This window comes from Vombatus ursinus, unplaced genomic scaffold (genome assembly GCF_900497805.2).
Source record: "Vombatus ursinus unplaced genomic scaffold, bare-nosed wombat genome assembly UNPS02014820.1, whole genome shotgun sequence".
NCBI classification, from domain to species: domain Eukaryota; kingdom Metazoa; phylum Chordata; class Mammalia; order Diprotodontia; family Vombatidae; genus Vombatus; species Vombatus ursinus.
This window is the reverse complement of record NW_020954598.1, coordinates 27,496,055-27,558,440: the sequence shown is the minus strand read 5'-3', so window position 1 is coordinate 27,558,440 and position 62,386 is coordinate 27,496,055. Positions and strand designations below refer to the sequence as shown.

Sequence of the window (62,386 nt, the reverse complement as noted above, 5' to 3'; positions counted from 1 at the left end):
TTTTTTTTTTTTTTTGCAGTAACCTTCTTGTATATCTGTGGTTCTGTCTTGGTGAATGCACAGGTGTAAAAAAATAGAATCACAATGTTTGCTGAATAAAAATTAGTTCTGTCAGTAATCTATGTGGACTGACCTGGTGGGTTGTGGGTTGAGAGGAGGCATGATTCGCCAGTCTAGGTCAATTCAGTTAAGCAAACACTGCATGCCTAAGGTGTACAGAACACTGTTAGGCCCTGGAATAGATACAAAGATTAGATAGGACATGTCTCTTGCCTTTTCAGAGGTCACAGTCTAGGGAGGGAGGAGGATAGAGGAACAGAGAAGCTAAAGCATGCTATTAAATTCAATAACTATTTATTTTTTGGTGAGGCAGTTGGGGTTAAGTGACTTGCCGAAGGTCACACAGCTAGTAAGTGTCCAGTGTCTGGTCTGATGCCAGATTTGAACTCAGGTCCTCCTGACTTCCAGGCCCAGTGCTCTATCTACTGTGCCACCTAGCTGCCCTAATAAGTACTTGTAAAAGTGGCAACTGTGCTGGGCACCATAGTTGCAAATACAATGAATGTGAAACAATCCCTAGTCACTAGGAGCTACACACACACACACACACACACACCTCACAGTCTAGTAGGGTGTTAATCCAATTCAACAAGTATGTGTTAAGCACCTACTGTATGCAGAACAGTGTGCTGGTTGAGTATTAAGGAAAATACAGAATTTAGACAAGCCATTGACTCTGCCCTCGTGGAGTTTGGAGGGAGAGAAAACAAACAGCTATAGTACACAAGACTGGACCTCTCTGAAGCAAACGTGAAGTCCAGAGAGGGAGAGAGGATTATTACTAACCTGGGGTGGTGATAGAAGAGTGAGGGAAGACTTCCTGGAGTAGGTGACATTTAATTTGGGCTTTAAAAGATGGTTAGGAATTCCACCTTTACTAACACCCTCTTCAGCCACTTTGTTTCTTTGTCCATGCAAAAGGGGGACCCCCAACTTAGCTGGGAAGGCTTTGACTTACAGCCTGGCAATGGCCTGTCATCCTAGGACCGGTTTGGGAAATGTCAATTAGCAAACACTGATTAAGCACATTTACTGTTGGTGAGGGCACTGGAGATAGAAAGGGAGCAAACACATGGAAAAGTGAACCTTGAACAGGGTCAGCCAGGGAGCCTCTGTGTAGGTTCCTCCCCCTCACTGTTCGCTTGCTCATTCCCAAAGGCACAGGCCAGTGCTTTGGCCTTCTCTTCTGGTATCATAAAAGTGATTAATATTAATTATTGCTAATTAGATAATAGGAACAAGCAAGAAGAACAAAGATGTTCCGGTTAGATACAGAATAGAGAAGAATCTCTGGTTCCCATGGCAACCTTGTTCCTGGAGTCTGTTGAGTCCCAGCTTGGGGATTAGGGAGAGAGGTGGGTGTAGAGGGAGAAGACCTGGTCTCCAATCCCAGCTCTGTCACTTGCTATGTGGGTGAACCTGGCCAAGTCACTTTCTCTGTGGGCCTCAGTTTCCTCGTCAGAACATCAGGGAAGTTGGACTGAATGATCTCTAAGGCCCCTTCCACTTCCAAATCCTATGATCTGGCCCTGTCCAAGAGACTGATGTCTATTCCACTTTAAAAAAAAAACAACAAAAATTCAAGGAACATTTTCTAAGTGCCCATTGTATGCGGTGCACTATGCTAGTTGCTGAAGGAGCCAAAAAAGTTTAGATAAGACATAAGACATGCTGTATGATTCACGGAGCTGACAGCCTGGTAGGGGTAATGGATGTGCTTGGAATGTAGTAAGTGCTTTAAAAATCTTTTAAATTAACAGAAGTTTTCCTTGACCTTTTAAATCATCAAACTGTTAACATTCACACAAGGGCTCCCATTATATTTGTCACCAGGTTATTTGACTTTATATTTGTGCCAGTGTCTATTTTCTGTCCCGAACCACTCAATCCCATCTGAGAACTGTTTTCATCATGCACATATTTTAGCAACATTTCTTAAACCGAAGTTCTTTTCCTACTCCTTTTAGGCACCAAAATGATCACGTATGACAGAGGCAATTCTTACATCCTTTACTAGCAGATTTAAATCTTTTTATTTACATAAAAATACTTTTTGTTGTTTCTATATGAACTGGGTAGTACCTTCAAGGGACAATACCTTGTACTAAGAATCATCTTCACCTCTCCCTTCTTCAGTTTCTATATCCAATCAGTTGTCAAATCTTGTCAATTCTGCTGCCTTAACATCCCTCATATCTGTCCCCTTCTCTCTACTCACACTAGGCACCCATCACCTTTAGTTTCAGCTTGATTGGAGTACAGGAAAACCTTAATTATTTGGATGAATTAGGATCAGTATAAACCTAATTCATACAACTGAGAGTTTTGAAAAGTTGTAGGAGTCACCAGAGGTATAGGTACTGGAATCCATGTGAGAACTGCAAGTGAAGAGTGAAGTTCTAAGGAATGACCTGTGGGATCCAGCCCATTAATCGATCATCCTGGAAGCCATGAGGCAGCATTCTACATCAAGGGAGTAAGCAACTCATCTAACAGCTGTGCTACATACACGTGGAAGTGAACATGTCCATAGCACCTGGGACAGAGGTGATGGAGGGGAGACTGTATTTCCTGTTGGGGAAATATGTTTGTACTTCTGGTCTTGCTTTATCTTTTCAGTAAATTTCTCTTTGTAAGGGCACTTGATGTTAATTGCTTATTGATGATGTTGAGATATAGTCATCCTCTGGAGAGCTAACTTGCCATCGCAAGGGAAAGGTGGGATAAGGACCCCCAGAGTCTAAGGGCTACACTTTTAGCATCAAATATTTTCTAAAAATATGTTTATTTCTTTAAATGTATCCCAATTACATTTTTTAAAATGTTTAACATTATTAAAAATTTTGAGTTCCAAATTTTCTCCCTCTCACGCCTCCCCCTTGAGAAGTCAAGCAGTAGGATATACATTATACATGTGAAGTCATTTAGCATCAAATATAAACTCTGTCTGGCACTTGAAACCCTTCACAATTTGCTTCCCATCTCTCCAGTCCTACTAACATTACTCCTTTCTATACACACTATACACACTAGTTGTAAGAGCCTACTTACCATCTCTTATGCATGATGCACTGTCTCCCATCTCAGTGACTTTGCATTGACTATCAATCATTCCTGAAATGCCCTCCTTCCGGATCCCCACCTCTTAGAATCCATGTCTTTCTTAAGTACCACCCTCTCCAGGAGGCCTCTTCTGGTCTAGCTAAGAGAGCTTTCTTCCCTAAGGTTTCTTTCCATCTGCTCTGTATGTATTTTATATATCCCTATTTATGTACATGTTTCCCTTATTAGAATGGAAGCCCCTTGAAGGCAGGGACTGCTTTTGCCTTTCTTCATATCTTCTGTGATTATCAGAGCCAGGTAATAGTGAGTTGTTTCATAAATGCTCGGTTAATTCCATTTGTGACCGTAGCAAATGCTACCAAATATTCAGCAAGGATCCTAAAAATGCTACATTCTATGGTTTCTAGTGTTCTTAGTGGTACAAACTGTTCCTCTTTGTGCCCTCATTCCCCACAGGATATTTGAAAAGTTTGCTTGGTTACTTTTATTTCAAAAATTGTAACAACTCCAAAACAAAACAAAACCCATTCATTGTGTCCATTGCGTCTGTGCTGGGGTTACCAAAAACAAACAAAGAAACAAACAAAAGCAAAAAACACCCAAAATAGCTAAACATTTTAAAAAATGGTTTGTTGCTTAAAGAGGTAGCACTGAATACAGTAGTGGCTAGAGAACTAATTTGGAATAAGAAGATGTAGATTTAGAATCCCATATCAGATACTAGCTTCAAGGTCATGGACAAAGCACATGATGATTCAAAGCTACAGATTTCTCATCTGAAAAATGAGTGTCGTAATCATTGCGCTGCCTTCCTTGCAGGGTTGTATGAGAAATGCACTGTGGAACTTAAGAAGGTTAGCCTTGGAGTCAAGCAGACAAGGGTTTAAGTCCTGCCATTGACATATATACTGGCTGTGTGACTCTTGGCAAGTCACTTTAGCCTCCTAGTGCCCCAGACGACTCTTCAGGATTAGAAGTTGCAAGGGATTTGCAGATCTGTATCGGGTGTGGGAATTTCTGCAGCTGAGAGCTCGAAAAAGTGAGGAAATCACAAATCCCACCCTCATTTGATACCAAAAATGTACCCCCAAGCTTCAGTTATATGGAAACATCTGAGGCACCAATGGATAGTTATTCAATGGGCATTTATTATATACCTCTGATATTCAGGACACTGGTGTTTTGGAAGGCCACCATTTTTATTAGGTTACTTCATTTTCTACCCCTCTCCTTGTCTGTGTATTTTCAAGTCTCCCCCGCCATGAAGCTTCCCTAACAATTCCAGCTTACAGAGAATTCTCCCCTGCCTGTCTTTGTTCAATGATGTGGATGTGGTTGGAGGAATGAAAAAGACAAAAAAGCCTGGATTTCTGCCCTCAAGTCTCAGTTAATGAGAGAGTCTTAATGGACATGAACAAGTGTGAATATGGTCGTTGTGGATGTCTTTTTCAGGAAAGACTTCTGTTCCTAACAGGTTTCTGGAGAGCAGGAAGGAGGATCTTACAGATCATCTAATCCAGAGGTTCCCACACTTATTTGACCTACTGCTCCCTTTTCAAAACAAAACAAAACAAAACACTACTCAGTACTCCCTCCCAATCTACTTTCTTTAACCCTTTAATGTTTTATTTGTGTCATTTCAAAAAAATAGAAAATATATTTTTTCAAAATGATATATCTTAAATTTAATAATTTATTGTAAATTTGTGGGTTTTTTCCTGCATTGAAATTTTCATGACACGTAACTGTATAGTATCCTCTGTAAACAAGTCATTACACGCGTATATTTCTGTCGATGCATGCTGGACTTCCCAACAATGCACAACACCCTCGCCTGCCAACACTTGCTTGTTAAGACCTGTCATTGGATTACAGAGAATTAAGTAAAAAATTACTTGAAATAATGAACAAATTTAGCAAAGTTGCAGGATATAAAATAAACCCACACAAATCATTGACATTTCTATTTATTACTAACAAAGCCCAGCAGCAAGAGACAGAAAGAGAAATTCCATTTAAAATTACTGTAGACATTATAAAATATTTGGGACTCTACCTACCAAAACAAACCCAGGAACTATATGAACACAAGTACAAAACACTTTTCATACAAGTGAAGTCAGATCTAAATAATTGAAAAAATATCAGTTGCTCATGGATAAGCTGAGCTAATATAATAAAAATGACAATTCTACCTAAATTAATTTACTTATTCAGTGCCATTCCAATCAAACTTCCAAAAATTATTTTATAGAGCTAGAAAAAACAATAACAAAATTCATCTGGAAGAACAAAAAGTCCAGAATATCAAGGGAACTAATGATAAGAAATGCCAGGGAAGGTGGTCTAGCTGTACCAGATCTTAAATTGTATTATAAAGTAGCAATAATCAAAATTACTTGGTACTGGCTAAGAAATAGAGTGATGGATCAGTGGAATAGGAATGCAAGACACAACAGTCAATGACTATAGTAATCTACTATTTGATAAATCCAAAGACTTCAGCTTCTGGGATCAGAAATCACTAACAAAAACTGCTGGGAAAATTGTAAAAATGTATGGCAGAAACTGGGCATAGACCAACATCTTACAACCTATACCAAGATAAAGTCAAAATGGGTACAGGATTTAGATATAAAGACTGATACTACAAGCAAACTAGAAGAGCAAGGAATAGTTTACCTTTCAGATCTATAGAGAAGGGAAGAATTTATGACCAAACGAGATAGAGAACATTATGAAATACAAAATGGATAATTTTGATTACATTAAATTGAAAGGCTTTTGCACAAACAAGGCCAATGCATCCAAGGTTAGGAGGGACGTAGAAAACTGGGAAAGAATTTTTACAACCAGTGTCTCTGATAAAGGCCTCATTTCTAAAATATATAGAGAACTGAGTCAAATGTATAAGAATACAAGTCATTCCCCAATTGAGAAATGGTCTAAGGATATGAACAGGCAGTTTTCAGAGGAAGAAACTCAAGCTAACTATAGTCATATGAAAAAATGTTCTAAATCAGTATTGATTAGAGAAATGCGAATCAAAATGACTCAGAGGTACCACATCACACCTATCAGAATGACTAACATGACAAAACAGGACAATGATAAATGTTGGAGAAGATGGGGGAAAATTAGAACACTAATGCATTGTTGGTGTAGTTGTGAAATGATCCAACCATTTTGGAGAGCAATTTGGAACTATGCCCAAAGGGCTATCAAAATGTGCATACCCTTTGACCCAGCAATAGCACTTCTAGGTCTGTATCCCAAGGAGATCATAAAAAAAGGGAAAAGGACCCACGTATACAAAAATATAGCAGCTCTTTCTGTGGTAGCAAAGAATTGGAAATTGAGGAGATGCCCATCAATTGGGGAATGGCTGAACAAGTTGTGGTATATGAATGTAATGGAATACTATTGTGCTATAAGAAACGATGAGCAGACAGACCTCAGAAAAACCTGGAAAGACTTATTTGGACTGATGCTGAATGAAGTAAGCAGAACCAGGAGAACATTGTACACAATAACAGCCACATTGTGGGTTGACTGACTTTGATAGACGTGGCTCTTCACAGCAATGCAAGAATCTAAGACAACTCCAAAAGACTCATGATGGAAAATGCTGTCTACACCCAGAGAAATAACTATGGAGTCTGAATGTAGATGGAAGCAGACTATTTGCCCTCCTTTTCTTTTGCTGTTTTGCTTTATTGCATCATTCTCATAGTTCCTTCCATTAGTTGTAATTGTTCTTTACCTCACGACTAATGGGAAAATATGCTTCATAGGAATGTATAAGTAGAGCCTACATCAGATTGCACATCATCTTGGTTGGGGGAGAGGAGTGGAAAGGGGAGAAAATTTAAAACTCAAAATCTTGTGGAAGTGAATGTCAAAAACTAAAAATAAATAAATAAATAAATTATCGAGGGGGAAAAAAAAAAGACCTGTTGGCAGACTTGATCACTGATTGGTTATAACTTGAATTTTGTGTGTTTATTTGGAAAATAATGTAATCACTACAACTTTAACTCTTGTTATGCAACAGATGAAACATGTACGAAAGGGTTTTTCAAAATTCTCTTGTCTTCTTTCCTTATGCTTCCACACCTCCTTATTTTTATTCAATGCCCCCCAATTACACCAGAAGCTACTCCCCCCTCAGGTTCCAATGCTCCCCAGGGAGCAGTGTTGCCCACTTTGAGAACCTATGAATCAATGCCCTTATTTTACTGATTAGTAACCTGACACAGCCAGAGAAGGAAAATGATTTGTAACTTTCATGCAACATGCAACTTTTTGGAATGCAACCTTCTCATCCCTAGAAGATCCCTTCATCTCTGTGGCCTTCTTATGCTGGGAAGTCTCTCCTCCACTCAGTGTCTGACTCTGTATTTCTTTCTTCACCATGTCCTGGTGAGGTTCCCTCCTCCCCCTTTCTTCAGCTTCATTTGCTTCTGTTTGTCTCCCCAGCACTTAGCAAATAGTAGGCAGTTTAAAAATGTTTGTTGACTTTTGGAAGGCTTGGGTACAACATTGAGCTCTCTGACTTTGTCATTCCCTTCAGTAAAGAGCAGTTGATTTCATTTCATCTATTCATTTGTCTTAGCAAAATGCTTGACTTAGAACTTGAGTTTCTCGACTATAAACCAGATATTATTTTATTGCTTGGTGTTGTTAGTTGTCTCTTTGTGGGAGTATATCTATCTAATTGGGGCAAGCTCTTTATGTCTCTGGATCTCAGTTTCCTCTTCTGTAAACTGGGAATAATACTGGGACTGTGTCACAGAGTAGTTGTGAAGATAGTACTCTGTAAACTTCAAAGTACTACCACAATGTTACTATAACATTTTGATTTACCATAACATTTTTATATTATATATTATATAATACAATGCATTATTGTATAATATATAATGTTTTATAACATTTTTTTAAAGCTTATAGAAATGTGAGCTATTGTTATGGATTAAGGAAATACTCTAGGGAAAAGTAATCTAAAGATGGTTTTCACTTCAAATATGTGCCTTCCACTTATTTGTCCTTGAGAGAGGAAGTAGAAAATAGACATTTTACAGGATCAGAGAGTCCTCGAATTTTAGAGAAGGACAACATCTCAAATGGGGTCTAGGCTGGCCTGTGTCTAAATAAGAATTCCTAAGTCGTACCAGACTTGGATTCAGGAGGACCTGGGTTTGACATTTGTTAGTGGAGGGATTCTGACCAAAGCATTTAAGACAGATTGAGTTAGAAGAGACCTTAGAGTCCCTTAGAACTCTAGTTCAAACTATTTTACAGATGAGCCAACTGAGGCCCAGAGGTTGAGTGACACGTGTCATGTGTGTGACCTTGGCCAAGTCACTCAATCCCCTTGCACCTGTTTCATGGACAAAATGAGCCCATCAAGAGGACCTATCGAAAATGAAAAATGGTGGAGAAGATGTGGGAAAATTGGAACACTAATGCATTGTTGGTGGAGTTGTGAAATGATCCAACCATTTTGGAGAGCAATTTGGAACTATGCCCAAAGGGCTATCAAAATGTGCATACCCTTTGACCCAGCAATAGCACTTCTAGGGCTGTATCCCAAGGAGATCATACAAATGGGAAAAGGACCCACTTGTACAGAAATATTTATAGCAGCTCTTTTTGTGGTGGCAAAGAATTGGAAATTGAGAGGACGCCCATCAATTGGGGAATGGCTGAGCAAGTTGTGGTATTTGAATGTAATGGAATATTATTGTGCTACAAGAAATGATGAACAAGTGGACTCCAGAAAAACCTGGAAAGACTTATATGGACTGATGCTGAGTGAAGTGAGCAGAACCAAGAGAACCTTGTACACAGTAACAGCCACATTGGGTGATGACTAATATTGATAGACTTAGCCCTTCTCAGCAATGCAAGGATCTAAGACATCTCCAAAGGCCTCGTGAGGGAAAATGCTATCTACACCCAAAGAAAGAACTATGGAGTTTGAATGCATATCGAAGCATACTACTTGCTATTTCTTTCTTTTGTTTTGTTTTCTCTTTCTTGTGGTTCCTCCTATTGGTCCTAATTCTTCCTTACAACATCACTAATGTGAAAATTAATAGGAATATATATGTATAGCCTATATCAGATTGCTCGATATCTTGGGGAGGGAGAAAAGAAAAATTTAAAACTCAAGAACTTATGGAAGTGATTGTTGATAAATTAAAATAAATAAAAAATTCATGATGATAAAAAAGAGGACCTACCTACCTACCTACATCTTGTGGTTATTGTGAAAATGAGAGAATATATGTAAAGCAATTTGCAAAGGGCTCTATGTTAGCTTTTATTGTTAAATTATTATTAATTCACCACATAAATGTTAAGTCTGCACATTACCTGGCACACAGTAAAATTTTAATCAATTAATTTAATGATTAGGCCATTACATTTTTGGTAACCATCCCTAATCAAAACAAAAAACGAAATCTCCCCCAAAGGGCCACAACAAGGTACAGCGTAAGACGCAACTACTTTCTGTGATTAAAAATTGTCAAAGTTCATCAATTGATTAGCCATCCCCGTGACAGGTTCTGCTTGAAGTCTGGGGAACTCACAACCTGCAAAGTCAGCCCCATCCACTTTGGGTCGGATATTTTTTGGTGGGACGGTGTATGTGTGTGTGGGCTCCCATACTATCTGGGAGAGGTAGAGGAGCAGAAGGGGAAGGACTAAAGTTCCAGTCCGGGGCTCGGTCGCTGCTAGACTGTGATTCCTCCCTGGGACTCAGTTTCCCCCGTGGATAAAGACAGGGTTAGACGGCCTCTAAGGTTGTTTCCAGCAGGAACCGGCTACCTATGGGAGTCCAGCCTGACCGCCGCCTTACTGGGGAACCAGGCGGACTCCCAATAGCCATGGCTCCAACCACCCGCCCCTGGCCGCCGTCCACCGGCGAACCCGCCAAGCTCCCCGCGCAGGCAGGAGGACTGGCGGGCAGGAAGGGGGAAAGTCTTCGGGGAGCGCGCACCCGCGCGGGAACCCACGCACCCTCCTCCTTCTCCCAGGCAGCGGGCAGAAACTGACGCCTCAGACTAAGGGGAAAGTTGGGCGGGGTTAAGGGGGAGAGGAGGTGCGCGCACAGCCAGATGAGATTCTGCTCCCCCGCCCCCTTCTCCTAGGCAGCGGGAAAAAACGGACGCCACATCGGAGAGTGGAGGGAGCGTGGAGAGAGTGCGCGCGCACCCCCGGAAGTGGGAGGTGGGACTTTGGCTGCCTAGGCCACAACTTCCGAGAGTCTCCTCTGGAGCCCGCGGCTGGGGAGCGGGGCCTGGAGGTGCAGACGAGGGTCGGAGCAGAGAGCGAGATGGTGGCCAACAGCGCGGAGCCCGTGGCCTCGCGAGCTGCCGCCGCTGCCGCGGAAGCCTGCTACCCCGAGGTGAGGAGGGGCAGGAGGCGGCTCCTGTGGAGGGGGCGGACCGGGCGGGTGGGCTGCGGCTCCTGAGGGCGCCCCTTCTGTCCCCAGCGATGAGCTGCCTCAGGGAGCGTGCGGAGGGGGAGGGGAGGGGAGGAGAGGGGAGGCACGTCCTCTTCGTAGAGCGGATGCTGGCGGCTCCTCGGAGCGCCCGGAGCCCGTGGCGTGCGCCCCTCGGAGCGTCAGGATCGTGGTGGTCCTCTCGGTGACGTCTCCCAGCTCTTTGAGGGTGGGGTCCAATCTCGTCTAAACTTTTGTCTCCTTGCAGAACTCACTTATTAATAAATAATGGGCACCTATGCGGTGGGCATTTATTAATCACCTGCTGTGTTCCCAGGACTGAGGTAGGCATTGTAAATTTGAAGACAAAATAGTGAACCCATCCCCTGCCCACGGGAAACCCATAGTTCTCTCCATTACACTCCATTAAGCAGTTCATCCCACTTTGAGACAACTTTAATTTTTACTAAGTTTTTTTTTCATAATCAGTACAATAATCCAAGACAATTCCAAAGGACCCCTGATGAAAAATTTTGTCTTCCTCCAAAGAGAGAACTGATGAACTGAGTGCATATTGAAACATACTTTTTCACTTTTTTTTTTGCCTATTTTTTTCGGCAGGGTGGAGGGGCCAGCATAACTAACATGGAAATATATTTTGCATGACTTTACGTGTATAATTACCTCTGAAACATTCATCCATTATCCCTGGTTCTGTCTGCTAGGGTCAGGCAGAATAAGTCTAATAATTTCCACATGACTGTCCTTCACGTAATAACGATCATTCAGAAGAAGGATAGTGCTAGATAATGAAAGAACTATCTTTCAAAGAAAAGAAAGATAAATATGGAATTATAGCATGCCAGTGTGGAAAGGAACCTTAGAGATCATCTACTCCACTCCCTTCATTTTACAGACAAGGCTGAATCCCAGAGTAGTAAAAGTGATTAAAACTCACTTCTCCTGTCTCTTAGTCCAGTGCCCACCAATTTGCCTCCTAAAATAAACTAGAATCACAGATTGGGGGCCATCTTCAGTCATCCTGATCTATACCTTGCCACTGGACCCAGATGGCTCCGGAGAAGAAAGTGAGGCTGGTGACCTTGCACAGCCCTCCCTCACTTAAATCCAATTCATTTGCAAGTCATGGCATCACCTCCCTGATGTCTTGGTCCCCTTTGAGAAAGTAGGACAAACAGCAACAAGAATCACAGACTATTAGAATTATAAAACTCATCTAGCTAATAAAAAAAAGTTAGACTTTTGATGTATTGGATTTGCCACTCATACCATTTTGATAAGCCCTTCAGTCAGCTATTAGAAAACATAACCATTTTAAAACATTTTTCTGGAACCCGTCTGGCTAGTTGTGAACTGGTAATCATTGCTAAAGGATAACTTTTTTTGCACATTCAACTGTACCTGCTCAGTCAGATAATTTACCTTACTTTGAAATATATTCTTTATTTTTGACACTTTTCTTGGTTCTCCTGGGTTTAAAGAAATGTGTTGGATTTGGAATTGGAATCAAAATATTATGGGACAGTCCAGAGAGTACTAGCTGTATTTGGATTCAGAGACCCTGGTTTCAAATCCCAGTCATGGGAGCCTGGTCAAATCACTTAACCTTGTTGGGCCTTACTTTCCTCCTCTGCAAAGAGAGTGAGACTAGATACCTTAGGTCCCTTCCACTTCTAAGTGTCTTATCCTGTGATCCTGTTACCTGACACTTAGTAGATGCTTAATAGCTTTGTCACTTCTGGTAGGCAAACTGCTTCCCTTTTTTGAACTCATTTCCTCACTTTAATAATGAAAGTAGTGCCTACCTTACAGGTTTGTTGGGAGAAGCAAATGAGATCATATATGTTAAGTACTTTAAAAGCTGCAAATGGGGCTATATAAATGTCTGCTGCTGTTTGTGTTTTAAAGAGAAGGGAGTTTGCCCTGGGTCTCTGAAATTGTCAATCACAAATTTCTTCCACTCAAAGATTGGTTAAGTGGTGTAGTGGAGAGAGTGCTGGATTTTAGAATCAGATCTTTGTTTGCATGTTAGACCTGCCATTTATCTACCTGAGTTATTTTGGTCGAGTTACTAAGCTCTTTAGTCCTAGGGGTTGTATTAAATGATCTTGAGGGTCTTTTAGCTCTAAATCTGTTATTGTATGACCTTGTCTTTGTCAGAAGGATTTCTGATGGTTTCTCTTAACTCATCAAGCATCTGTGACTTTGTAGAAGATTAAGTGAGAGGGATCAGTTGGAGAGGAGAGAGGTAGGAAGTACTCAGAATCTCTAGTTTGTTATCTTTTGGTTAGTTTGAAGTTAACTTTTAAAACCCTTTCTGCAGATAGGGCACATTCCTCTAAGGGTGTTGTTACTATCTCTAGCAACTTAACAGAGTTTGCATTTAGGAAAGAAAAGGTATCTTTAAGAATCCCTCCTGTTTGTCTTTATTATAGTACTCTTGGCTATGTAAAAACTCTCATGTCATTCACATGTTCTCAGAGTTAACAGTGACCTTTGAAAGCATCTAATACAAATGTACGTGGACAGGAATCCATTCTGCTGTATCTCAGACGACTTGGCATTCAACTTTTGCTTGAATACCTCCAGTGTCAGGAACCTATTACCTACCGAGGCAATTCATGCCACTTTGACACAGCTTTAATTTTTAGCAAGTTTTTTTTCATATGTACAGCTGAAATCAGCCTCTATGCAAAATTCACCCATTATCCCACGCAGCTAGTAAGTGTCAAGGGTCTGAGCTTAGATTTGAACTCAGGTCCTCCTGACTCCAGGGCCAGTGCTCTGTCCACTGTGCCACCTAGCCGCCCCTTAGGACATGGATTTTGGTTGGGCCTTAAAGAGTACCGGCAAGCCAGGAGATAGAGAAGAGAGCATTCCAGGCCTGGGGGCCAAGGATGGAAGAATGGCTCTTTCTTGGAACAGCCAGGAGATCAGCGTCACTAGATTAAACAGTAATTGGTGAGGGTTAAGGTAGAAGAAGACTGGAAAGGTAGGGATGAGTTTGAACACCAAACAGAGGGAACCATTGGAGTTCATTAGTAGAGAGAAGATGTAGTTGGACCCGCGCTTTATGAACACCATGCTGGAGTGGAGTAGAGAGAGACTTGAGGCAGGCAGACCCACCACAGGCATCAGGTGATGGGCCTTCACCAGAGAATGGGGCATGTCAGAGAGATGTTGCAAAGGTGGAATTGACAGGCTTTGACAACAGATTGGAAATGGGGGGGAGGTGAGAGAGTGAGAAGTCAAAGATGACTCCTCCTCCTCCCAAGCCTGGGGGAGGGTGGTATTGTCCTCTACAGTAAGAGAGAAGGGTGGCGGTGGGGAGAGAAGGTTTAGGGGGAAAGATACTGAGTTCACGATGTCTATTGAGTGTCTAGTTTGACATGTCTGAAAGTCCATTTCAGGTGCGAGATTGGAGATCAGCATAGAGTTTGGGACAGGATAGGTTGTTTTGAAAATCATTGGGGCAGCTTGGTGTCGAAGTGGATAGAGCTTCATCATTATAGTCAGGAGGACCTGAGTTCAAATTTGACCTCAGACACTTGACATTTACTAGCTGGGTGACCCTGGGCCAGTCACTTAACCCCAATTGCCTCAGCAAAAAAAAAAAAAAACATCAACACAGATAATTAAATCCATGGAAGCTGATGAGATCACCTAGTGAAGTAGTATATATAGATGGGGAAGAGAAGACGGCCCAGGACAGAACCCTAAGGGACACCTATGGTTAGAGGGGACCTCAAGGAGGATCCAGCAAAGGAGACTGAGAAGGAGGGGCCGGATAGGTAGGAGAACCAGGAGAGCATGGTGTCCCAAAACCCTGGAGAGAAGAGTAGGAGGAGAGGAAGGTAATCATCAATGTCAAAGGCTACAAAAGAGAACGGGGAGTGAGAAAAGGCCATTGGAGAGGGTGACCTTGGAGAGAGCAGTTTGTTTGGTGAAATGATGAAGTTGGAAGCTGAAGTAAGGGGTTATGAAGAGTGAGAGGAGAGAAAATGGAGGTACCTATTGTAGATGGTCTTTTTAAGTTTAGCCACAAAGGGCAGAAGAAGTTGACAAGTCTATGCTCTGAGCCTCAGGTTGCTCTTTAAAACTCATCACTGAAAGCAGATGCGCATTGATGAAGTCTTTTACAGAATATTTCACATCCCTTATCTCATTTGGTGATGATGTGACTAGGGGCCACCTGTTAAAGTGCTCTGCCACCTCTCCTTGTCATCTCATGACCTTCCCTTGACTCTGCAGCCATTTCTAAAATGGAAATAAATCTAGACCGTACCTGGCTCACAGGCTTGGTTGCAGATAAAGATTATTGTAAAGATAAACACCTACTGTATTTTTTAGTGTCCTCGTAGGCAGGGACTGTCTTTTGTTTGTCTTTATCTATGATTCCTAGAATCATATATATACCCTGCATGTATTAAAAGTTACTTGAGTGAATGAATAAATATATGGTTTCTAGGATGTTAGAGCAGGATGAAACCTTAGAGATCAGATTTAATTGTGAAAAGTTGGTCTGTTATGACAGATGATGCCTTTATCCTTCTGGGGGATAACAGTTCCATCAACTTGTTATCCAACCTTGAGCAGTTAACTCCTTTGTTTACTTTTCTGTAAATGGGGTTAATAGTGCCTGTGCTGCTACCTACATTGTTAGGAGGCCCAAATGAGGTAATATTAGTGTGTGAAAGCAGTAAATGCAAAAGATTATTAACTACATTTTGGGAATTTTTTAACTAAAGCAGTTTTACACTTTCTCTGGAAATTTCTTGTGAAGACAGAACTTTGTTGGATGGAGAAAGTAGCTAGTCCTTTGAATTAGGTTGAAGAAACCATAGTGATTGGAAAATAGTAGGCTAATGTAAGCTGTTATCCTCTCATTTCCCCAGTAGAAATGCATCTACCATAAACTCCCATTTCTGTAGTGATTTAGGGCTTACAAAGTACCCCTTTATCTTGTATATGTATTGCCATCCTCATTTTACTATGAAGAGACCTGAGCTCAAAGAGGCATCTTGCACTCTAAGTGTCAGAGATGGGCTTCAAACAGGCTTCTGGACTCTAAATTTGATGCTTTCCATTATATGACACACTGCCTTTCACCATTGGGAATCTCCTGGGTTGTTTTTTTTTCTTTCTTTTTTTTTCAGATAAATATCTAGAAGAAACATTTGACATGTGTGATTCCTGGTGTAGAAAAATGGTTGACTCACCCCTTTGAACTTTTTAAAAACACAAATCCACACACATTGACCTGCTACTAAGAAAAGAGCAGGTAAACTGAAGGAGAGCATTTAAAAGGAAAGTTGAGCCAACCCAAGTTCACTGCTTTAATTTAGAACTTCAGTTCCAGGCACATCTAAAATTAGGCTCAGCACAGCATCTGTGGGGGGTCGGTAATCGCCTAGCAGCAGGGTTAGAAAAGGAAAGAGGCCCGTTGGGATTTGTTGACATTTCCTTGAGCCTGGTCAGCATCTTCCTTGATTATCGGGCCGGGCCCTCTTCACTGGAGGTTGGAAGGGCGGTGCTCCTGGAGACAGGCTGATCCCAGTGCTATCCGAACAGGGTTACACTGATTCCCAGTGACTTTACTGGGATTCGGTATTCATCTTGTTGGATGGGATAACCATGTTGGCCGATGTGCCTATCTTTGATAGTGCTAAGAGTAAAACTGGGCTCCTTACTCCTTATTCTTGGCACCTTTATAAAGGCCCAGGAGGAGTCAGTGCCCAGGCTTTTAACAAGCAGTTAGTTGTTGCTCCATAGCCCCTTTCCCCTTTGCTTCTGCTTTCTCAGCTGCTGATGTTATGTTAGGGAATGTCTGTTCCAGGTGAAAAAAGCCGTGGGGAATTTATGGCCAGGCTTGTTCATTCCCACAACTGCTACGGTTCAGGGTTAGCTCCTTCTCACTCTCCTGGATTATTGCAATCACCTCCTAATCGGTTCCCTTGCCCCTCTCCCCCACCTCTATTCTCCCATCCCCCCATCACACACAGCTGCACTGTTTTCTTTCTAACACAGAGCTCTGATCACATTATTCCAGTAAAATCGAAATAAATTCCTTACTTAGCCTGTGGTTCAATCTACTCCAGTCTGATTGCATATTCCTAACGCTGTCATTTTAGAGATGAGGGAAGTGAGTGTCTTGCACATAGCTAGTAAAGAGCAGAAGGAGGCCTTCTGGTGCCTGAGTCCATGGCTTTTTCTGTCATAACTAAGCTACCTGTATTTTATACTGAGTGTACATATGTTTGTGTTTTTGCTCTGTATACTAGTCATTATGGTACCTGTTACCATGAAGCACTTAATAAACAAAACAACTGAATTAATTAATTCACATTTTGAGCTCTGTGCATTATGGAGCTGTTGTTATCCCCATCTAAAGATGAGAAGACTCCCGGGCCGGCTAAGTCAGCGTTGGCCACTTCCTATTTCTGTAACCTGGGACAAGTCATTTAAGCTCTCTGGGTCTCAGTTTCCTGAACTGTAAAATAGGTTAGACTAGATGACCTTTGCCATCCCTTCTAGTTAAGAAGTCTTTGTTCCTATGAACTTGACTTTTAAGCAAACCAAGGACGCTGTCTGCCCTGACGGCTTGTCCAGAGCTCTCGGAATGGCCCTAACGTGCATAGACGGGCTTGGGAGAGTGCGTGGCAGTCGCTCCAAGGTGTAGCACCCGTTCCGCCTCGTTGGCTCGGGCTGTTCACAGTGCCTGGCGACCCGCCCGAGCGATGCTAGCGTATGAGTGCGTGGGCCGGCCCCCGGGGCCGCGAGCGCTGGAGCCCTGGCCTTGGCGTTGGGCTGGAGCGGGCGCCCGTGGGGGGAGCCGGGCGTGGCATGCGCGCCTGCAGGGCTACGGGGAAGGCACCGGGGGTGCAACCGCTGCCCGAAGCCTCAGCAAATACTTGGGTTCTTGCGTGTTTCTTGTTACTCCGCTTCCAGGGGGACGGACGGAGGCAGGGTGGAGGGACGCTAACCATAACCTGGCAACAGTTTCCATACGCGAAGACTCTCGGCTTGGGGCAGGAGCAGGGGCCGGGGCTGCGGCTGCCCTCCTCCCTTTGGTGGTGCCGCTGCCGCTGCAGTCCAATGCTTCCTCCTGGTACGTGTGTATGGGGAACCGCGCTGCCCCACCATCCGGGCCACCGCAGGCCACTCTGCTTCGTCCCAGGAGAGCCGTCCCTCCCGGACCCGGACGAGTCTGCTTGAAGTCCGGGAGGCGGTAGCCATGGTTTCCCGGTTTTGCTTTGGGGCCAGGGTAGTTGAGGCGGAATCTTGGTGATTCTAATGGGGAAAGGGAGGAAAGAGGGAAGCTAGTTGATTATGAATGCTTAGCGAATATCCCATCTCTTGTTTGGGCTTCTGACCCTCTTAAATCCTGCAGCTGTCTTTTAATGGCTGGGGCATAGAAAAAGTTTGTCTTTCTCTAAGTACCCTGGTGGAAACTGGCTAACTGGCCTGAAGGACCTGCTTTCTAAACTCCTTTGGCTACCAGCATTTCCTTGCCCAGGGCATTAATATTTTACTGGACGTTTGGAGGTCCAAAGGAAGTTAAAGAAAACTACTTAAATCACCTCTTGCTAGGTGTACCTACTTTTCCAAATGTTTTCCATTTGGTTGTAATTTATTTTTCTTATTTTTCTTTACTTGTGCTGCAAAACTTAGTTTGTAGCTTGTTATTTGTGTGCAAAACCCTTATTCTCTTGTTTAAAAAATTAAATGTAGTCATATGGAAATGTGCTTTTTGAATTTAATTCCATTAGGACAAAAATGAATTTTTAGTAACGCTTAAGAGGATTTGGAATATTACTCTAGAAAGCAAAAAATAAGTTGCATTTTAACTTTGTTTTATAAATAGTTCCTTTTTCCCAGCACATACTTTTGATAATAGCTCCTATTTTCTAGCACTTGAAGTTTGCTGAGCTATTCGCAACCCACCCCAACCCTCACCCCCATTCACCCCCCCTCCCCCGACATTGACATTATTTTGCCTTTACCCTTGAGATTGTGTGAGTACAGCGTAGCCACCCATGGCATCAGGAAGCCTTGCCTCTGGCACATACTGGCTGTTTGTTTGACCCTGGGGCAAGATTTCTGTGTGACCCTGTACATTGCAGAGCTGGTGTGGATGAGATGGTTACTACAGGTATTAGGCAGATGAAGGAATTGAGATTCAGACTGGTCTTACCCAGGATAAATTCAGTTCTGCAAACATTAAGTGCTAGGCCTGGGGGATACAAAGATGAGAAATGAAAGAACTCTTGCCCTCAGAGAATTTAGATTCTTCTGGTTCATACATCCAGTAAATCTTGCAGCAGAGACTAAAATCCCAGAAAGCAGAGCTAGCACAGTGCTGCTCCCATCATGTAATTTACCATTGCTACTTAGTGTCTCTTTGACTCCAATACTACCTGAAAACTTTGGGGAAGTTGTTCAGTTTTCTAGTGCTTTGAAACAAGTGGTTGAGAATTGTTTCATTAGATAAAACTTACAATGAGTATGTACCTGTTAACATTGAGGTGCTTCCTTTGAAGTAAGTATGTTTAATTGAAGAAAAGAATGTACTGTTCTGTCTGGAATGGTTAGAGTGTCCTGCAGCTTCCCGGAAGTAGGAGGTTGGACTAATGATGATTTCTGTTCAGGTGACCCCCTGGTGCCTTCTTTTAACTGCTGTAATTTGATCACAGGTGATCAAGTAATTCACACTTGCAGCTCTGTTTCTGGGGTTTGATAGTAGTTTGTTTTTAAACAGGTCAAACCAGGGTTCACAACCCTAAATTCCTATTCCTGCAGCGATGACCCAAGCTTGTGGAAAGAAACTGTTCACAGTGAGGACATGGTCCAAACAGGGGATTGTTTCAATCTTTACAAATCACAGGTGAGCAAAGACTAATGACAAATTTTTACAAGGGTGAAAATTGACTTTAAAATGTTTACATGAACTGTGTAATCTCAGGAGAAATCAATGGACTTTTCTGTGCCTTAATTGTTCCTCAATACAAAGTCAGACAATATCATCTCTAAGGTTCCTTCTGGCTTCAATTCTGTGATTCTTTTATAACTTTAATTTTCTGATAATCTGTTGTGAAATCATACATCTTTTCACCCTCTCATTTTTTTCCTTTTTTTTGCTGAGGCAGTTGGGGTTAAGTGACTTGCCTAGAGTCACACAGCTAGTGAGTGGTATGTGTCTGCGGCCGCATTTGAATTCAGGTCCTCCGGACTCCAGCGAGGGTGCTCTATCCACTTCACCACCTAGCTGCCCCATCACCCTCTTATTTTTAAATTAGGAGTTACCTACACCAGGATTGGGGAACCTGCAGCCTCGAGGCCACATGTGGCCCTCTAGGTCCTCAAATATGGCCCATTGAATCCAAACTTCACACAACAAATACCTGATACCCTTAGGTTCATTTTCTTTTCCCTTGCCTTTTTGCAGTGCTTCATTTTATATTCCAGGAGGTGTTATCCAATTAGGGTCACAGGATAGGAAGTTCTCACCTCTTACTTTCAAAATTTTATAGCTTTTTTGTTAAAGACCCAGATAATTTTTCTATGTGAACATTAGCACATAACCTTCGATTTTTTCAATTCTCCCTACAATATGTATAGACCTATATTAGATATTTCATCCTTGAGTATCTTTTTGCCCATCTTTTAAGGATTCTAAGGTAGTAGTTGAAATGGGAGTGTTATAGTAGTAAGAGCCCTCCCTGTCTTAGTGACCTGAGTGCTATTCCTAGCTTTGGCAATACTTAGCCATGTGACTTTTGAAACCTTACTTCTTTCATTTGTAATTAGAGGGAATTGAACTTGAATAATCTCTGAGATCTTTTTTGAGCTTTCAGGTTCTATATTTGTGTGTCATTTGGATTTCCATTTAGTAGTTTGTGTTTTTATGTCACAACTTTTATAGTTTTCTCTTAGTCACAAGTTTTCCCTGATACTGCCCTTTAACCTGTCTCTTCTTTTTCCATTATAAAAGAGAATGTTAGTATGAAAATAAATAAATACAAATAACATTTATTATGCGTAAGATTTGTCAGGTGCTTGCCTAACAACAACCCTATAACACAGTAGTAGAAGCATTTGCAGATGAAAAAGTTTAGGCATGTAAAGTTTAAATAAATATTTGCCCATGGTCATAAAATTTCAGAATTGGGATTCAGGCTCAGGTCTTTCGAGTTAGTAACCAGTGCTCTTTTCATGTTACTGAGCTGCCTCCTGAACATAAGGGACCTATGTTTAGTTGGATGGAGGAGATTGGGGTCAGCAGGTGGGACAGTAAAGGTCTGGCTTTTAGTCTTTTGAGTCTGAGTGAAGTCGATTTTAGTAGTTACCTTCCTGGCTGCTGACTCACTCTGACTTCTGGTTCAGGTGAGTCAGTAAATCTGTGGAGGGTTTATTTTAAAGTTGTGTCTTCAGAGTGCTTAGCTTATTTTCTTGGCTGGAATAAAGATTTTCGGGATGGAAACTTAAGAGTTTTCTTTACTCAACTATACAATCCCAGCACATTCCTTAAAAGCAATGAGCGTGTTGGTATTTTGCTGCTAAATAATAACCTCTGGCCATTAATTCTCTGGACTTGCTCCAGTTTTCCAGGGCATTGCAAAGAATAGTTGAGAAGATCCCTTAGCAAGTACCTTTAACACTTTAGTATTCATAGTAAGGTTTTTATATTTAAACTTTACATAGTAATGTTTTATACTTAAACTATGATTTCTGCATTGATTTTACTTAGCTAATTGAGTTTTGGATTAATTGCTCAAACTTAAGTGTGTATGGATATCTGCATGTTACACATATACCCTTATCTGGGAAATAAAAATCTATCAGCCTAAAATTAAACCTGGCTAAACTTGGAAAGTTTGAAGTTTATTATTTTCATTGACTTTTCCTTCTGTTTATAAAAAGGGAACTGGCAGGCTTTTGGAAAAGATTTTCTATATAAAAGCACATCTTTACAGACACGTCATTGACTGAATTGTATAGGGAATAGAAGAGCCATTTGTGTATGTTCTTTGTTGATTACCAAAAAAAAAAACCAAAGAATATTTGGCTTGATAGAGCAAAACTCAGCCTTAAGGACTATTCCCTAACTGGGAATATTTTGTATGTCTGTCGGGATCACATAAGATTCCTTGATAAAAGCGACCACAGAGATACGTTTGTCATTAGTTCTCCAATTATTAAGTTCAAGTGAGACATAAAATGGGGATGGATACTCTCCACAGGTGTGTGCTCTTCTCTTGGAGGATGGCTGTCCAGTACGAGGAAGGGCTGCTTATTGTTGGTGAGACCTCCCAGGTGATCCTGGGTGTTCTTCTGTGCACATGACATTGTGCTGTTCTCATCAAGGCCCACAACATTACAGAACCTTTTCAGTGAAGTTTATGATTATTTAAAAGCATTCAGCCTAACAATCCATATAAGATAGATTCAATGGATGGAAAATGACAGCTGTGAGGGGAAGGAATGTGTGATTACAAGAGTCTTGTCTAGGCTGTGATAAGTAGTTGTCCAGTCCGTTGAATTACTACATCAATACATTGCAGCTGCACAAATGAGTTAGACTGACAATTAGAGGGGAGAGAATGGGCTGGGTTTTATTTGGAGAACTGTACACGGTACTTTTAACTAGCCTGTTTTCCTGTACTCTGATATGTTGTCCTATCTTTTAATATATATGTTCTCTTGATAATGCTGTAGAGATGTTTTAGAGATGAAGAAACTTGAGGCCTAATAAGGTTAAATGACTTGGTGCAGATCATATCACACTAGTAGGAGGAGAGAGAGCCGGGATTTGAAACCATCTTCTGGCACCAAGTCCTACATTCTTTCCAATGTATCGAGTTCTAAGGAAGACCCAAAGGTCAATAGAGAAATGCATGGTGGTTGCACATGGGCCACCCCATATTGCTGGTTATGATTGAAGTGCAGGAAGTGTGGGAAGAATATCATAAAAGAAATGGAGGGAAGAGGTGGGTAGGTCACATGGTGTGAGAGAGGCAAATGAATCAGATGGGCAGTCTGAGGACCCAATTGGTTCCTATGACCTTGGGGAAGATCTCAGTCACTCTAGTGATTTAATTCTCTGAGAAAGGTCTGTATATTAACATTGGACAAGAATAGTATGAATGAGAAAGTATGGATAGATGAGCTACGTGTACACAAATGTGGGCACGCTTATATCAGTGAGAACACAGAGCCCATGAAATATTGGGGAAGTTCCTTCCATTTTTATTTATGCTAATGCCATATTAGTATAGTGCTTTACCATTTTCCAAACATTCATTTACTAGGAGAGGCAGTGTGGTGCAGTGGAAAGCTCCTCACTGGAATTAGGGTTGAAAGACCCAAATCCTGTTTACTTCTTCTGGGACCTTGAACAGGTCACTAAACTTAAGCCTGCTTGCACTGCTGTAAACTTGGAGTAGATGGTCTCTGAGGTCATTTCTAACTCTGTAAATCCTCCTGTAAATTTAACATACATCCATATGACAGTCCTGGGTAGGAGGCGGAGTATAGGCATTCTCCTCATTTTACAGAAATGGAAACTGCAGCTCAGAGAGGCTAATGAGTAAGTGGTGAGGCTGGGACGAGAACCCCAGGGGTTCTCATGTGGCCTTTCAATAGTTATATAAAAACATAGTCTTTTTGAATGTTTTTTCATGTTTCTTGAATAAATTTTTTTCCTTTTTATAAATAACCAATTAAACTTAACTTTACAGCTATTTGCTCTTTAAAAAGCCACCTTAAAAAGTTATTTCTAATGGATTATTCTCTTTCCTGATTTGATTTGTTGTATTATTAATGTAGTGTTTTTTTAATTGGAGCAGGACTTTTGTCTTACAGAATGCATGTATAATATTGTTGCATGTTTTGGACTTGGGAACTCAAAAGGGCCACTGAGTGAATGGAGAGAGAAGATGGGGTAGTAAGAAGAAACAGGTCCAGTATGGTTGCCTACTAGATGGTGTTTGTGGACTTCTCCCAAGTCAGTCTGTAGGTTCCAGTTATGCCATGAGATGTAGCACTGCAGTTAAACATCTGGCAGCCCAACCCCAAAGAGAGGTGGCAAGGGTCTGAGCCTTTTATGTCCGGCCTTGCTGACTGATTCCCCAGACAGTGAACGTGTCAGAGTTAGGAATTTCTAAAGAGCTTCCAGAGTCAAACAGAGCCTTCTAATTCAGGGGCTCCTCTCATCCTCTGGTTGGTTCCCCAGTTTTACACACCCTTTTTTATGCATCTGCATTGTTGGTGACTGATAAAGAGTACGGAGTGCCAGAAGGGACTCATGGCTGTAACTCTGTTGGCCTCTGCAAGGAGTACTGTTCCTTTAGCATATCTTAGACACACACTCCAGCACCAGATTACTTTACCTAAAATACCCCTTTCATTTTGTCATTCTCCTACTCAGATCTTGGGTGGTTCTCTGTTGCCTACAGAATAAAGTTCAGATATTTTAAACCGATATTCAGGACTTCTACAATCTGACCCTAACCCTCCCTTCCTTCCTTTGTAATTTTTATTTTCAGTTCCAAATTCTTTCCCTCTCCACCCCATCCCCCACCCATTGAAAAGACCAGAAAGATGATACCTATTATATATATGAAGTCATGCAAAACATTTCCATATTAACCATGTTGTGTTAGGGGAGGGAGGGTGGGGAGCAAGAAAAATAAAGGAAAAAAGTATGCTTCAGTTTGCACTTAGAGTCACTTAGTTCTCTCTCTGTAGGTGGATAGCATTTTTCATCATGAATCCTTTGGAACTGTCATGGATCATCACATGTGTCGTATCCATCAGAGTAGCCAAGGCTTTCACAGTTGGTTACCATCCTAACCCACTTTCCAACCATATCTCCTACTTCTCACTTTGTACCATTGTTCTGTTCAGGCTGGTGTATTTACCATCACATAAGGGTGCCTTATGTGTTGCCACCCCAATGCTAAGGCTCCATTCTCCTGATCCAGGCAGTACTTTTTTCCATTTCCACCTCTCTATCCAAATCCTACTCATTCTTTAAGGTCTAGCTTCTAGCCTATGATATTTTCTTGTACCATAATACCACCTCATTTGGCACTTAACCAATAAAACTCTAGAATGATAGATGTAGAAGGATTTGCTAACCTAATCCAACTTGCTTATTTTGTAGAGGAAGAAACTTGGTACAGAGAGATTAAGTGATTTGTCCAAGGCCATACAGTTAGTGCCAGAGCTCAGATTAATCTGTTTTCTTGTATTCTTTCAGTAGTCATAAACTCCTTGAAGGTAGGGATCATGACTTCCATACCTCATATGTCCTGAGGAGAAAGGATCATAGGGCTGGGAATTATGGTAGCCTTCAATTAAATTCACTGGTTGGCTGATTGAAATAGATGTTTGATGTAATCAGCTTTTTAGTATGTGAGATCAGTTAATTGTTCTTGCATTTTTATGATGATTATTTTACTACAGATTTGTGTATTGATATTTATTATACTCAAGGTGACATAGAAATTCAACTTTATTATTAAAATGTCTTTATTAACAGCTTATATTTTTACATCACCTATATTTCCCAGTGTGTCCTTCTGCTCCCTTCTAACAATGAATTAAAAAGAGGAGGAAAACAGTTTAGCAACACCAAAGAACACATTAGCCAAGTCTGACGTGATGTGCAGCATTCAGCACTCATTGCTCTGTATCTGTACAGAGACAGGAGGGAAATCCGTTCTCATTTCCTTTCTTTGGGACCAAGCTTGGACACTCGGTCGTTTCACATTTCTCATTTCACATTTCACAAACATTTCCATCTTTGTTGTTCTTTTAATTTACATTGTAGTTAATATATATGTTGCTTACCTGATTATTATTTCATTTTTCATCTAGTCACAGTCTACATGTTTCTCTGCATTTGTCGTATTCATTGTTTCTGACATCACAGTAACTTTCCATTTCATTCATGTACTGCAATTTGTTTAGCCCTTCTCCAGTCTGCTTTGTCTCCAGGTCTTTGCTATTACAAAAAACGCTGCTATTAATATTTTGGTATCCATGAGAGAAATTAATTTTTTTAATGGAATCTATCAGAACTGGGATGATCTGGTCCTTACTCTAACCTCTTTGGTAAACCCTAGTTAAAATTGGCATTGTACTTTTTGCAGCCACTCTGTGATTCTTTTCTCCCTGTTTCTTCATCTCTGGAGGGGAGGAAGAGGAAGCGCTTTTCCTTTCTAGGGACAAATATTCTGCATAGAGCCTTGATCCTAGCTCCTTCTGTGTTCTTTAACAGATCATACTCAACGGTCATTATTTTACTTTCTGTAATCTTCCATCTCTCCCTTTCTACTGTCTCCTTCCCTGGGGAAGGACAGACACAACCCTGTCTTCTTCATCTTTACAACTCTTTATTAGGCTGAACTTTCTTGCAGACTGTCATCTTCGTTTCCCTTTATCATTTAAATTCCTAGAAAAAGCTTTTTATGCTTGTTGCTTCCACTTTACTCTCATTCCTCAGCCCTTTGTATTTTGGCTTCAAAACTCATCTCAGCTGAAATTGCTCTCGTCAAAGTAACCAGAGATCCCTTCTTAATTGCCACATCTGATGGAACACTTACCATTACCATCTCCTCCTCTTTGTTTTTGTGACACTGCTCTCTCTTGGTTCTCTTCCTATTTTCGTCGCTACTCTTCCGTGTCTTTTGCTGGTCTGACATCCATGCCATACTCCCTAATAATGGGTGTGCCCAAGTTGGTCCTGGATCTCCTATCTGTTTTTTAACTTAGTGACCTAATTAGCTCCTAAGGGTTATCATCTCTGTGCAGATGAGTCTCACATGTATGTATTCTGCCCTAGTTTCTTTTTGAACTCCAATCCTCTATCACATGTTGCCTGTTGAATATTTTAAACTGATTGTCCCACAAACATCTCAGATTCATCATGTTAAACTCAGTTTCCCTCTCAAAGTATGGAATTATGTTCTGCATGACTGCACACGTATATGTAACCTCTATCAAATTGCCTTCTCAGAATTTAAAAAAAGAATGTTAAAAATTGTTTTTACATGCAATTGGAAGAAAAAATAAAATATTAATTTCCCTCACAAACCTATCCCTCTGTACTTCAGTATTTTTGTCAAGAGCACCACCATCCTTTCCATCATCCAGATGTGCAGCCTTGGTGTCGTCCTGGACTCTCCACCTTCCTTCATTCCATATATCCAGTTGCTTGCCCAGTCTTGCTCTTTGTACTTGCAGGCCTTCTCTTCACTCACTCAGCCCCCACCCACTTCAGGGCCTCTTGTGTGGGCTCTGGCAAGTGTCCTAGTTGGTTTCCACACACCAGGCCATCTTGCACACGTAAGCTCAGGTGATCGAGTCCTTTACTCAATAAACTCTAGTGGTTCCCTGTTACATCTGAGATCTCACATAAACTCACCTTGGGGGTCAAAACCCTTCGCAGCCCAATGCCAACTTAGACTTATTATTAGATGTGCACATACGTGTTTCCTCTTATGAAAGGTGAGGTCATCAAGGGCAGGGACTAGTTCACATTTCTTCTTTGTTACCCCCATAGCTAACCTAAGTGCCCAACATGCCGGGTACATAGCAGGCACTTAATAAATGCTTGTTGGTTGTTTTATGTATTCCTCTAACTAACTGTTCCCTTCTAATGTTGTCTGTTAGCCCTTGCCACTGCTTTCCAGGGGGCAATAGTGCTGCAGACCTTTCTCTGTTTTCATTTTTGGTGAGAAGCAGGCAAGGTACCAGAGATATAGGTGGGTAAGTATGCAGGTATTTTTCACTTGAGCTAGCTATGAGATAGTGATATATGTAGAGGGAGTGGGATTGAGGGTCTATTTGATGGAAAGGAGAGACTTCCTGGAAAATGAGAAGCAGTTTTAGAATGACTAGAGTTCTCCAGAAAACTTTGAGAGAAAATGTTCAGGTTCTGTCTGCAAGCCAAGAAAATGCAGTAAGAACATAGAATCACAGAATTGAGAACTGGAAGAGACCTTCGAGGACATCTAGACCCACCTCCTTATTTGACAGATGAGGAAATTGAGGCCTAGAGAGAGTAAGTGGATTGCAATAGTAGCAGAACTGGGATTTGAACCAGGGTCCTCTGACTATGAATCCACTTCATTTTGTTCTTTTATGCATCAGGAGATTCATTTTTGCTCGTGTGTGGGGTTGGATGGTAGGTGGAGGATTTCCCAGTAGGTTAAAAGGTGAAAGCACTGATTTTTGGAGGCTGAAGACCTAGTTTTGAATTTGGACTTTGTTCTTACTGTCAGATGAGGGAGTTGGACTTAGATGATCCCTTCCTTCCTTCTAGCTTTTAAGTCTATGATGCAATGATAGAGCAAATTCCTTTTAGTTATCAGATCTTTAGGTTTAGAAATGGGATTAAGTTCATATTTCTTATATTCTGGTTATTGCCACAATTGCATTTTAAGCTTAATCAGAAAGCTTTATCTTTAGGTGATTTGTGATGTCATGAGCAAGCATTTTCCCTCCCTACCTTAGTATTTCCTTGTGATTTCCCATTGCCAGAAAAATTCATTCTGTGGCCATGAGATTTCTCTGTACCGAGAGCCAGCCTGGTCCTGCCACAGTCTGTTATTGGTCCACTTTTGTGGCTTAGTGTGGGACCTGAGAGAACTTGTGCTCTGTCAGCATAGCTTTTGGGAACGCAAGGCCACCTTCGCGTCACCAGTGAAACATGAGAACAGCCACAAGCATTGATGAAGGACTGTTAAAGCAAAAGTGAGGCTGAGTGAGATTTTAGAGTTCAGAGCTAGAGAGTAGCATTTCAGAGAATTAGAGTTCATATTGACTAGAGTCATGTTTGTAGCACTTGCAAAGAGGGTTTCTGTCTAGTTTGGAATCACCCATCCTTTCAAAAAACATTCTAACTAACAAAGGAAGCATGGTTTGTTTTTTTTAATCCCTTACCAGTAGAATTCCAGAAAATTGTAAGTGTTATATCTCTGACTGTACAGCTTACAAGTTGCAAATCAGGCCAGCATATTGACCTAATAAGGAAAAACAAAAGATCCAAGTAATGTTAAGTCATGACAGATCAGTTACATATAACCTCAATGACTCCAAAATGAGATGAAGAAGTTGCAAATGTGCAAATCCAAACAATTTTAAGTTATTAGGCTAGAAGGCCTTTGTAATATGAGAATATTCTAATATAGTCCAGCATTTGGCACATAGGCATTTAAAATTGATTTTACAGTTTATGGCTTAAGTTAATTACTCATCTATAGTTACAGTCAGTTACATAGCAGTTAGGCTTTTTAATTCTTCTTTACCTGTAGATTTAGCTGTTGATTTGAGATTGCCATACTAGATTCTGTTGATACAAAAACTAAAATGAGAACAGTCCTTGTCCTTAAGGATTGTGTTCTATTGAGGCTCGTTTCAGTTCTACATATGATTTTGAATTCATAATTGTTACAGATGAGGAAACAATGTCAGAGAGGTTAAGTGACTTGTCTAAGTTTATACAGACAGGAGAACAAGTATTCAAACACGGGCCTTGTGACGTCAGATTCAGTCTTATATAAATTCTTTTGACCCTCTCAGGACTGAACACAAAGTTCTTCTGTTCATTGAAGGCACTTAATGGTTTTTGATTAGCACTAGTTCATTAGTAGTGAACCTTGCATCCATCTCCTTTGAATGAGAAAACAACTGAGTGAATTCACATTTTACATTCCACTCTTTTTATACATTGCATGAGGTTCACCTTTGTTCTTCATTATTACACTGTAAAGTTTATTCAGTTAATTAATAATTAAGACATTTGTTAAGTTCATATTGTGTCAAAACATGTGATGGAGGCACTAGGAAAGTTGAGTATTTAGCTATTTGGGGGTTACACTTTAGACATAGAATGCCTTTGTATTGGAAGGCATTTAGCAAAATCTCACTGTTCTTATGAACAGGAAATAGAAGGTGGATGATAGTTTAGTTGGATGGATTTATAACTAGTTGAATGACTATACCAAAAACATGTTTAGTAGTGTCAGTTTGAAGAAAAATCTCTGTTGGAATGCCACAGAGTTTGGTCCACTGATCCTGTCTTGTTGATTTTTAACAGACTTGGATGTAAACATGGAAGACGTACTTACAAAATTTGGAAGTGGTCCCAAATGGCAAAGGCTAATATGTTGGGTGAAAAAGACTAATATGTTGACCAAAATGGCTAAAATGTTGACTAAAAATTCTAATAGATCTCACTGGGTTCGTTTATTTAGCAAGTGTTTATGAAGTATTGACTCTGTGTGTAGAGAGACAAAATTTGAATAAAACATGGCATTTGCCTTCATAGAGCACCCCAGTCTACATAAAAATGACGTACCTGTATTGATAAGTGAAGTTCAATAGTTATAAGTGAAAAGGTCTTACGCTTAGATTGAAAAAATAATCTACAAGTACAAATAGAGAGAAACCTGGTTTATGGAATCATAGAATTTGAGAGTTGGGAGGGACTTAAGTGACCTTCTTGTCCATCCCATGCCTGAAAGGAATCCCTACTATAACATACTTGACCAGTGATATCTGCTTGCTTGAAGACTTCCCCCACCAACACACACACACACACACACACACACACACGCACACACACACACACACACACGGGAGAACTTAAACTTCTTGAGACATTTAATAACAATTTAATTTATTGGCATTAATTTAATAGCAATTACTGTTTAAAAAAAAAGGCCAATGGAATTTTAGTTGACAAGCCCAATGTAATCAAACATTGTAAGCCTAAGGGTTTGGGGAGTGGACTTAACAATACTGATGTTTCAATAACATTTTATAAGATTCACCAGAAAACAGAAGGAAATTCAGAAGGAAGCATGAACAAGCAGTACAGTTTTGAAGATAATTTATAGAATTTATTATATGTTCTTTTTTTCAAGTAACAACGTGAAAATAGATTTACAGTTTCATAGAAAATCCTTTTTGTGGAAATGCTCTTCTTTTGGAGTTTAAGTTTAGAATAAAAAAGATGCATTTGTTTGGTATCTTACAAATCAAATAAAAAGGACTAAAATATTTATAGCACAATTTTTGTAGTGGCACGGAATGGCTAAATTAACTATGAATGTAATGAAATATTATTGCACAATAAGCAACAAAAAATGAAAAGAAGCATGGAAGACTTTGCAGACTGATAAAAAATGAAGTGACGAGAACCAGGAAACAGTTTAAATAATGGGAATGGAAGGAGCAACAACAAATGAGTGGAAAGTGAAAGCTGTAAAAATCATACTGACCAAGCATGGCCTCCGAGAAGAGATGTGAGACTCTTGGCACCCTTCTTTGAGGAGATAGATGACAATCAGTGGGTGGGGAACACTACATGTGATATTGGTCTTAAATGATTTGTTGGTTAGTTTTGTTGAACTCTTTTTTTAAGGTATGGTTCTCTGATGGAACATATTGGGAAATGAGATGGCATAAAAGCAGGAGATTAAAATTTTTCTGTGTGATATGGGAGGGAGAAAACCACCTCTCTCTATCCACTAAGGCAGATACCATACAGAGTAGCTACAGTAAAGGAAGAATAGTTGTTAAAGCTTAATTTTACAGGAGGCAAAATCCTAGAAGGGAAAGAGAGGCACAACCCGGGTCCTCAAATCCTGGCATACACATGCCCAGAGTTGATGAAACAAACATGATGAATTGAGGTCCTAATTCAAGGAATCAAATTTTACCTCATAGATAATTATTGAAGCTTGACAGGATGAGAGTTGACTAAACTATAGCCCACATGGGTATACTTTATTCAGAATAAACAGAATATATTAAAGGGGATGGAGATAGGGATTATATTTTAAGAAAGTATACTCATGAAGATATCCAGGTGCTAAAAGGCTGTGGAAACAAGTGTTTGAGTAAAGATCAGTGGAAGGTGAAACAATATTTTTTTCATTGATGTATATTACAGGCTGCTTAGACAAAAAAAGATATATGTGAAGAGTTTGGGAAACATAAGCCCAGCACAAAAGCATGATAGAGTGGTGATGGGGGACTCTATCCTCATGTCTACTAGGAGCCCTCCTTCTCAGAAGCAGAGTAGCTGATAACTTTTTAACTTGTCTTCATGGTGATTTCTCTACCTTTTGAATTCTGCTCTGGGTCTGATTCTTACTGACAAGGATGAACTGGTAACTGCTGTAGAAATGATAGGAACCTTTTGGGGGAAATTACTCCTTCCTAGAGTTTGTGATAGAGGAGGGGAAAGCTGGGCATAAGCTTTCCAACTTAGATGTTGGGAGAGCAGATTTCAAAAATGTGCTCCATTGTCAAATACTATTTGTAAAAGCCTACTTGTTCCTTTCTCATTGAGAATGCCCTTGATTCCTATATAAGGTGACTCTTAGCCAGATTTTGTATAGATAGTGTAGTAGGTATATAGGTCAATAATTACTGAGCTTTCATGGCTGTTTTTTTCAGTATTAATAAAGTGAGAGGTTTTTTCCTGTAACTTTGCTATTTTCCCAGATTTTTTTTTCCCCAGATTCCCAGATATTTCTCAGATAAGTTACCTATGAGCCCTTCAATGCCTTCAGAAGTATAGCTCCTCTAATATGGCTCTCTACTGTACATACACTTGTTCCAACCCATAGAGGCTCCCTTTAGTGGCATTTTTTCTTTCTCTCTAATCACCTTGGGGACTGTGATGTTATAGTCTAAGGAGAGTAGTTCCACTATTCTTAACAAAAAAAATTTCTTGAAAAACTTTTTTCCAAATCTTTTTCATTTTTCTTAAGTTTGTAGTACTTTCATTTTCATCCTTAAATGCACTTGAGGTGGCTTTGCTCAGTCTTGCCAAGCTTTTAAAAAATTAGTTGTATCTACCATAGCTTTTCTCCTTTTGAAGAGATAGTCCTATTCATAACTGTCTGTCTTTTTGGGGTAAGATTTTACAGACAAGTTTATATTCTAGCCCAGTCTTTTTTTAAAAAAAAATTATTTTATTTTAATTTATCAACAGTCACTTCCATAAGCATTTGAGTTTTAAATTTTTCTCCCCCTCCTTCCCCAAGATGGCATGCAATCTGATATAGGCTATACATATACATTCCTATTAAACATATTTTCACATTAGTGAAGTTGTGAGGAAGAATTAGAACCAATAGGAGGAACCACAAGAAAGAGAAAAGAAAATAAAACAGAAGAAAAAAATAGCAAATATTATGCTTCGATCTGCATTCACACTCTGTAGTTCTTTCTTTGGATGTGGTTAGCATTTTCCATCATGAGACCTTTGGAGATGTCTTAGATCCTTGCATTGCTGAGAAGTAGCCCAGTCTTTTTTTAAAAATATTTTTTCCAATTACATATAAAACAGTTTTCAACATTCATTTTAAAATCAATTTTGAGTTCTAAATTCTCTCCTTCCTTTTCCTCCCTATGCAGGCAGTTTGATATAGGCTATATATGTGCAATCATACAAAACATTATCATTAGTCATGTTGTGAAAGAAAACAGACCCCCCCCCAAAAAAAAACCCCAAGAAAAATAAAGCGAATAGCATTTTTTCATAAGTTCTCGAGAATTGTCTTAAGTCATTATATTGCTGGCCAAGTCATTCACAGTTGATCATCACACAGTATTGCTGTTATTATATACAATATTCTCCTGGTTCTGCTCACTTTGCATCAGTTTAATGTAAGTCTTTCCAGGTTTTTCTGAGAGCATATTGCTCATCATTTTTTATAGCACAACAGTATTCCATCAAATCATATACCATAACTTGTTCAGTCATTCCCCAGTTGATGGACATCCCCTCAATGTCCAATTCTTTGCCATCATAAAAAGAGTCTAGCCCAGTCTTGAGTTAGGCAGCTACTTCTCTCCCTTTGGCAAGTAAATTAGGTGTTTACTGACTAAGATGTTTTCTGGAACCACATCTTTTCCATCTTACAATTACTTGAAAGGTATAGAGAATCTAGTAATATCTCATTGAGCTATTGTTGATTATGAAAAAGCATTTGATTCTGTAAAATAAAACACCACCTTCAAGGCTCTTTTACAGTAAGATATCTGTTATGCATACATCAAGGTACTTCAAGATTCCTTGGAACATTTAACAGAAATAACATAATAAGAATGGAGGAGGCAGATGGTAGACATAATCCAGGATTGGGATTTGGTAGCATGATCAACAAAAGGAAAAAGGGGCAAGGGACTTGAGGAGAGGATAGTGTAGAAATGAGTTGTTGACTAAATAGGGAAGAGAGGAGAGGGTACCCAGTGCAGTTAATATTCTGGGTGGAGGGAATGGAGGGCCCTGAAGTTAAAGAGAACAGGGTTAGGAGGCCTAAGGCATGGCCAAAGGGATGACAAAAGGTTAGGGTCAGATAAAGGAATTTCAGAGTTTGTGAATCAGGCAGTAGGATCCTCATGGATAATGTTGAGATCAAGGATATGACCTCTTGTGTGGCTGAGGTAGGGTGAAGGAGCAGGTTGTGGAAATTGAGTAGATTGAGGAGCTGGAAGTTAGGGCATTAGAGGGACCATCAATATGTTGGGAGCCCCCTAGTATGCAGGCAGGAGTTGGGGAGAGGAGAGAGAGAGACTGGAGCCTAGCACCGACCTGTTCCAAGAATATCTAGTAGCCAGGATCTGGATTGGGGGAGCAGTTTGGATAGTGTGAACTTCAAAGGGAGGACAGGCTGCTGAGTGGTGGTGGTAAATGGAGAGTCTGGAAGTGGCAGTGGGGAACAAAGAGCATTCCAACTCTTCCACACAGAGCTGGGGATTCTGAGAAAAAGTATAGCTAGTACTAGAAAGGGGAGCAGGTTAATTGGACTGAGTGTATATCAAGACAGAGCCGGGTCAGTGAATGTCAAAGGGTAGAATGCTTGTGGGGTGGGCATTCTAGAGGGCACAGTGGAAGAGGCAGGCAGATTTGGAGTATGACATTGAATGTGGGGTTGGGTTTAGGAAAGTGGGAATAAAGGAATGGGCAGTTGGGAGCAGGCAACAGGATTTGAATTTTTGGCAGCCAACACTTCATAATTACTGGGCTGAGGAGAGTAGAAGGGGCTAGGCAGAATGTGTTAACCATTGAAGAATGAATCCAGGCAGAGTATCATTAGTTGCAGAGGTTCATTGAGGAAGGCACGTGTTTAGTCATATGAGACTGGTTGAAGGAACTAGGTGCTATTTAGCCTGGAGAAGAGACAGGGAATACACGTTAGCAATGGTGAAATATTTGGAGGGCTGTTGTGTTGAAAAGGCCCAGAAGCCAAAGCTGGGAGCAATGGGAGAAACTTACAAAGGAGAAAATTTAGGCTTGATATTAGGAAAATCTTCCTAACAATTAGAGCTATCTAAAAGTACAATGAGAGAGGGAGGGAAGGGAGAGCTAGAGGATTGGAGATTTTCAAGTAAAGATTGGACTTTCACTTGTTGGATGTGTTATCATGGGAATTTCCAGCTCTGAAATTCTGACTTTATTTTGTACTGCTCGCAGAGAAAAGAAATAGGAATTAGGTTTTGACTCAAAATAAGGAAAAATTTAGTAATAATTGGAGCTGTCCAGATGTAGAAAATGAAGTAATGGGTTCTTTGGAATCATTTGAGTAGAGACTATAACTTCTCTCAGAGATGTCGGAGATGGGTTGGGAGGTTTAACTCAACCTCTCAGCTACTTTTCAACTCTTCATATTCTGTGAGCCTAACAGGTTCTGAGAGAGGTCTAGAGAGGATCACTTGTGAAGGTATAGACATCAGGACGTGGACCCTGGACTGTGTACCTAGGCCTTTTTTGTTCTTCCGGGGTTTTGGCCATATGCTAGGTAATTGAGGTTGTAAGGTGAATGTTTTGGATAAATAAGGTGTTATAATTTAGGAAAGTTGTTTTTTGTTTTGTTTTTTTTTTTAAGAAAAATGTCAATTGCTATAAAGTACTTTCCTCAGTCATCTAAACTAAAACTAAAGTTTTCTGTGCCTTTTTACCAAATATGATTTTTTAATCTGCTTAAATTATCTTTTTGTTTTCTTTCAGGTAAACTGTAAGCAACAAGGAATGGACACCCAGTTATTCAGTCCTTTGCTGGGTGAGATTACTAATACACCATCTCTGGAATCTTCTGGTTTATATAGTAACTGGTCAGTTTATGGAGATGACACTAGCCCACCCACTGCCTTTCAAGACTATGCCAATGAAAGGTATCAAGTAAATATGTTGTTTATACAACTGTCCTCTTGATTATTAAGTTCATAACTTAGGAGTCATTCTTACCCCCCATATCTCATTATTTGCCAGGCTTGTAGATTCTGTTTCTATAACATCATCTTACCTCAAATGACCCCCTATGTAGCTCAGACCCTAGTCACCTTTTCCCTAGTCTGTTATAGAAGTCTCCAAATTAGTTTCCCTGTTTCCAGTCTTTCTCCTTTCCAATCCATCCTTCATATAGATGCCAAAATAGTAAAAACTTAATGACTTCCTACTGTTAGAACAAAATAGAAATGTCTTGACCTGTCATTTAAGGCCCTGCACAGTCTAATTAACCCACTTATCCAGCCTTAAAACTCCTATTATTCCCCTTCACATACTCTGAGTTTCCATCAGACTGGACAGCTAGCTGTTCCTTAAGCTCAGTACACCATTTGTTTCTTGCCTTCACGCATTCACATACATCATTTCTACATGCTGGAGTCCATTTCCGCCTTCCCCCCAGGACCTCCTAGAATCCTCTCCTTTCATTCAGCTCCCTTCTCTTTCTGGGATTCCTCAACTTGTACTTTCTCCCTCCCTCCTTAAATCATTTGGTATTTGCTTTTCTCGGCACATGTTGTGGAAGCTCCATGAGGGCAGGGACAGTTTTGGTTTTGTATCTGTAATGCCTTGCACATTATGGGAACTTAATAAATACTTGCTAACATAATAATTGAATTATAGCACATCCTTCATCTGGGGATCCTGAAACCTAAGAGAGCAGCCCTTTAGTATTTCCTCATGCGCTAACAAAATAGGATCAGAGTGTTTAGAGCTGATTGGGACGTTAGAAATCATCATCATCAATGAATTTCTTATTTTAGAAGAAAAAGTTAACACACCGAAAGATGAAGATGTTTCTCTAGGGCCATACATTCAGTGAGTGACAGATTGGGGGTTTGAATCTTGGTCTTTGGACTTCAAAGCGACTGTTCTTTTCACCATATGTGTACTACACTGCCTCAGAATTATACTGTCAATAGAATTGAGGTAATCTACATCCTGTGTCAATAATTAACTTTTTGCATGACTCCTATGGAACAAGAGGTTATAATTTGATCTTAGAAGAATTTGTTCAAAGTATTTTGTATCTTACGACCAAAGAGTCAGTGCCCAAAAGATTTTACATCTAATTGCAGGGGTTCTGCAGTACTTCAGCTCTTTCATACCTCTTGACTATTTTTAGACCGCGGTTGCTTTAAAGGGTGTTATTGGCAAAATAAGAATTTGGCCAAGTGGAATTGATTGTGTTCTAATTAATTGGCTTCTTTATTTTTCCTTGTCCCAGCCCCATTAAATCTTGAGGATGACTACTACCTTTTATGATTGGATACTGTTGGGTTTTGTTGTCCAACAGGACAGAGGTGTTGGAATTCGGATAGAGGGTTGGGGGTGCTGTTGGAACCTAAGGCCCTGTACACCCTTTAAACTTCAGACATTAAGCTGTGCAGGGTCTTGCCTTCTGGGCAAAAGAGAATGCACGCTTAGACCACTTGAGATATTTGAGAAATCACTAGAACTTTTAAAAGTGATACAAGATCCTTTTGCTCTGTTGAAGAGCTGCTTGTAACTTACAGGTCAGTCTGGAGCTGTAGTTGTTTTGCAGTTTATCCTGAAGCTGCTTAACTTGTGTTTCCCAGTCTTCTCAGCTTTGAAAGCAGGAGGCAGCCTTCTTGTGTGTTGTGGTTACAAAGGCAGTAATATGATTGAAAAGGACTGGAATTCTTAATAGAAACTGCAGGAAGTCTAGCAACTCAGCAACTGAGTTAAGTATAATTGAAATAGTGTGGTATGGTCTGAGAACCCAACTAGCATTTTATAAAATTGTTTTTATTTATATTATTTAGTAAATTTGGAACTGACTGAATTTATCAAAGGTTAATCTTTAAAGTTCTTTTATTAGTTGAGGCATTCAGTATCACTGAATCTGAGTTGGAAATGGGCTTCAGTGCACACTTAGTATAACCTGTACCTGAAGAGTAGTCCCTCTGCAACATCCTTGATGCCTAGGATGCATTCTCTCCTCATCTCAGCTTCTTAGAAGTCTTCTTTCTTCAAGACTCCCCTGTGGTGCCAGCATCTCCCTTTGTATGTGGCCTTCCCTAAGTCTGTACACCAGCCCCTGCCCCACACCCCAAATAGCTGAGTGTTCTCTGCATTCATAGAGATTCCAAACCTATAGCTGTACCTTGTCTATACCTTTTTTACCTCTGCCTCTGTCACACCTTCATTTGTGTTGTACTCGTTTGTGTACATTTTATGTCCTTCTATTTGAATGTAAATTCCTTAAAGTGAGAGACTATTTCTTTTTCTCTTTGAATCTTAGGTGCTTAGCTCAGTGCTTTGATGTAGTAGAAATGTAATAAATGTTCGTTGAATTTTTAATTGGGTTTCCCAATCTCTGCTTGAACACTTCCAGGGAGGGAAAGCCCACCACCTGCTTAGGCACCTGTTCATTTCCATGTTGGACAGCTTTTATTGTTGCAGTAAATTCAAATCTACCCGCTGGCAGCTTCCACTCATTGTTCCAAGTTCTTTAGGGGCCAAGTAAAAAAACAAAACAAAACAAATCTTGGGGCAGCTAGGTGGTGCAGTGGAAAGAGCACTGGCCCTGAAGTCAGGAGGACCTGAGTTCAAATCTGGCTTCAGACCAGACACTTGACACTTACTAGCTGTGTGACCCTGGGCAAGTCACTTAACCCCAACTGCCTTAACAAAAAACAAAAAAAACAAATCTACTACATGACAGCCCTTGAAGAACTTGCATCTGGCTTTCATGTTGTCTTCCTAAGTCTGCTCCGGTCCGGTCTCAGCATTCGTGTGCCTTCAGCCAGCCTTCATCTGTCATGGTCCTGAGACCTTTGTAACCTATGAACATCTTGGGTACTATCTTCTAGACACACTTAAGCTTTTATTCCTTCTCCTCTCCCCCCAACTGTGTTTTTCACAAAATAAAGCATCTAGAACTGAACATAGTATTGCGGATCTGATAGGCTTTGAGAAGAGCTCTGTAGGATTGTCGCCTCCCTGGTTTGGGATGGTAGCTTCTCTTAAACCGAAAGCTCTCTTCCATTTCTTTGGCTGTTGTGTCACTTGCAGAACACTAACATCCCCAGCTCTTTTTTTCACAGAAACTGTTGTCTAGATATGCCTTCCCCTTCTTACACTGGTGAAGTTGATTTTTAACCCAAATATAGGATTTTACATTTATTTCTATTAAATTGCATCTTTCTTGATTTTGGCTCATTGTTCTTGCCTTCTGACTTTGTTGTCCAACATGTTAGCTATTCCATCCAGGTTTGTGTAACCTGCAAAATTAACACATGAATGCATTGATGTTTTTCTATAAGTAATTAATAAAAACTTTAAACAGTGTAGGAGAGAGGACAGATCCCTGAGGTACTTTATTAGAGACTTACTTCCAAATAGATCAACCCATTAATGACATTCCTTTAAATGTTGAAAGATGGTGCTCCTGTTTACTCAGGCAAAACATCACAAGTTTCTTCAACTGAGCCTTGTGTGGTATGATCTCTAGTGGCTTTACCATCCTGATCTCTGTCTAATTACTGGCCTGCCATTTATGCCCTTGAAGTGTTGGACTTTGACAGTAATTTACCAAAAAAAAAAATGTGGTGCATACTGATGTAAAAGTAATTGGTCATAAATGGTGGTGTAGGTATTTTGTTTATGAATTATTTCTCAAAATTATTTGGTGGATATATTTTACAGGGCACAAATCAATTTATGTTACTCCGGAAATGGCCCTGACACGTTTGGATTGGTTTCAAACATTTTGGAGAAGCCAAATATTCCGGACCCTGTTACTGACTGGTAAGTTTGTGCAGAAACCCTGTTACATATTATAGAGAGATGTTCTGCATGTTCTTTAAAGTAATCATGTTGACTTCTCTAGAACTTTACTGAGGGCTTGGTTCTGGGATATGGATTAGAAACATGTAGACTTTGATATATTTTTACAGATAATTGTAATATTTTAGCCTATGTAGAATGATGAGTATTATTATTAATTGTGGTCTTTGTTATAGGAATTCTTTGTCCAGATTCCTTCCTCCCACATGGACACCTAACTTTGGTAATGATGATGACTATTCAGGATATTCTCTCAGGAATTCTGTCGAGGATTTTTCAAACTTCATTGAAACACAGAATTTCAATCAAGGACACTTTGAGACATCACCTGATATAGAGAACTTGCAAAGTGCATTTGATAATCTTAGATTGGTAGAGTCTTGGCTTTCTCCTTCAGACCATTCTAATCAGCTACCTGACAATATTTTCAAAAGTACTTACCTGGATAATTCAGCTTTTAAAACCAATTCAATTATTCAACCAAAAGGATTCCCTTTGCAGAATGAAGAATTCAATCAAAGTGAGACTAATTATAAGCAAACGAAATTAAATAATGATTATGAAAAAAACTGTTCTGATCTTAACTCTTATTTTCAAAATATATATAAAGATAGTGCTAGTATTCAAAAGGAATCCTGGAAACCTGATAGAGCAAATGAGAAGATAATGAAAATTAATATCCAAGAACAAATGAAATGCTCCAATGATTTGGGCAGTCTGGCTGCTGATCCATATGTATTTCATGAAAATCATTTGCTTCCTAAAATAAATGAAGGTATGATGCCTTCTCAGCAAATACAAACATCTGTTCCACCTCCTCTATACTTTGTCAACCAACCATTTCCTGAAGAAAATTTGTCAGCAGTAATCGACAAGAAATCTCAGGAAACGAGCTCACTGAATGATCCCAGTAACTTCAACTTTATGGGCAACTTTGAAGATAATGGTTGCCAATTTCCCAGAAATTCCAAAGAAATTCTCTTGAAGCCCCTTGACTACGATTTGTCTATAAATACTGCTTTACAGAATGGAAACTGTCAGTCACTCTTCAGGGAGCATATTTGGGTGGATGGGAACATGTTAAGTCCAGTTCTGGTGGAAAATTCTCCATTTGTGAAGCCAATAGCATCAGGCTGTCAGCCTTCGTCTGGAGTTTCAGTCTTGTCTTCTGGCTCTCCCATGCACCAGTCTTTGATTTCTCCTTCATACTACCCACAGACACCACCAGTACCCTTCAGGAAGGAAGGGAGGTTACAAATGCCAAATGGTGTCCATAGTGGTCTGAGGTTTCCAAATTCTAATACTGAAAATCAGAAGCCAAATATACAAATGGGATGTTTCCCCCATGATCCATTGACTTCCAGGGGTCATCATTATTGCAAAATTCCTGCCCATTTGTCATCCAACTGCCTGTTGCAGCAGAATGCTGCTAGTGAATACTCTGATAGATATAGAGTCCGCAAAAAACAGAGTCTAGATGATAGAAAAGATAGGAAGAACTTGATTCCCCAGCCTAGTTACATAGGTCAGAACCGTCAGCAGTTTAACATTTTCCGAAAGAAACAAGAAAAGAATAGTGTTAATATGTCAGATTTCATCAATCCTTCAATCCTTCCTGCCGTCCCTTTTGTGTCGGAGCTTAAACAAAACCCTAATTTTACCCCATTTAACCCTTCTCCCTTTATGCCAACAACTAACTTTACTTTCCCACCATCAACATTTCCTTTGTCAGAGCTTGTTGACGTTTTCCATTATGGTGGCCTTACCAATTTGAATCCCTTCGTTAGTGATTTGTTTTGTAGGGAAGTAACACCACCATACTTTGCCTTTCCACCACCTTTTAACAAATACCGGCCACCAAGAAATCGGAGTGGACCTGCTAATGAACTTCATACCCAACTGGAAGAGTGCTATGAACAATGGCGAGCTCTAGAAAAAGAACGGAAGAAGGTAATAGTGGGTCTCACAGTGGTAGATGTGAGTTCAGTCTGGTTATGCACAAATTGGAGCATTTCACATCATGCTTCTGCTACCTAGCTACATAGCTGATGTGGAAATAAGAAAAAGTCAAATGGAGGACGCCAAATAGAATTTCCCAGGATCAAGCTATATTTTGCTAAGATTGTGTGTGTGTGTGTGTGTGTGTGTTGTGTGTGTGTGTGTGTTTTGCTAAGAGAGTGTGTGTGAGAGTGTGTGACAGTTATGTATTATGATTGATACTAGACAAATCTTATTATCTATATCTAGTTATATGAGATAAAATGTATGGTTATGAATGTGTGTATATGTATGTGTGTGTGTGTATCGACATATACGTAGCTCTCTGTGTCTCTGTATCTTACATGTATATGATTTTTTTCCTCTCCAAATCTCACACTTCATATATGTTATATTCTTAGACTGAGGCAGATCTTGCAAGAAACTTTCCAGGAAAGAGGGTCTCCACTTCAAATAACACTCCTGTTTCCAGACTTCCTGCCAATCCTTCCCGAGTGGATCGCTTAATTATGGATCAGTTAAAGGAACAAGCCAGAGTGAGTATATATATTCATATTGATCAAGTATGTTTTAGAGCAGTTGTTAGGTATGTTGAGTTTAAAATATGTGTGGCTTACAACTAACTAAATGTATACATATTTCTTTTAAGGTTTTGACCTTACTAAGAAAGATGGAAAAGCTTCGTGGTAGCCCTGTCCATGAAAATATATCCATCACTCTGGAACGCCACTTAGAAGCCATTCATGCTACTCAAGCCAAGCGTAAAGATGAACTTGTTAATGCTGCTAATCCCCCACACCAAGGAATTCATTATAATAATGAGAAAGGCAAGTTTAAGTACATGTTTTTAATCTCTTGGGGGAGTGAGCTGGGCTTGGGATTTTGCCAGTTTCGGGAGCTTGTGAGATGAACTTGCTCTCCCAGTGCATATCTGCATTTTAGAGTCTTAGAGAGTTACCTGGGGCACCTTTGAGTGAATGAAGCTAATAGGAAGCCAGTTGGATTGCTTCTACATAATTGTTTTTTGACAATCCTATATCCAGGTTTTATTTTCTAATCAAGTGGCTCATTATTGAAAAGTAGATGCAAAATTGGGGGGGATCCTAGAGAAAAATACTTAAGACGTGGGTCTAAAACAAACAAGGTGTGTCTGTTACTATCTTGTTGCAGTAGCTTTTTGTTTTTTTACAGGACTTGGGATTTTATTGGTGTGAGGAACTTTCAGGGGAAGATTCCCTCAGTTGTTATTGTGGGAGGCAGCTAGGTGGTTCAGTGGGTAGAGTGCTGGGCCTGGAGTCAGGAAGACCTGAATTCAAATCTGGCCTCAGACATTTACTAGCTGTATGACCTTGGGCAAGTCACTTAACCTCTGTTTGCCTTAATCCACTGGAGAAGGAAATGGCAAACCAGTCCAATATTTATGCCAAGAAAACCCCATGGACGTATTGGAATGCTGTGGCCCACTGGGTCATGACGTCGGACACAGTTAAACAACAGCAGGCAGCTTCCAAGGGAAGACTTCCTCTGCCCAGGCAGATGGGCAGCATGTCCTGCATGTGTGGTTGTCACATTGAGCGTATCTAAAGTAACTGCTTTCATTATGTCATCTCCCCTGCCCAAGGACCTACAGTGGGGACCCCCTTTGTCTGATTTATTAGTTCTCAAACTCTAGTGCCTGTTTTTAAGATCCTTCATAATCTCATCCACCTCTTCAGTGATATTCTCCACTTCTTCCCAACACATGCCCTCACTCTTTTCTGTGTGCACCATCTTCTTTCTTATATGTCTTTGTGCAGGTTGATTCCCTACCTGGAATCGTCTTTTCTTTCCCACTTCTTACATAAATCCATCCCTGCTTGAAGGCCCAGCTTAAATAATTTCTTCCACCAAGCTTTTTTCAAGTATCCTGTCTTAAGTTCATCTTTCCCTTCTCCAAACTTATATTGTGCTTAGTTCTACAGACTTTAGCCTCTACCTAGTCTTTAATTTCCCTGTGTTAATTTTGTCTCTTTAATTAGCTTTGCAGTTCTGTGAGGGCAGAAACTAAAAATTGTGTGTGAGAGAGAGAGAGACACACACACACACACACACACACACACACACACACACACACACTCTCTCTGTATCTGTTCTTTATGATATCTATCCTGTTTTCCACCTAGGATTTACAACATGGCAGAAATGTGATAAAGTACTGATTTGTATTCTTGCTTTGAGCAACTATATGGCTCATCTCTGGGCTTATGGTTCTGATTGGCAACATCTTCTTTTTTGTCATAGATGTCCTGGCTCTGGCATTAGTCATTAAAGAGCTTACCTTTGCAACACGGAAGACACGGACTGCTTTATGGTGTGCATTGCAGATGACTTTGCCCAAAACTTGCTTCGGCCTGCCTGTGAAACAGGAAGAGATTGAAAGGGTATTACGAGAACTGTGTCCCCAAAATGCTGGTACCCAGGAAAAAATAATTGTGGAACGTGAAAGTCATGAAATAGAAAAGGGAAGCAGAGAACCCAAAGTAGATTCTCGAATCATTGCTTAAAAATCTTGGGGGCAAAATCACTTTTTTCCAATTATAAGCGTTTCCAGGTTTTCAAAAAGAATTTAAAAATAACTGATGGATGCAGTTTGGTTACTATGATTTCAGAATGCGTATTTCTAAAGAGTGATGTGATATTTCTTATAATATTGCAATGTGTTCTCTGTGAAATATTGAATCACTTTGGAAGATGGAAATAGCTGAATATTTCTTTGGTTCTCTCGAATCCAAAATTAACTTATATACCTTTAACCGTGAACTGGGAAAAGGATAACTAACTTTTGTAACTGACAGATGATGGCAAAGTATCTAAAAAGCAAATTTTCCCCACAGTGTCTGCAAAGGGTACATTGAGGTTTTTAAAAGGTTCTTAAAATGATTTGGGTGCCAAAGTAATTTGAGTTTTTAAAGGTATTTTTGCTGTACTAGAGCAGGAAATTGAAAAGTCTCATTTTTCCAAATTGATTAATTATTTAAGCTATAGTGACTTAATTTGAGAAAATGTTTCACGTGATCATGTGGTCAATTCAGGATTTTCAGCTGGGATAGTGATCATGGCTGAATTCCTTTTTTACTGGTCCCCAAGGAAACAGAGGGACTGAAAGGTTTTTATAATTTAAGTAGCTTGTTAAAGTTAGCATTAATAGGTGAATTAAAGTACACTCAGGATTTGAAATCACATTCACTAATTCCTTATGATGGATTTTAAAGTAACTGTTTAACTTAGTATGCACTTAATCAAAAGTATGGCCATATATATTAGCTTTTGGTACTATAATTTCTTAAACATTCCATATTTATTTAATGTTTATTTAATATTTTATTTTAATAATGTGATATAGTGGTTTGTTCCCCTCCCCCCTCCCTTTTTTTGGTTAAACTTTCCTAATCAGATTTAATGATTTACTCAGGAAATAGATTGTTATATGCTTCTATATAATGTTGCTGTGTATATATATATACACATATACACACAGGGGTGTGTGTGGGGTATGTGTGTATGTACCTAGGTGTGTATGTATGTATATGTGTGGCATCCCCAAAGTCTTAGTGTCATTTAGAACCCCCTGTGTATGGATGAACACACATATAAAGTATATGGTGTTTTGGGTGGGAAGAGATAGTTGCAAAATATTTACACAAAGCTTAACTCTACTAGGTTACCAAAGTTGTTTAACTGATTTGTTTTAGCATGAGAAGTCATATATCCTAACTAGTCCCTGTGCTGTGGCTTAGACAATCAAAGTGCTGTGTGTTATTGTGAATATACAGGATGAGAAAGAAGTCTTGTCTACTTACACTATTTAGGACTTTTTTAATGCTTTAACAGTCATGTCTTTAATATTTTGTTTTCAAAATACATCAAAAACTAAGCCATTTTCATAGCGGTTAGAACATTGGTGAGATTTGGTGGTAGATACTGCAGTTTTTTTTTAAGGTTTGAGAAGGAATTATGTTAACATGTGGAAAGATTGAAAATTACTGTAAGTGAAAGTTCTTCATAGGTCTTTGTAAATTGGACGCTCTATGATCAATGCAATATTTTTTCCATGTGCTTTGACAAATAGTATAGTTTTGGATTTGTAAATGTTTCCAAACCAGATGCTCGGTGTATTTAAAGCATTACCACTGCTAAAAGTAATCAATCTTGCAGAATAGTTATTTGTGAACTAGGGGAATATAAAATTCATTATGACTTAGAATACAACTTCAAAATGGTCTTTGAAGTTATTCAAAATGGTCTTTGAAGTTAAAAACAATCTTGACAGGTATTTCTGAGCATAAATATAAGTCGTTTTTCAGCCTTGGTTCAAATTTTTTTAAAATGATGTTGAAGAGAAGTATTCTAACATCGTCTTTATAGGTTTCTGTATGTGTCTTTTGTGTGTGTATGTGTGCAGCTTATTTGCACTATTTAAATAATTTCAGAAGATGACTCATGACACAGATGAACTATTAAGCATTCAGTGTTTACAGCATTTTACTTTGGGATGGAATCGGTCTTGAATACATAGCTAGAAAATCAGAAATTAAAAGCAGTGATTTTCATTTCTATCCTTAATGTCATTTACAGATTAATTGTAGTCAAAGGAGACATTTTGTGGTAGAGAATGTATGAGCAATTAGGACTTAATTATATTTGTGATAATTGTTGAAGGAATGTGGTCTTAATATCTTCATAATATGGTTAATGTGCCTTTGTAGTCTAATTTTTTTATAAATAAGCGCATTCTTGCTCCCACTTTCTATTGCTATTTAAAAATACATTTAAAGAGATTATACTGTATTTGCTTTGAATTGTAACAATGAGCAGATTGGAGTTGCACCCTCATTATATCTGGTTATGAGCTCTTTAACCAAAAGGGGAGACTCATAGACACAATGGAACTTCAATCAGCTCTTGCTATATTGCCTCTGTGTGCAAAGATGGTGAATATGCATGGTTAATGGATATCCAGTAACATTTTGAAGCTATAATGTACTTAAGAATCTTTAAGTTAGTGACTGATCTTTGGTATTCATTGACCCTCTTTTGCGGTGCTGCTAACTGCACTACAGTCTTTATAACTCATTAGTACTCAATTAGCAATAAGCTAGCATAGAATACAATTTACTCTTTGGTTTTTCACTGCATAGATAAATGTTTATGTTTGTATATTAGGAAGCAGTGTGGAAAAAGAAACAAAAGGAGTTATACTTTCAGCAGTTCTTGTCTTTAAGAGTAAATTAAACTGAAACTCAGCATGTTCTGAATTTCTAGTAAATGAAAAGATGATTCACTTAAACTGAAAAATTTTCTTGGGAATGTCTTTGCTGTACACCATCTTCCTCCTGCATTTTGAAGATTGCCATTTACACGTAACAGGAGTTGTAAGAAAGTCATTTTAGTTACCTTCTTTAAAAACAAAGATTTCTGGTGCTTGGACTTTAGAAACTGAGCTCGAGTTTTCTTATGCGTTTTTATAAGTTAGAAATGAAATAGGGGCAGTTAGGTGGCGCAGTGGATAGAGCTCTGGCCTTGGAATCAGAAGGACCTGAGTTCAAATGCGGCCTCAGACACTTGACACTTACTAGCTGTGTGACCCTGGGCAAGTCACTTAACCCTGATTGCCTCACCAAAAAAAATTAAAAAATAAAAAAGAATAAATATCCAAGATATTCTTATGGTGACTAATCATAAATTTAAAGGTTGAACCTCTTTGGAGCAAAAGCACTGCTAAATCTGTCATAAAGCCAGTCTAGCAATAATATCAGGATATACCTGGCTGTTTGCTTCAGGTTTATTTTAATGCCGAGGCCTGTGGTTTCATTAGTTTGGAGACTTCTCCAGTAATACTGTTTACCACCCTTCCTTGCCTTAGGAGATGGTTTCATTAATTTCTCTGGCCAAAAAACTCATCCCTTGCTGATCCGCACTGGGATGAAGAGACTGCATGTAGCAAACCTGACCTCTCCTGCCATGCCTGTGCCCATGAGCACCTACCAGAGTTGCTGTGGTGCTGGCTGGTGCCATCTTGGAGAACCCAGGGGCACCTCTGTTTCCTGAGGAGGCCTTGGAGCACAGAAAACGTTAACGAAGGTGGAATGCCTCAGTAGGAATGTAATTTGTAAAGGCTTCCTATGAAGCAGAATATCTACTTCTTGGAGAGATGCCTGTAACGAAAGAAATTGGATTCACAAAGCCACACATACATGTGTAATTAAGTAGGTTACAATATGTATCTGTCTTGGGATGTGAAATCCTTGGCTTCCAGCCTGGTGGAGTGGAAAGAGGACCCAAAGACTTCAGTCTCCCAGCCCATGATCCAGCAGCGTAGATTGAAGAAGACTTTCAGTGTTAGCTATCAGAGAAACTTTAAGAAAAAAATGTGGCTTCTCCCAACTTGGGAATGGATTTCTTTCTAATACTGGACTTTTCAGTGGTGAGGCTTTTTGGCTCTTTCCCTCTTGGGCAGCAGTTCTCAAGGTGTGATCTGGGGGTCCCGACACTTTCAGAGGGCCCAAAAGGTCTTTTTTCATCGTAATGCCCCAAGACATTTTAATTACTACTCTGGTTAATATTAATAGATAAAACCCACTTAAACAGAAGCTCTTTGGGGTCTCTGATTGTTTTAAAGAGAGTGTTTGAGAACCACTGCTGGAAGGCTTAGCCAGTGTCACCTAGATGTTTTGAATGATTATTAAGAACGTTACGTCTTCCTTGGATCATAGATTTAGGGCTGGAAGGGATCGTCTAGTCCTGGCTCCTCACTTCACGGAGGGAGAAAATGAGGCCTAGAGAGCCTGAAAGACTTGCCCAGATCATCCGCTCAGGAGAAGCAGAGCGGGGATTCAGACCCAGAGAGATGATCTGACCTTCGAATTCAGCCTTTCCTCGGCCACGCTGGGCTGCTTCCTGCTCTTGTCCTGATTTCTGTGTGTTTTACCTGGAGACAGTGGCAGTCTTGGGCTTGTTATGATCTCATTGTGCCAGTTGGTCTACGGGCAGCTCTTTCAGTTACACTTACTAGCATTTGGTCTTTTACAATCAACAGGTCAATCAACAGACATTTCTTAAATGCTTATTGTACCAGGTGCTGGGGATAGAAATTGTAAAAAGGAAACCATCCCTACTTGCAAGCAGCTTATTCTCCAGTGGGGAGACATATATGTGTATGTGTATATGTTTGTGTATATGTACCGCTAGCTATCTATGTGCATGATATATGTGTATATATGTGTTACTGAAGGGGAGGAGAAAAATCTGTCCACAAAGTTACGGTGAAAACGTTACTTTCCCCCTCCCCCTTCCCGCCACATGTATGACTTAAAAGCTGGCTTGGACCAGCAGCATTGCTCTTCAAATCCTGGCTTGGGGCTTGAATAGACGTACCCGGCTGTATACTAGTGACCCCATAGAGAGAGAGAGTGTTTGTGTGTGTGTGTGTGTGTGTGTGTGTGTGTGTGTGTGTGTGTGTAGTTGTTAAGAGAGCTGGAAGGAAGGAAGGCAGGAAGACCTGGGTGTAAATCCTGCCTGTGACACGCAGTGACTGTGTGGTCCTGGACAAGTCACTACATTTCTTGGTGGTGGAGACAGCTCTCTGAGAGGGAGCTCCTCCTCGGGGATGCTGATGACTGCACACTTTGCCTTAGAGGCAGAGTGCAAATCAAAATAAAGGTCAAAAAAGAAAAGAAAGCCAAGTGTCTTTGTGCTCTTTGGGCTGTTAGCAATGACGGTGTAAAGGATCAGTAAATTGGGAGCTGCTTTAACAATAGTCAATGGAAACTTGGCACCAAGGCTTCTCCCTGTTGGGAAGTTGGCATTTGGGATGTTTTGAGAGGTGGGAAAGGGTTTTAGAAGTTACCTTGGCCAGACTCTCTTCATTTTGTTTGTTGAACAAGCTTTTAAAACCCATGTGCATGCCATAACTTTGGGGCTGGAAGAGCCATCAGAGACAATCTAGTCCAGCCCCACATTTTCTGGATGATGAGCAGTCACTCACCCAAGCTTGCATTGGGGTACTTAGTATGTAGCTGACCCAGGCTTTAAACCCAGGGCTTCTGAGTCTAAATCATGTTTATTAAGTTATATATGATGAGAGAAACAGATCTGTGTGAGGAGATAAAAGGAAAAAAAAAAGTTCTGCTGTATAGATTTTAATTTCCAGTGGTCTCTATGCACATTAATAACTGAATGACTATCCCCACAACCTTCTCCTTCCTCCCCCCCCCCAAAAAAAAATCAGGCTATTTCTCGGTTATGTGGGAAGAAAATCAATATTGCTTTTATTTTTATAACAAGTATAAAAATTAGATTTATGGTGTGTAGCTTTAATTAATTATTTGTCACAAATATTTTACACCTTTTTGGTTAATCTTATGTGCTCCAAATAGATTTTGTGTCACTCCTGAAAAATATTTTGTAGCACATTTTGAAACTGAATGTTTACTTTGCACTAACAGAAACGTGGAAGTATTTAAAACAAAAATAAGGTATAAAATTTATCATCATCTCCTTGTGTTATTTTTTTCTTAGAATAACCTTAAGAATGTTATTGAAATTTGAAATAAAAAAATCTTACTACTTCTACCTCCTCTTACTGTTTTCTAAGGAAGTTCTCATGCTATACCAAAATTACACTCTATTCAAATTGCTCTGGGGGTTGTTAAATCAATATCCCTTTGGAATGACCTTAATATGTTACCTTGCCCGTTGTATTCTGTGGCCTTGGCTGGATGCGTCCTTTTGCATTTGGAACCTTTCATCTTAACTAATGAAGCCTTATTTTAAAAAATATAAACCTAGTATGACATAGCATGTGCTCTTAATGTTATGTTTCTGGAAATGACAGGCTTGAGAAGATCCTATAATTAAAGATGGATCAGTGTAATCTTAGCACATATTTGTGTTGATAACTTTTCAGATTTAATTTTGTTCCGTAACTATCTGTGCCTAGCTAATGCAGCTATTCTTTGGGTCCATTTGATTTTGATGTTTGATACCTGTTTATTGGTTATCTGCTATTGTTTCCTATAAGATTTTTTGAAAGTATTTATCAAAGAAATAATCTGTTCCTGTTAACTTGGCAATCCTATATTAAAGTATTTCATATCATTAAATTGCTTTGACTTTTTTTTATTAAAAATAGAATAATATCTAAAATAAGGAGAATCAAGAGAATAAACTAAATACAATTTAAAGAAAATAATATCCATCTTTTGGACATTCTTCTTTTCCTCTAATTCATTTTAAAAATAACTTCATTTTGAAATCATTTAGGTATGATTATGATTATGAGGGAAGGATTTTTAAGGGTTTTATAGTTGGTGTTTCACAAATCCATGGTATTTGTGGTCTCATTGATGAAAAGTATTCCCTTCATCTCTGTAGATCATAACCTCTTTGCCCTCTCATCCTGGGTGATTCTTGTCCATATATTCCCATAAATCTCTTGTAGAGGATCCACACAATGCACTGGGGGCTTTCCTGCATTTTTAAGAAAAAAGAGAAATTATATGTACCTGTGCAGTTCTTCAGTTATCCCATCTGTTAGGTCCTCTTCCTATTCTAATCTTTAACTCTGTCTTATGCTGTTTTTGCCCACAGACTGTTGTTGGTAACATTCTGGAACTGACCTCACCAGCAGGTCTCTCCAGGGCCTTTTGATGAGATTGTGGTTATAAATAATTTAGTTTTCAGAAAATTTTGGCTGTTTTAGACCTGACTGGTCTGCACTGGTTTACCCCTGTCCTCTACATTCTTAGTGCACTTATTGTGCACAATTTAACACTTTAATACCATGTTTCACTGAATAATCATCACCACTGCAAAATCATCTCACCCTGTTTTTTCAGTCCAAAAATGGGTTTATAACCTTTCATCACATAATTTTTGCATGGTATAATTCTGTTCTTCACACTGCTTAAAAGATAAACAGGAGCAGCAGTGTATTCACCAGTGGCATATGGATACACATATATCTCTGGGGCATTCTGAGCCAAGAGCTCAATCCTCAGCACTCAAGCATTTTCAGTGTATTTCTGAAAACTGATTGGCGTGGTTTGTTTAGAACGCTGCAGTACTGACAGTTGTCATTCAACCCAACGGAGAACCGTAAGTACAAGGGAAGTGGGCAGGCAGCCAGGGCTGCTATGTCCAAGTCATGTGATATAGTAAGACCTGCATCTTCCCATGCTATCTAAACTCTACAGTTTGTCTGCCAGCGATACGTTTTAGTAATGAATGATTTTTAAGTAATACTGGCACATTTTTTTAAAGCTTCACATAATGGTTACACCCAACTTCTTTGCAAAAAAAAAAAAAAATTGGCATAAAATCTGTGACAGTTATGCAATGAAATACAGTATGTGTAGCCTTCTATTCTTTAATCTCCTCAACTAGGCTTTAAAGTCCCTAAGAAGTACAAAGCATTTCTTATACGTTTGTATTCTCCACAGTGCAGGGAGGAAGAGAAGTATTCAATAAATACCTGTTTATCAGTTCATTGATGAGTATTTGTAAAGGTACCTGAAATTATGACCTTTTTTTAATACAAACTAGCTAAAGAAATAGTCTTGGGACTTTATTTTAGACACTTTTGTTCTTGAGAAAGGGTAGTTCAAGAGTCGTGTCCCAAAGCATGGGAGTAAGCATTTTAATCAGCATTTAATCTTATTTGTAAAACCAGAGGTGGAGAGGCAAGTGAGCTTTTGTAGCTAACAAAATGCAGGCTAATCTATATTATCCATTCTCATCAGTAGCGATAGTGGCAATTAGCAAAGCTTTTTTGTTTTTTTTAAAAGCACGTACTATGTGCCAGTCACAGAGCTAAGGCAACTGGGGATTCAAAGAAAGGCAAAAAACACTAACCCTGCTCTTACTGGACTCACATTCTAATGTGAGGAAGACACATGCAAAAAATTTTCTGTTTTAAGATGTGTAATGTTAATGGAAAGTAATCTTGGAAGCATGGCAATAGCAGTGTATATGTGTAGCAGAAATATGAGGTAAAGCATCTTGTAGCAGAAGGAATTTTAGCTGACTTATAAAGGAAGCCAGTAGGTGACCATGAGGAGGGAGAACATTTCCAACTTGGGGGACAAGTGAAAGTACATGGAGTTCGGGGGAGAGAATGTTGGGTACAGGCCTAAGAAGACTAGAAAGGTAAGAAGAAGGCAGGTTGTAGAGGACTTTAGAAGCAGCATCTTATATTTTACTTTGGAGGTGGTAGGGAGCCATTGGAGTCCAAGTGGGGGAGGAGTTGGTATCCTAAAATCATTTTGGTAGCTGAGTAGAGAATAAACTGACTGGTATGAGGAGGGACTTGAAGGCAGGAAAGCCAAGCAGAAAGCTATTGTCATAGTCCAAGGTTGAAGTGATGGGGGCCTGTACCAGGGTGGTATCTGTGTGAGTGCATAGAATAAGATGGGAGTTTTGAAGATAGAAACAAAATTTAATAAAATTGTATATGAAGACTGAGAGACAGCAAAGATGACATTGAGGTGTTAGCCTAGTGACTGGGAGCATCATGGAGCCCTTGACAGTAACTGGAAATTTAGGAAGAAGGGAGGATTTTAGGGAGAAAGATAAAGAGTTCTTTTCTTGCATATGATAAAATGGAGATGACCACTTGTCTATATATCATATATACATATGTCTATGTCAGCATCCAGTTGTCCAAGGTACTGTTAGTGATGTGGGACTAGAGCTCAGGAAATAGGCTAGAGCTAGATACAGTAAGAAACTCTGAGAATCATTTGCCTAGAGATAATTGAATTCATGAGATTCCAGGCAGTATGTTAGGGAAACCACTATAGTACCCAGGTTGGGAAGAACAATTGGACTCAACCATATGCTTTGTTCTGGAGTCAAAGTGATTTTGAATGCACTCAGGGATTTCATTTTTAAGCTGTGTGAAGGTGAGGAGGATCTTTAAAAAACGGAAAACGTTACTGATGCTACCACCAATTTATGAAAAAAGTCGACAGTAAACATCAATTATGGAGCCCAAGTCTACTTTCTCTTTTTAAACTTTTTATTATGTCTACTTTTTCATGTCTTGAAAATGGAGAATTGTCTGTCCGTGGCATCAAGGGTAACATTGATGAAAGTAGGAGATGGGTGTAGGCTGGCTTTCTCAGACAATCGCCTACAACATCTGACCAAAAGGTGCATAGAATCTAAGATCACACACGCTGCAGAACAAAGTGTAACCTCAGAGGCTCTCCTCAAAGTCTCTGCATGTCTTTCCATGGGCCAAAATGATTTTGTGACTTAAGCGACCACAGAGGTAAATTCCTACCCATCCTACTGAGTATCCAAGCATCCTCATCTTAATTTCTGAAAGGATTTTGGTTTGCAACACTCCAATTTAGGAAGGTTTAGAACTCGTTCAGGTTAGAAACTATATTCTGTAAAAGTTGAGATTTTTTTTGGGGGGGGTGGCATGAGAGGGTCTTTCTTGCCCTTATTAAACAAACGAGATATAAAGATGTAAATCACAAGATCCATGACTTCTGAAACTTAACATTTTCCTAATAGGGTAAGATGTGCAAATAATCCAATGAGTCTGTGATGCCACCTGGGTGGTTATCTCCTCCACTGTCCTCAGTTTGCAACTGTGACTTCTCATCCTTTGAAATTCCTGCATGTCTTTTATTGTTGTAGAGTTTATAAATCAGGGATTGCTCGTCTTTACCATGTTACTGACCCCTTTTAAATTCTCATTGTATTTAATATAGACCACCACAAGGCGCTATATGTTGTTTCAATTCATAAACCCTAGAGGGCAGGGATTGTCCATGTTTCTTTGGGGTTTTTTTGGTAGAGTTTAGCAGCCCCTTAAAACAGAGTACTTGATGAATATTTAAATTCAGTTGCTGGTTCCCCTCTCCGTGTTTATATACTCCATCCCTAACTTAGAACATGGCCTCTCCTGCGCCCAGCATCTAGGGTGCACTTTATCCCTGACTTTTGGGCCATACCTCTTCCTCATCTTGTATATCAATGATGAACTCTGGTTCTCTTCCACTTACCCTCTGTGGGTCAGTAGTATGCATTCAAGTGATGTGTCCTGTTCGTTTCTCAGCCCTCCCAATCCACCCCTCTAAGGTCAATGATAAGTTTAGTCCTCCCTCTACCCCCAACTCCCTCTGAGTTAATGGTATGCTCAGTTCTTATCTCCCTGATTTTAACACCTTCCCCCCACCTTTGATAGGGACAAAAATGGAAGAGGGTTGCTGTAACTTTATGCTTTGGACCGTGAATGAGGGGAAGAGGCATTTCCTCCCTCCACTTCTTCCTTGCTGAAGCCTGAGGGGCCTTCAAGATACACTGACTTAGGAGAATTGTCTGATAAAGGCAATAGTGAGCTCCCTAAAGCTACTTGATCACCAGAACCCAACCCCAGGACAGTCTTTTTGTTCTGGGCATCAGAAAAAGTCTAGGCTGGGGAGTCAGACTTGGGTGTGAGTTGTGGCTTTGAGAGAGTCACTGCCCCCAGCCTGAGCCTCTTTTTCCTCATCTGTAAAATAAGAGCATTGATGCCTTAAGATTCATCCCAGCTCAGTAATTTTATCCTATTTTCTGTTCCAAGGGCTCTTCAAATTCTGATATCTATGAAGTCCCATTGTGTCAGTCAGTCAATAAACATTTATTAAGCACCTACTATGATACTGACATTGATGCCCCAAGAGTATCAGACAGAGGATGCTCATGGTGCCAATACTTGGCCTGGTGTCTATGCCAGTCTAATCCTGTGTCCCCAGGGGTCTCTTCCATCATCCCAGCAGCTGCTGAGCAAGGCTGAATCCTGAGTGAGAGCACTTTTGCGTTCTTGTTGGGTTGGGAATAGGAAGGAACAATAATAAAGTGGAGCCAGTGAGAAATAGTTATAAGCTCCGTCCAGACCAGTGCTGTGCAAAAAGACTACCGACAGAGACACTGAGCAGACAGGGTAAGCAGAAGGCAATGTGTGTAAGCAGCCAGGATCCATAGCAGGAGACAGGAGCAGACCAGGGCCCAAGGCAGCCTGTGCCCCAGCTGCAGGAGGCAGGGTTGAGCCAGGGCCGGTACCCAGCAGCAGTATCCAGATAGCTGTAGTCTGAATTGCAGCACGTGATGGCTAATCCAATCAGCCTGCAATGGACCGCAGTTTCCTACTGGTCCAGATCAACACTCAGGCAGCCCATGCCCAAACCACAGCGGGAACAAGGCCAGCCCAGTTCCCAGGCAGCCCTGCCTCCAGGCATCCCATACTCAAGCCATATCGGGAGAAAGGACCAGGGTGATACCTGGGAAGCTAAGTACCTGGAGTGTTTTAGGTAGACTGCCAGCAGTGTAATTGGCAACATCTGGTTGGGTCCTATCAGAGTCAAAGTTAGAGACAGTCCTAAGTTTAGGGCTACAAGGAGGAAACAAAAAAACAGAAGGGGCAAAGGGCAAAACCTAAGTCAAGCCACCTGAGCCTAAATCTAGGAATTCCTATAGAAGGTGAGGCCTCATTTTACTGGTCATGCCATCCAGAGGATAGAGGTTGGGGGAAGGGTAGAGTCTGATCCAAGCACAAAGTCCCTGTCTAGAAATTAAAATGGGATGTAGTAGTAAAGAGAATAAAATTTCATATGCAAGTGAAGAAATACTATGGGTTGAGAGAAGTCCAGGAAGCAAATCCAAAGGAAGAGAGTAAGTCTACAAGTAGAAACAGAGCATCAGAGAAGAGAATGGTCACAAGGGCTATGAGTATACCTGCAAGAAATGAAGGAGGAGATACAAAATGTAATGTTAAATGAAATGAAAGCTAGAGACAAAGACAGGCAAGGAGCATTACCAGCTTAGAACAGAAGGTAGTAAACTTTACCCAAGAATTAGACTTCCTGAAATCTAGAATGGGTCAAACATATAAGCATTGACTCCATGAGAATAGAACCTTTTAAAATACATTTTTAAATAAAAGATTGGGGGAAAACAAAACAAGTCAAATACAACTTACTTAGAAAACAAATCAAGGAGAGATAAACTAAGAATCATCAGATTGCTTCAAAACTTACCAGAGAAAAAGCTTCTGCATCATACTTTGAGAAATCATAAATGAAAATTTCCCAGTTCTCCTAGAATTGGAGGGCAAAGTGAAAATAGAAAGAGTATCCCAGTCACCTCCTGAAAGAAGAAAACTCCCAGGAACGCCATATTCCAAATCCAGAGTTCCTAGGTCAAAGAAAAAAAATTCTACAATCCAAAAAGAAAACATTCAAGTACCAAAGAGCCAATCAGAATAACAACACTTGGCAACTGGCACAATAAAGAAGGGAAAAACTTGGTATATGAGATCACCAAAGGCAAAATAATAAAGGCTTATTACCAAAAATAACTTATCTGGAAAAAGCAGTATAATTCTACAAAGGGAAATGGACTTTTAATGAGATGGAGGACTTCCAAGAATTCTTAATGAATAGAAATTTTGAAATACAATTGCAAAAATGAAGAGACAAAGACATTCGATCGATTGGAAGGGCCTATGCAATGATGAATTGTTTACATTTTAATGGGGGTGGGGTGGAGGGAAGAAACAAATGTCCTTTCAGAACCTTAATGTCTTGAGCAGTCATAGAGGAAGTTAATAAGATGGAGTTGTAGTCTATTTCAATGGTCTCAGGAGAAGGAAATTGAAGGGAAATGGGGGAATATCCTAGGGAGGAAAAGAAAAAGAGGTGGGAAGGAAGAACTTACTAACTCTCATAATAAGGGTGTATGAGATGAAGTTTAATAACATGGAGATAAGGGTGGGGGGAAAGAACATTCCAGAAACCTCATTTTCATCTGAACCAGATAAAGAGCGAACACACACACACACACACACACAGAGGATTTGGTGCCAAGTAGAGGTTCTTAACCTTTTTTGACAGTCTGGTGGAGCTTATAAACCCACTTCTCAGAATAATGTTTTTAAATGCACAAAATAAAATATATAGGATTATCAAGGAAACTGATTATATTGAAATATATATATATATATACACATACACACACACACACACACACACACATATAAACAAGTTTATAGACCCCAGGTTAAGAACTCTTGATATAGAAATAAATTGAAAGCATCAGGGATGTAGGCAAGGACTGGGAAAGGGGACAACGGGCTTAAGAGAGAGAACAAGGTTGAGGATATATTCATAAGCAAAACAAACTTGAATACTACTTGGTGGGGCATAAAGCTAGAATTGAAAGGAAAGAGAGCAAAAACCTTGTGATTAGGGGTAGGAGGGAGGGAAAAGATAAGGAATGGAAACAGAACACTTAAATCATAGATCGCTAGTGTTAAACATACTCCTATTTCACCAACATAGCATCTATCTTAAAAGAAAAGTTAATTAAGTTGCAGAGAGAAACAGTAAAATAATAATAGTGGGGAACCTCAATGTACCCTTTTCAGACCTAGACAAATATAACAGATAAGAAAGAAGTTAAAGATTTGAATAGAACTTTAGAAGAGTTGTATAGGTTATATCTTTGTGATGATTCATGAATGGGAACAGAATTGAGTTTGTATATTGTTCATGGTACCTTTAAAAAAACTGGCTACATGTTTGAGAACAAAAACCTTGTAAATGGAGGAAAACAGAAATATTAAACCATCCTTTATTAAGCACCATACAACAAAGGGCCTTTGAGAAAAGGATTAAAAATTAAGAGGAGGCTACATAATTGAATCCTAAAGAACTGGTGAATCAAAGAACAAATCATAGATACAGTAGAAAATTTCATTAAAGAAAATTACAACATGGAGAAAACATATAAAAACTTTTGGCATAAAGTGTTTCTGTATATTACCAACAAACCTCAGTAGGAAGAGATATAGAAATTCCATTCAAAATAACTGCAGAATGTATAAAAGATTTGGGAGTTCACCTACCAAGACACATACAGTGCCACGTGAATATAACTACAAAATGTTTTTTACAGAAACCAAAACAGACTTAAATCATTTGGAAGCTATTAATCGGTCATAGATAGGCCATGTGAATCTAATAAAAGTGACAATACTACCTAAATTAATTTATCTCTTCAGTGCCATAATCCAAGACCTGCATGGGATTTTAGAAGACAAGCATGACCAGTGGCAAGAGAACTGGCCTAGAGTCAGGAAGACCAAGGTTCAGATCTGTCCCTGACTGACACATAATGACTGGATGACCCTGGGCAAGTCACTTAACCTCCAAGTATCCCCAGGCAATTCTCTAAGACTATTAGCTACAGAACAGATTGATAGAGCAAGTTTCCTTAACACTTATAATTACAGATCTAATCCCCTGCTCTCCTTCCCCACCAAATGATAACCAAGTCAAAAGCAAAAGTATCATACTTTAATCTTGTTAAGGTGCCTAGGCTTAAGAGGCACTTCATAAACATCTGTTGAATAAAGGTGCAATTCATAGGATCATAGATTCAGAGCTGCAAGAACTCTTAGAGATTTTCAACTTTCTTATTTTACAGATGAGAAAAATGAAACAAGTGACTTGCCCCACAGCTAGGAAGTATATAGGGCAGGATTTGAACCTGATACCAAGTCTAGTCCTCTGTTCACTACTCCATGCTACTTTCCTAAAGCCTTTCCTGACTCCCTGTAGCCAAGAGTACCCCTTTTCTTCCTGCTTTGTAAGTAACTTATGCATTTATACTCTATTTTGTATCATAGTTATCGGGTGCGTGTCATCTCCCTACAGTCTATGAGCTCCCAGATGGTACTTTTTTTTTTACTCCCATTAGCTCTTAGCATGGGATTTGGTGGAAAGTTCTTTGTGATTGTTTCCTCTTATCTGACACTTGTCCTTCTCGGTCTTGTACTATCAGTTGTTTTTTCCTGCCCATATGCCTGGTTTTCCTCAACTGTATTCCTGGTTCTCTGAAGGCAGCATATACTTATTTCCCAGTCTGAGGTACTCAGGGCTCCTTGGCTTAATGCCTGCGTTCAGTAAGTGTCTGGTTGAGTTAGCAATTTGTCATCTGTGAATTTGATAAGGATGCAATCTATGCTTTTGTAAAAGGCACTGGAGACCAAATGTCTGCTGGCAGTCAGGAATTCCCCACTGTTTATCCATTTGAGCCTTGGAAAGCCATGAGCCTGTGATAGAAAGATTAGCCTCTGTCCCATCCTAAGGAAGGGAGGGAGGAGAAGCCTCATGAGAGGAGCAAGCAGGCTGGGGGTCCTAGAGCTGCCAGTGGCTCACAGCCATGGAAATTCCCACTGCTGCTACAGCCGTTGGAAGGAGCTGGCAAGAACGGGAAGGCCGAGGCCCTAAGACAAAGACTGTGGCCAGTCTAGGCAAAAGCCGCAGAGAACGGAGGCAGGAGGGCTGGAGCCACGTATGCTGCTGGAATAGAACTGGGGGATGTATCTGCACTTTCCCACCCTTTGCTTCACCTCCACCATTGTTCTTTCTCAGGAGAGAAAAGTACCAGCTAGAGGACATAGTGAATAGAGATCTGGCCCTGGAGTCAGGAAGACCTGATTTCAGACGTGGCCTCAAACACCTCCTAGCTATGTGATCCTGGAAAAGTTGCTTAACCTTTCTCTGCCTCAGTTTCCTCGGCTGAAAAATGGGGATAATAAAAGGACTACCTCCCAGGATCAAATGAGATAATATTTGCAAAGCACTTAGCACAGTGCCTGGTACATGGTAGGTGCTTAATCAATCTCTTCAGAGTTTTCTGGCTTTTTGTTTGCACAGTTTTTCTGAGATAAAGAGGTTAACCATGGAATTGCTGATCTATGTATGTGTTCTTGTGCAATAGTAGTAGAGGGAAAGGTAATAGGGGATAAAATACACCAGGGGAAGTTAGATAGTTTTCTTATTACTACTGGGACCTTTCCTGAGCCAGTATGGACTTGGAGCTTTACAGAAAAGAATTTGTTGTTAATATTTTTATAATTTCCCAAAAGCAGAGAAAGAAAATGTAAATCCAGGCCAGGTCTAGACATAAAAACAAGCCTAGCAGTTTCTGATATGTGTTGGGAGAAGGTTGTAGTGAACTGGGAATTAGCCTTTCTGAGGTGATCACTTCAGGTATTTCCAGGAGTCTGTTGATAAGTGTTTAGCAGCCAACTCTGTGGGGAAGAAAATACAACTGTGTACTCACCATACACTTTCATGTTTAATTTCCATTATTAACATTTTCTCCATTACTTTCTTAATTCTGGACAATCAACAAAACAGTAAATCAAGCCCTGATTCTTAGTGTTTGCCTATTTCCAAAGTATAAATGCTCACACTGAAAAATTAATGATCTGGCTGCCATCTCACCACCAGGTGTTTCCCTTTTCTCATCGTTTCTTCCTGCCAGCTTTTAAGGAAAACCGTTGCCCCCGGGAGCAAGAGCATAAAGAGTAGTTAGAGAGTGGTGTATGCCCAAGGGAAGGTCAGAGGAAGGGAAAGGGGAAGAGTGGAGCTGCCCACAGAAGGATGGAAGTAACAGGCTCTCCTCACCAGCCCAATACCCTCACCCTGCCACACTCACTAGAGGACTTTTACCCAAATCATTGATTAAAATACGGAACAGTACAGGGCTGAGCAGACATCCATGGAGTATTACACTGGATATCTCCTTCCAAGTTGACAGTGGCCTCTCGATGACTGTACTTTGAGTCTGGCTGTTTCATCCAGTTCTAATTACATCTAATTGTCCTCTCATCTAAGCCTACATCTCCCCATCTTTTCAACAAGAATAGCATGAAGCACTTTATCAAATACTTTGCTAAAATCTAGGTAAATTATTTATGCGGCATTCCCCTGATCTCCTGGTCTACTATGTCAAAACATGAAATGAATTTCATTTCCTTAACTTGAGATCTCTCCAAAGGCAAGGCTCTGACTTCTCCCTGTGACCAGCTCTCCATGGGATGGGCAATCATCATCGGAGTCGTCAGAGTCTGGCTCTTTGACTTTGCTCTCAGCGTCTACTTCTTCCTCTGTCTCCGTCACCGGGCTCAGAAGCCTATGAATCTCCCTGTGATGGCTGCTCAGTAAATGATTAGACATCAATACGATGACTGTGGTGGGAGGTGAATCTGGACCCTGGAAGGCTGGGCCGGAGGAACCCACACCTTGGTAGGTCCCATCAAGATGGGAAGTCTTTGAGAAAGGGCCTGGAGAAGTTCAAAGAGACTCATAGTTAGAGGCTGGGAACTCATGAAACTCTACTTGAATCATGGCTCTTTGGAGATACCAGATACTGTCTCTTCTAGGCTGAAGATTTAGAGGATCAAAGCATTCAAAGCAGGGAACCTGAGGCCCATAGAGGGCAAGTAACTTGCCCAAGGTCACATAAGGAGTCAGAACTCAGGTCTCCTCACACTGTATCAAGTGAACTTTCCATAACACCACAGGTTCCATCACATTCTAATATAAAGGGGGCGGTTTCCTTGGCGTCAGCTTCCTTTTCTTGCAAAGGGACGCCTCCTTATCCTATGAGGCAGTGCCAGGGACTAATCTTTCAACGTCCTGGCCCTTTGCTGACAGCTTTATTCGTCCATGGAGTGTGGGCAGGGGCTGGGGAGGAGAGTGGGAAGGTGCATGATGTCTCAGAGACACACACACTCACACACACACACACACACACACACACACACACACACACACACACAC

At 40.1% G+C, this 62,386-nt stretch overlaps 1 protein-coding gene across 1 annotated transcript; it reads left to right on the top strand.

Moving 5' to 3' along the window:
- Positions 1–10,463: 10,463 nt before the first annotated feature.
- Positions 10,464–45,047, top strand: LOC114024154 (meiosis-specific coiled-coil domain-containing protein MEIOC-like). Its single transcript, XM_027837078.1, has 8 exons — positions 10,464–10,540; positions 19,356–19,481; positions 35,634–35,797; positions 39,582–39,683; positions 39,899–41,672; positions 42,122–42,256; positions 42,370–42,547; positions 44,001–45,047. The coding sequence occupies exons 1-8, from the start codon at positions 10,469–10,471 to the stop codon at positions 44,261–44,263; spliced, it is 2,814 nt and encodes a 937-aa protein (XP_027692879.1). The 5' UTR covers positions 10,464–10,468; the 3' UTR covers positions 44,264–45,047.
- The last annotated feature ends 17,339 nt before the right edge of the window (positions 45,048–62,386 follow it).

Bases quoted from the DNA above. Each gene is read 5' to 3' on its own strand.
- LOC114024154 (XM_027837078.1), top strand. From the start codon at position 10,469: ATGGTGGCCAACAGCGCGGAGCCCGTGGCCTCGCGAGCTGCCGCCGCT. The intron at 35,798-39,581 runs GTATCAAGTAAA...TATATTTTACAG, and splicing joins CAAGACTATGCCAATGAAAG to GGCACAAATCAATTTATGTT. The intron at 42,257-42,369 runs GTGAGTATATAT...ATTTCTTTTAAG, and splicing joins AGTTAAAGGAACAAGCCAGA to GTTTTGACCTTACTAAGAAA.